General features: G+C 41.7%; 1 protein-coding gene and 1 pseudogene across 3 annotated transcripts; both read right to left on the bottom strand.

Moving 5' to 3' along the window:
* Window positions 1-8,808: 8,808 nt before the first annotated feature.
* On the bottom strand, window positions 8,809-48,646 carry IL15RA (interleukin 15 receptor subunit alpha). Of its 2 annotated transcripts, XM_081048095.1 has the most exons (7): window positions 48,471-48,588; window positions 21,249-21,443; window positions 19,626-19,718; window positions 16,896-17,090; window positions 16,320-16,352; window positions 12,220-12,295; window positions 8,864-9,673 (listed from the first exon to the last, which is right to left on the bottom strand). In XM_081048095.1, exons 1-7 carry the CDS (start codon window positions 48,556-48,558, stop codon window positions 9,568-9,570), a joined length of 786 nt encoding a protein of 261 aa, XP_080904221.1. In that variant the 5' UTR covers window positions 48,559-48,588; the 3' UTR covers window positions 8,864-9,567. The 2 variants fall into 2 exon arrangements, with proteins under 2 accessions (XP_080904222.1, XP_080904221.1); XM_081048096.1 differs by lacking the exon at window positions 19,626-19,718 and having other exon boundaries at window positions 8,809-9,673; window positions 48,471-48,646.
* LOC308495794 (large ribosomal subunit protein uL6-like) lies at window positions 39,473-40,014 on the bottom strand (annotated as a pseudogene). The gene has a single exon. The product of its transcript is annotated as a large ribosomal subunit protein uL6-like (transcript).
* Window positions 48,647-64,457: the final 15,811 nt, after the last annotated feature.

Genomic DNA, 64,457 nt, shown 5'->3' with positions numbered 1-64,457 from the left:
TCTTGATGAACTTATTTCAGCATAGTATCAAGAACGAAAAGAGCAGAGGTCAAAGAAGCAAGCCTGAGGATCACCCTGCTTGGGATAGAAAAGGGAAGAGGATTTTGTGAACCGAATGACAGCTGATTCCAAAGATAAGAGTTGCTGTTGAATTTGAGAGAGGAAGGAGTTTAAGCAAAGGTGGTCCTCAGCATCCAATGCTATAGAGCGACCAATAATATAAAGTGGACAGGTGTTCTAACTGACACTGAAAGCCAGTGGCACCATGAGCATGGTCAGTTTCAGTGAGGCTAGAAGCCAGACTGCAGTGGACTAAAATGTGAGTGGGGAACTTGAGGTAATCTGATGGACTACACGTATGTATTTACTTTGGTTGCTTCCTGAAACCATACTAAAATGACAACGGGCCTTTGAAAGGCATGAACCCATAAGATCAAAGAAAACAGGAAGGAGATGCTAGTCACAAAATTTTTGGAAGTGGAAATCATGTAAATGAGTGATAACTGACTTAGCTCATCTGAGAAAACTGAATCTTAAGCCTGAGAACCCTCAAAAGATGTGGAATTGATGGCACCAGGTCCTTCTAGAAGTAGGTTGTAAACGTGGAGCAAGAAAACAGGAAGACTGGTGGAAAGTTTGTTTATAAGCCAGTTAAATTCTCAGATTTTTTTCCCCCTACTCTGTGTTAACTTGGCAACTTCTCATCCTCAACCCTAGTAGAAGACTGGAGGTTTAATGTCTGGAGAAGGTAAAACAGAGGAACTTCTCACGTAAGATACTGGATGCAGCTGAGGGTAGGGGCTGTACTTACAAGACCATAGTCTCAGTCAGCTGAGGCTCTTATAATAGAGGACCACAGCCTTGGCGGCTCATAAACAACCGACACGTATTTCTCACAGTTCTAGAGGCTGAGAGTCCACGTTCAAGGCGCCAGTAGATTTGGTGTCCGGTGAGGACTTGCTTCCTGGCTCCTAGACAGCCAGCTTCTTGCTGTGTCGTCCCCTCACATGTGGAAGGGAGCTCTGGGGGGGGGGGAGTCTCTGATAAGGCACCAATCCCATTCATGGGGCTCCACCCTCATGACCTCATCACCGCCCAGAGGCCTCACCTAATACCATCCCCTTGCGGGGCAGGATTTTCACAGGAGTTTTATATGCACACAGAAACATGCACTCACCCACACGTACAGACGCTAGGCGGGAGATCGACAGTTCCTTCTCTAGGTAATATAACCAGCTTCAGCACAAACACTGATGTGACAGTCGAGGTGCCTAAGGAAAGGAGCCAACCAGATTACCAAGCAGAAGAGCCCACAGTCTTCAGACTCCACTCAAGGGCTCAGAGTTTCAAACGTGTTTTTAGAGCTTCACTCTCAAATAGGAGCAGTAAAGCAAGGACCCCAAACATTTTCACAGAACCTCCCAGATGCAGGTTGGATGTCAAAACAGAGAATAATTGACTTGAAAGAAATAGTCTATGCAAGGAGAAGCAAACATCTAAATATCTTAAATGTATTTAGGTAATAAGGGAAGGTAGTGCATCCACGAAAAGCAGGAATATTTGGAGATAAAGTTGGAAGAAATAAAAATCCCAATAATTGTTGGGAGCATAAGTTGAGAAAATACTCAAAAAAGTAGAGCAAAAACAGATTGGAAAAAAGGAAACAAGTAGAATCAATTTAAGAAGTAGAGCATCTGAATATTGAAGAAAAAACAGGCTGGGAAAAAATTTTTTTCAATCACGAAAATTACCCAGAACTGAATATATGAGTTACACATTCAAATGCTCAGCAAAATGGATGAAAATAGACATACAGTGAGTATACTGCGGTAAATTGTAGCAGCTCTAGAGACAAAGATCCTACAAACTCTCAGAAGAGTCATCTGCAAAGGTCCAGGAATCAAAATGTCTTCAGACTGCAAGGGCAGCATTGTGGAGCTGTACCTTCAAAACTGAGAGGAAATGACTGGCAACTTAGAGATCTACACCTAACCAAAGAATCCGTAGAATAAAGGCATTTTCACACATAAAAATTGAATCAGCCAAGAAGCGACTGGAGGATTGAATAAAGGGAAGAGCAAACCAAAAGCTAGGAGGGTACTCTGGGAAACAGGCCGTCTGACTCAGGAGGGAGGGGAGTGCAGACCAGTGTAATGACTGACGGCCAGGATGTTTACACAGTGAGCCGTGTTGAGGCTGGAGTTAGTGACAAACAGAAAACAAGCAAATGGTGCAGGGAAACCAGGCGAGTATTCTTTAATATAATAATTGAAGCAACAAGTTTTGCAGAGGACAAAAAGTAACCATAGTTTACTGCCGAGCTCAGCTGCATGTAACAGTGTTTTCATAGTTTTAATAATGTCAGCGTGTGTATTGGAGGAAGGAAATGTATGACCATGTGATGAAAAGAGGCATGCTCCATCTTCAGCTTCCACCGCAAGAAGTCCATTATTGTGCCTGAAACTGAAAAGTGGAAGTCGAAATCAATAGGAACTTATTTAGAGACAAGAGAGCTATGTACCAAAACATCCACTAAAAGATTGTTCTAAATGACTTCCTTTTGGGAGGGGGAGATGGACAGGTGGGATGCTTTTTGGTAAGGCACCTTATATAACTATCGATTTACACTCCATGCCTGTAGGATAAACCTTTAGAAATGAGTGGGAGGTGAAGAAACAGACACTGACCACATAGACGAGTCTCAGGAAGCAAGGCCGGGAAGAGGTGAGAAGGTAGGTGGGGGTGGCGTGGTGTTGGGAGTGGAATTTGTTTCAAAGTGCAGTAAATTTGAGCGGGCATACTTGTTGAGTGGAAAATAGCAGAGAGGAGCGATGGACACAGGTGGGAGGATTGGGACACGAGATATAAACCAGGTTATGTGCATGTGTAAATGTTAAGGAGGGAGTTCACGTAACTCCCACCCAATTATTTATGTTGAAGTCACAAATAAGGACATCCAGAGAGAATATGTAAAGTTTGGATCAGATGTAGGAAAGATGAGCAGAAACGGACAACGCTGGATCTTTGGGCAGTACCAACCTAGTTGAAATTAAAACCATGCTTTTAGTGGACAATGTACTTTTCCTCTGGCCACCTAAGTGTGGGAACAGGGAAGGCAAATGGTTAGACTCAGTTTACTAAACACTAACGTGGACAGAGGGACAAGGTCCTGTATGGGAAAGGGGCCTGCCCGCAAGCCCAGGCCCCAGGCCGTGTGCAGCCCTGTGTGTAGCAGGTCCCATCGCTGTGTCGGGTCTGCCTCTGGGGCCAACTGACTACTTGTGGTTTCATGCTTTCCCTCAGGCTTTGTCTTTGCCGTCAGTCCTTCCTAGTCACCCTGAACCCCCAGGCTTGTAGGAATGGTGTGGACCGGGAGACCAGAAGCCAAGTGCTTTGGATTTCCGGTGAATGGGTACAGCGGCAGCCGACCCTGAATGAGGCCAGCCAAGAGGTCCTCCAGACCCTGCCCCCAGACAGAGTAAGACCTCACATACCCCTTTCTGAGGTCCCTTTCAACACCTTAGCTTTAGGCTTTGAGGACTCTTAGAGCATTTGGAGGGGACTCTCACTTCCTCCCCGGGCTGCTTAATTACAGTGGTTGCTGTCCCTCGAATCCCCAGCATTATATATTTTATATTTCTAATGGCCTGGACCACAGGGGAGAATAGTTGGCAAGAGACGGAGCTGACTTCTCTACTTGCTTATGCCATTTGATGTCTAACAGTGTCTCAAACTTAATATCCAAAATGCAGCTCTTGATTTCTTCCCCAACACTTGACTCATTACTCTTCCCATCTCAGAAAATGGCACCACCATGCAGGTTCTTTTGACTTTATCTCTAAAATATCTTGAATCCATCCATTTCTCTCCATCTGTCCTACCTCTTGGTAGGTCTCTACCTCATCTCCGCGGCCTGTGGTAACATTCTTTAGTCGCTCTGTGCATTCTCTCTGGTCCATCTCTTCTATTCTCCATGTGAAAAGACACGCTACCTTAAAATGAAAGCTAAATGATGTCGCTCTCCTGCTTAAAACCTTTCAGGGGGTCCTCACTGTAATTAGAATGTCAGTCTGACTTGGATGGCAGGCAAAAATGACCTCTTAAATACAGCCATGTTTTCTTCTCTACCTTCACCCCAAGCTCATCTTTTAAAGGATCTTAGTGAAGGCCCCAAGAAATAGCCAACACAATATCAATATCCTGAGTGGTGTTTTTTCTTCTTCTCTTTTTTTAAATGTCCAGTTCAATGGTTCTGGATTTTTTTCAAGTAATTATTTTACTGATAACACATTTTCCTAATCTGGACGTATCTATGGTGAAACAGGTAACATTCTAGTCTGTTGTTTCACACTACATAATAGAGGGACACTGGCTTCCTAACCTAAAGTAGTAGGGACCTTACTTCCCTCTATCCTACTTCCTCTGCTCAGCAGTTCCCCATTTTAGGGTCTGTTACAATATCCCCACTTGCAATTACCAAATTCAGTGTCAGGACATTTTGGGCTGAGAGTAACCCAAAACAGAAACTCTTAACAGTCATTGAACGGAAAATGTTATGCTTCCACCTGGGAGTGCAGAGGAGGGCAGGCTGTAGGGTGGCGACAGCAGCTACCCAGCATGGTTGTTAGGAAGCCAGATTTATTTGCCTCTCTGCCATCTTTAGTGCCAGCTTTGCCCCACGCTGGCTTCTCTGCAACGAGCTGTTTCACAGCAGTTCCAGGCAGTGTGTCCACATGCGGCACTGTCAGAGAAGGAAGCCCACCTTCAATGTCTCTTAGCAGCAAGGAAACCTTTCCCAGAAGTTTCCCTGGCCGATCGCACATCTCAGGGGTCAGAACTGGGTCACTTGCCCGTTCCTCAGCCAATCACTAGCAACGAGGATGGTTTAAAATAATCAGGGTTTCCTTTTCTGGAGAGTGAGACGAGGTCAGCTTCTTAGGCATATTGGCTATATGGAAGAGAATAAATACGCAAAATGTTGGGGCTCCTTGGAGAAGAAAGAAGAGGAATAGGCAGCCACCAGTACCAGTTAGCCAGTACACCAACAGATGTCACTTAGGAAAGGAATTTAGCACTTAAGGTGCTTCTTATGTGGTAGACACACTTAGGATGCTGTGTACATTATTTCATTTAGTCATCCCAGCAAGCCTGGAGAAGCAGATGGTGAAACAGGCTCTAGAGCAGGGGGGTCCAAACTGCGGCCCCCGGGCCAATTGCGGCCCATGATCCATTGTTAATTGGCCCACAGCAAATTCCAAAAATATATTTAGTTAAATAAACCAGGTGAGGCAATACATACTTCACCTCGAGTGAGTGGCCCGGCTGTTTGTGTATTTTACCGCATATGGTGTATTTCACCGCCCTTGGTGAAAAACGTTGAAAAAAGTTTGGACACCCCTGCTCTAGAGTAACTGGGCCCGGACAGCTGTGCTCTAGCACAGAGAATACAGCTTGCATTAAAACTCAAGTGCCATCCCCCAGCCCATGATATTTCCACCACCACCATGTAACTGGTGGGGCTAGAACTCTTCAACCCCACCTTTGTTAAAAACAAAGCATCGAAGGCTTTCAGATGTTCTTAGCCATGACACCCTTCAAAGCAAATCTTACTCCCCAGGGTAGCTGCTATCATCAGACGGGACTGGGGTGCCACTAGAATTCTTTCTCAGCTCTCCCCCAAGGTGCTTTGGGAGCCTCTGAGCCTTCCTGGCACATCCTGAAGACACCATCAGCCACCTGCAGCCCAGGCCACCAGGGGCCACCAGGGGCCCTCTGATCACGCTGATCTCCAAGGGGATTCTGAAGATTCCGTGCTCGTTTTGTAATTAGTGTTTCGGCTCTCTGCCCAGGGAAGTGACATAGCAGCCCTGGAACTTAGATAACCATCTCAGTTCACGGTGGTGACATCCATCGGAACTGGTGTTGGGGCAAGACCCTGGTTCTGTCCATTGCATTCAGTCCCCGCAAGACCTGTGCTCTTTAAGGCTCATTTTCTTTCAGTTTATTTAACACCTACCGTAGTTACTGGGCATTCCTCCTGGAACCCACTAATATTGTATGTAATCCCAGGGGGTTATGAGGGGACCATGATTCTTCACAGTATGACTTGGGCCTCATGTCTCAGCCCATCCCACTGCCTTACTCTTTTCTGAATTTGTCACTTGCGTTCCTATCCGTGTCTTTGCCTGTATCATTCCCCCTGTTCGGAACCCACCCTGCCTGTGTCTATTTATTAAAATCACACCCATCCTTCAACTCAAATCGCATTACGTCTGAAATGCTCCTCAAATATCCAGGCCAATAAAACGCGGCAGAGGCGATATGTGCCAATTCCGACCCTAGCCTTTAAGGGGCCCGGCAGTTTCTGCATTTGGTTACCATGTATGTGAGCAGTCTGACTAGCCTGAGGACCCCATACTATGAGGAAGTGCATTCTCGCCACCTGGAGAGGCTCACGCAGAGGAGTGCTGAGGCACCAGACAGGCGAGGGAAGGCCTCTTAGATCTTCAGCGTCGCCCAGCCACTAGCTGAAGGCAGCTGAGTGAGTGACCCTAGCTGAGGACACGTAGAACTGAACTGCCTGCCTGAGCCCAGCACGCCCCCAGAGATAATAAACAGTGATGGTTTGTTGTATAGCGACAGGTAACTGGAACGACTAGCATCCTAGCAGGTCCATGGGCAGGACTCTTCCCAGATTAGCTGAGTCTCAGTCTTTCGGGTACCAGAAAGTGGTGATTTTGGAGATCTCTGGCAGGCAGCCCACTGGTGTGGGGGTGAGGGAGAACGATAAGAAGGGGGCCCTGACGCCAGAAGTGTACCGCAGATCCTTAGGTGCTGTTTACCTGCCCTTCCAGCGTAGGTTGTCATTGCTCTCCATGCACTCCTGCTCACTTCCAGGTCACATAGTGCCGTCCCAAGCCAAACCCTCTGCTCAATGACTATTTGTGTGTAAAAATGGAGGACAGGTGTAGAACTTGAGGCAGTGCCTGGAACTGTCAAAGAAGCATGGGGAGATGGGATGCAGAAAGACAAGTGGTTGAGTGCCCCCAAACCTCACCTCCTTTATCACTTTGCCTGATAACAGGCTACCCCGTCTCTGATAAGTTCGCCATACTTTTTGGTTAGGAAGCTTTTAGTTGATTGATCTCGCATTTATTAATCACCTTCAGGGCATGACTTCAGTCTCTGAGAATTCAAAGATGGAAACACAGTTCTTACTTTGAAGATGTTCATCGCTACCTGATGGATAAATTCTGGGGCTCTGTTATGTTTGGGCGTTGTAGAGGTTACTTAAACATTTCCCTGGAAGGACTACACCACCTGGTAAGAGAATTCATTTTGCTCCTTTAGGTCTTTAAAAAAACCAAAACAATCCTGATTTGTTTATTTATCCACCCCACCCCACCCTCCTTAGTGCCTTCAGACCCCAACTCTGCCCACCCCTGCTTGCTTCCCGGTCTAGGTCTAATTTCAGGATTTGATTTTTGCTGTGTAATTTACCCAGCTTGAACTTGGTTGGTGACTGATGGATCACAGTCCTCTTCTGTGTTGGACCTGAATCAGTGATTTCAAAGGTCCAGAATGGGTTCCCAGAAGTCATCGTATCACTCACTTTTCCAAAGACTGTGGTGAATTCAAGCCACAAATCTATGAACTAGCCCTATGACTTGGCCCTCTTACACTCCACAGAAACCTTTCAAAATTTGGTTCCACTAAAGATGTCCCCAATTTTTTGTGTAAGTTGTATTTTCTCTATTCACAAATTGCTCAAGGGTCAAACTATTAAAACTTGTTATAAAGAACAAAGTAGATCCAGCTAATGGTAAACTGTAGAAACTTAAGGGCAAGCAGCTGAAGAGAGAAACAAAGAGTTTAAATAATCAGGCAAGCCTAGGATAATCAAGTAATTAAGGCCCATAGTTAATTAAATGGCTCAGCTCATATGTTAGCAATGAGTTTTTTGACTTAACAGTAATACCTCGGTTTTCAAATGTCTCCGTTGGCTAACATTTCGGTTTATGAACGCAGTAAATCCGGAAGTAAAAGTCGAACATGTCACGTGGCTTCCGCTGAGTGCAAGATCCTGAGGCCTCGCTGTCAACTGTTTTTGAACGTTTCAGAACTTGAATGGTCTTCCAGAATGGATTACACTCGAAAACCAAGGTACTACTGTATTGAGAAAGATATTTGCAGATAGTGAAAATGGTATGGCTCTAAAATTCCCATCAGCAGCCATCTGTTTTCCTACCTTTCACTTGTGAAGAAGCCATATAAATTGATGACATGAAGAAGTTAATGGCACTTGGAGAGCTTCTGGCAATGTGTGAATTGGTTGCTGTCTGTGACTGTTTCCCAAAAGCTTGTGATGGCTACGTGGCTGCACCTGGCTGTGTGATGGGGCAGCTGATAGCTGGTTTATACTAGTCAGGACTACTTTTCTGCCCCTGCCCCCTCATTCCAAATGCTGTTCAAACTCTGGCATTAATTGAGCCATGTGGCCTTGGGTAAGTCAACTTCTCTAGGCCTCAATTTTCTCATCTATAAAATGAAGAGGTGGGATTAGGCCATGATTTTATTTTTGAAACGTTATAAGCAGAAAAAATAAAAAATAAAAAAAAGAAGGAAAGAAAGAACAATGCAGGGCAAGAGACTCTGTGTACCAGACGTACCTGGGCTATAACCTGCCACTTGTTGCTTTTCACATGGAAATCCTGTTAGAAATTCTCCAAAACTGATCTGATCCAGATTTAGGCAAGATTTTTTCCTCCTTTCAGAAAAGTTGAGCTAAACCATTTGGGACTCTGCATTCCCATTCTTTCTCCTTTTTTTTCTTTATATACATTTCTTCTCAGTGATTCTTTTTGTACATTTTTTAATTGAAAATAGACATTTTATTTTGTTTATACAAGGCACAATTTCAAAATACAAATCATATAGTGATATGTAGATACAATAGACAAGGAAGTATAAATATAAATGCATATATACATATGGAAAGTGTCACTGAGTTCCGTTTTTTTCCTAAATCCTTAAGAAGATTCATTGGGCACGGTATCTCTTGGCTCCCTTTTAAGTGCATGCAGAGCACCTAACGGGAGGGAGTTTTAGGAGCTGAAATGCTGATGACATCCTTGTAGGCATGTGCGGAGGCAGAAGGAGCTGACGTAAAATTCACTTCGAGCCTCAGGTATATTTATTTTCTTTGTAAACTGCAAGTCAGGATGAGGAACGGAAGAGATAGTGAAGCTGATAAGTTATCCTGAATAAATGTCATAAAGGAATAAAAGCCCTGATAGGAAGACCTGAGGCCCTCAATGCTGGGACTCGGGGAGTTTGGCCCTACACCTGAGGGGGCGCAGAGCAGGCAGTGAGCTTCCATCCTAGGCTAGGAGAACCTGTTCACACACGTGGCCCCTGGGCTGGGCACAGTCAATACGGACATTTTATCATCCTGGCGGGCTTTACCCTGGCACCCAACTCCTTGAAGACTTTCTAGGTCTCCTTTGGCCAGAGCAAAGTTGGCGCCTTCACTGTAGCCTTGCTGGCCCTGGTTTCCCCTGGAGGTTCCTAAGCCATGGCCAAGTTTTCTGTATCCTGTCTGCCATTGGTGCCTCCAGTCATCGGCATATCTTCCATATTTTCCATTTCAACACTGGGTGTCCTGGGAGTTTGCCTGTAAAGCAAATAATTCATAGGTTTTGAAAAGAAGAGAGCAGTTGCCCTCAAATTGAGTAAACAAATACTCTGTTTCCCCGAAAATAAGACCTAGCTGGACCATCAGCTCTAATGAATCTTTTGGAGCAAAAATTAATATAAGACCTGGTCTTAATACAATATAAGACCGTGTCATGCAGGGTGTCATGCAGGGTCTCAGCTCCCGCTCCCCACATAAAAACTCAGGATATGGTGAGGCCAAAAAAGAACACTCACGGAGCCACAGAGAGGGGAGTCATAGCACTTTATTCTCGCTGGCGGCTGGGTTGGAGACACAGGAAGCAGGAGCCACACTATCCGCAACCTGCCTTCCACTTCTCTCTGCCAACCGACCTCACTTGCTAACTGCAATCTGCTCCTGCTAGCTCAGCCACCATCTTCTTGTTAGCCCCCATTTTCTGCTAGCATAGCCACGGCAGTTATATTAGTGGCCAATGGCTCACTGGTTACAGCTGACGGCCAACTAGCCAAAGCTGATGGCTGTCCAATCACAGTTGATGGCCATTTACTACCTTAGCCAGCTCCCCTTCACGTGAGGGTGAGAGCCTGGAAACTGCACTCCTGGCTCTGTCCCCACAGACTGCGTATAATATAATAATATAACAATACCGGTATAATATAATGTAATTAATGTAATATAATCAAACATAATATAATATTAATACCAGGTCGTATATTAATTTTTGCTCCAAAAGATGCATTAGAGCTGATGGTCCACCTAAGTCTTATTTTCGAGAAACACGTTAGTCCCTATTGAACACTCAGATGGAGAAAACTTAGATTGACTCCATTCACAGATAGTATTTAAATCCTATTTTGGTATTTTTAATCCCCTCATCCACCAAAGATTTCCCAATGCTGTCGGAGCAACTTCCTCCCACCTGCCAACTCGCTGCTGAAAAAGCTCGGTAGTTCAAATGGCAGGAAAAGAGGAGAGAATAAGTACCTCAGAGCCCAGCAAGCCAGACGTAATAATCTTGATAAAAATGATATAATAATTATAAAGCTTTTAAAACAGTTCTTGGTACTTAGTAGCTGTTAAATAAATAAACAAACATATTAATCAGTTCCTGGGTAACCAAGAGAAGGGGAGGCAGAACACCTTAATTCCATGTTTCGCTGTCTGTCATTGAGCAATGTGTTTCTTAGGCCATGAGTATCTGGGTCAGCTTGTTGCTCCATGGATTACGTAATCCACCTCCTGAGGATAAGTAGCTTTTTAGGACGTATATTTATGCATGTTTCTTTAATATAGTCAGTGACTGGATATTTTCCTCTTTCGAGTGTATTTATTGGCCATACATACCACATTTACAAATTCTTTTTAAGAATATATTTTAATGTATTAGTTTTTAAAAAATATTGTGTATGTATTCTTTTTAAATATAGTCAATGAATATAGTTAGTCATTATAATCTCTTAAGAATGTAACTCTAAATACAGCATCTTTTATGGAAATTATTATAATGATATTTTGAAAATCTTGTAAAAGTCATTTATTTTGCTAACATTCTAGCATTTTTTGGATAATTTTGACAATTTTTTGAGTAATATATCAGCCTTACTTTATTAATTTCCAAACTATGAGGTTTATGGAGTTCTTATTGGTTGAGATGATACGAACAGCTTTTGAAGATCTATGTCAATTTTTAGATGCCTATTTTCATTTTGTCTTTAGAGTAGCATTTCATGAAATGTTCATATTGTCAAAGTTAGGCTGGAAGGACAGTATAATCTTCATATTGATGTGATATTTAGAAAAGAATATTTTATGACCAGTAACTAAAAGTTTATTTTCAACAAATCTGATACCCATTCATTGTATAATGCTGAGGAAGAATCCATAGCAACCATACCAATATGGAATGCGGAAATACTGGTTGCTAATTGAGAGAAGTACAAAATTAAGGCAAATATGCCATTTGAGGCTTTAATGAAAGAACACTAAAAAAGCCTAAATATTAAAAAAAAATTAAAATTGAAATTTCAGCAAATGGTAGAAACAGTCTCATCACAAATGCTAAAATAATATAGAATCTCAATTATTAGACATGCAAAAGTAAGGCTGATGTAAATGAGTATATTTATAAGAAGTACATTCATATTTAATGAGTGTAGTCAAGAAGAATCTATTCATGAATATATCATAAGAACTGATGCAAATTACATATACAACAAATTGGTTATTTGGCGCATTCTTTCCTTCTGAATTGGTGCTTGGTAAATCGGCCCCATGTCATCAGTTAGGTTATGGCTGCCCTGCTTCTGATGAGTGGCCTGCTTTGGAAAGTGAAGGGCTCTATAGGACTAGCTCAGTGACTGCTCAGCTCTGACACTCCTTCTGGCCAACACAGAAGGTGGTGAGTGTGAGAGCCTGTGTCTACAGCCCAGAAAGGATTGTCCCTTTGAGAGGACAGTCCCAGAATCATTGGAATGATCTACAGTGGCTCTTTTCTCAGAGGGAAGAACGGATCTTGTCACGTGTGACTCTTCTATGCCACTCACCTTGGTCTTACGTAGCATACCACAAGAATTACCACACATACTCCACAAAGCACAATGACAGGTACGGAGACTGACACTGTAAAAAAAGAGAACTAAGATGGTATCATGCTAAAAGTCCTGAGAGAGGATTCATTTCTAAGAATCTGAAAATGCTTTACAATTTACATGCTTGCAGAGAGATTCCCAAACGCCTTCCCAACCAGCTTACTGTTGTGAACATTTCTTAAGGTCCATGCAATTCAATCTATTGTACAGCTGGACCAAAAAACACGCCCCTTTCCCACCAACACTGCCAGTTCAAACTGTCCCCATTTACATTATCCCATGTTCTTGCCCTAATCCTTGTCCTTCCTAAGCAAAGTGACATGATGATGGGCAGGGACAGGAGGAAGTCAGGAAGGGAAAATAGGAGCCTCGGAGATCAGAAGCTGATGGAAGCATGAGGACGAGAAGGCCAGCACTTCGTGGGAAGAAATACCTGCTGCTAAATCTAAAGTTGAGAACATAGACAGGGTAAGGGTCCTTCTCAGTTGTCCTTGGGCACAACTTCCCCCTTTTCTGCAGCTTCGCAGAACCCTGATTTAGAAACAGTAGCATGCAGTGCCAGTTTACTTCCAGTTTCATCATCACTATTTGTTTATCTGCTACATTTTATGGCAGAGGAAGAGTGGCAAGGTGAAAGCAGGTGTTACAAGAGAGGTCTTACAGATAAGAGGAGAATGAGGTAAAGCTTAGGAGAAGGAAAAGACATGCTTCGACTTCGTTGAAAGGAACCACATGGAGTGGCGGGGGGATTTAAGGATGCGAGGCCAGCAGCCATGAGAGCATTTGAGATTTATTAGATAGGAATAGTGAGCCCTTCACGGGGAAGCAAGAGGGCTTATCCTGAGGACAGGGTGAACATAACTGTTTTTAAACACTTGGCATCAGTGATGAGCTCCAAGCAGATTTGGCCAGTTTGTCTTCGTATTGTGCAAAAATTACCTCCCTGCATCACGTTCAGGATGACAACCCTGAACATCTGGGAGCCAGTGTCTCAGCTGAGTGATACATGTCTCCTAGGCTGCTAAACTTTTCAGACCAGCACACAACCTTGTATGCAAAGGTAAAGTCTCACGGCTTGGCCTTCAAAATACCACCCTATTGAAAAGCAGCAAAATATATAGATGTGGGGAGATACCCAGATTCTTCACTGGGTATGAGTACATGGATACAATTTTTCTCAATGGCGAGTGACAACATGACAAAAGCTTTAGAGAGGACCAGAACCTTTGATTGTCTAATTCAACTTCTAGGGATTTATTCTAAGGAAATGGAAAAATATATGTAGGAATATTCACTGAAGTATTATTTAAAATAATTTTTAAATGTTAATCTAAATCTCTTATCAGTAGAATATTAGTTAAAATGTGGTACACCTATACAATGGAATATTATTCAGCTTTCAAAAATTATGAAATGAATCTATATCAACATGGAAAGATGTATGTGATGTGACAAAAGCTAGTTGACATAAAGATGAACAAAAAATAATCTCCAGTAAGCCATGTGTGTGTCCAGATGCACAGAAAGGTCTTGAAGAATATATACCTAAGTACTAAGTAATGCTGGGATTGTACATAATCTTTATTTTCTTTTTTTTAACGTTTTTTTCCTGATATTTTTGCAATGATATTGTAATCAGAAGAAATAGTAAAGTTGTAAAAACAAACTACCTGCGCCTAAGTAAATAAAAATAAGTGTAGAAAAGTGGTTCCAAAAGAAGTAACAGAAAACATGGGAAATTCATGAAAGATGTTTTGAATTTTCAAAGTTAACATTAATCATCAGTATAACTAAAAGAATTTGTTTCGTTTTATTTAGCAGACAGGTTGTAGCCGATGGTAAACTATTTCTTCACATTGACTAATCAGCTTGGCATGCATTTACTGTTCATGGAGAGATTTATTGGAAAAGGCAAGTTGATGTAGACAGTAGTTGTACTTTCACATTGCTTCTTCCTGTTTCTTTTTAATGAGAATAAAAACTGTGGACTCTAAACTTAAAAAAGAGGCTTCCTGAGCCAAGGATACAAACAAAGCAATTTGAATTCAATGGCTTAACCCCTTGGCCTGCTCTTCAATTATGTCCAGACAAATGTAGTAAAGAAATTGAAACCAGAATCACTAAAACAATGGATTAAACGTCTACTGCCAAAGTTTTCCACCGTCTTGTGTTTCTTAGGGGGTGCATGGATTAGAGAAAAAGGAAGAGAAAGAGATTTGGTGAGATAGGGGAGGGGAGAGAAGGATTGGAGTCTGGGAGAGGGAGGAGAAAAAGTGGATTTTTGCACAAGAAGCCAGAAGGGCCAGTAGGCCACGGCCGGGACAGCCAGTGGACACTATTCGATGTGGATGATGAAATGTCCTCTGTGCATACATAGAGAATCCGCCAGCCCTTAGCAGTACCTGCAGACTAGGTCAGCCAGGGAGTGGCACGTTTTTCTGAGTTTGCCATGACCAGAGTGCTTGTGTGCACCATTTTTCCTGGTCAGTGGTTTATTTTCTGCCTCTCACTGTACTAAGCACATTGTAAGTGTTGGGTTCAATACTTAATCGATTGAATTAAACTGTTAACATCTCCTAAGTTGAAGTACATACTGGGAGTGCCAAAAAATCAGCTCTTATGTATATTATATATATAATATCAGACCGGGTCTTATATTAATTTTTGCTCCAAAAGACGCATTAGAGCTGATGATGGTCCGGCTAGGTCTGATTTTTGGGGAAACACGATAGCTTAGTCAAGGTTTAGAGACCAGATATTGGAATAACTGAATAAAGTTACTGATTAAAAGGGCTGCCAGGTGAGCCAGTAGATATTTCAGACAATAAAATGATGAGTCACACTTCCTGAATATTTATTTAAATGGTGAAGCCCCCAAATTCACTTAGCCATTTGCTCATTCATCCAGTATATACTGAGTACCTACCATTTTCTGTTGAACTAAAAACAGCAACCTTTAAAAGTTGTGATGTCTTTTTTGACTATTTAAAAAAACAAATGATGATGTTGGTAATATGAATGGGCTGATTGACACATTAAGTTAACATTTACTAAGCAAACGACTATGGTAAAGAAATTTATATTTTCTTACAAAGATGAGCTCAACTGATCCCTTATTTTGTGGTAACATCAACATGCACTGATGTCCAGGGAGCCAGCGAGTACCTCTGTCACCTGTACCTGACAGGGGCCTACTCTTAGGTCTCAGGTGGCTGGGATTGTATATGACATACTCTGAAGGCACTATCACTAAGAGTTTTTAGAAAATTAGCATGATTTTCATCTTATTTTCCACCTTCTTAGCAGATGAAACTCAAATAATAATGAAATATATCTAGTTTTCATCTCGTTGTTGACAATTGCTTGTTCTGTCATACAGTTAGTTGTTCTCATGCCTATCTTTATGTTTAAGCAGCCTGAAAGAAAATCTTATGCAAACAATATGAAAGGTTCAAAGATTTTTTTTTTTAAATCTCTGTGTTTTCTTAGTTCCTTGCACATAGCTATCTTTGTCTATTGTAGGTGTTCAGTTAATGTTTATTATATTACATTTCAGAATTTGGGAGTGAATTTCTGATATTTTAATCCAGTGAAACATAAATTGGAAAAAATATGTGATAGATTATAGCCCATAATAAAGTAGTTTGAAAATCTGTGTAGAAAATATGGCCTCAAAATTTTACATGTAAGATTTTATCCTACAGATATAGTTGTATATATCCAAAATGATATAAGGTTCTTCAATTAATTGTTGTTTGTAATATAGCCAAAGAATGTAAGCAATCATGTGTCCTAGAAGGGATTGGCTAAATAAATTGTGGCAAATCCATACAATGGAATATTATTCTGAAGGTGTTAAAAAGAATGAGGTGTTTTTTATGTATTGACATGGAAGGATCTGCAAGATATACCACTAAGTGAAAACAAACACGGTGCAGAACAGTGAAAATAAAATACCTCAGTGTCTAGAATCATATACCTTCTATGCGCTGTTTACATACTGACTATATGCTGTTCACCTCGAGTAGAGTGCTGGGACAATGGGAAACACTTACCAGCGACAGTTCTGGAATCGTATGAATATGCACCTGCAGAGAAGAGATGGCAGCTCAGTTATGGTTGTCGTCCTACGTAGTAATTTCTCATTAAGCAGGAGAAATTGTGGATGGTTTGGTTCCCGTCTTAAAGCCTTGAGAGATTCACAGCTGGCAAAACCCAACTCGTTTTAGCAAAGAACAAGCAAAGTAGTTCATTTAGACACTGGGCCATGCTTAAGGGTCAGCTACTCCCTTACAGAAGACGCAGATTACGGGGAGCTCCTCCAACCGTAGACTGTGACTCCAGGTTATGGAAAGCTTCCTCCGTCCTCGCAAATTGAGAGGAGACAGGTATTATTCAGAGTCTTGGCAAAGCAGGTTAATACGGTGAGCCTTGTCACATCTGGGACACGGACTCTCTTTTGCAGCTGGACAGAGCCAGGAAGGAGCACAGAGAATAGAGACCAGAGCAAGGAGGTTGTGGCAGAGAGCAGGTGCGGAGGGTCACTAAAGTGTCCCGACTTGGGATTAGAGGTGTAATGCTATGCAGAGAGATAGCTGCCCTCTCCTGCAGTTTGCAAAGCCAGTGCTGACCTGGCTTCTCGGGCGAGGCAGAGGGAGTGTGTTCCATGGCATTTGCTGTTGTCTGAGATGGGACTTGGGAGGGCTCATTCCTGACTACCCCTGTGGTTCCTGCAGAAGGAGGTTTGGATGGCATCAGCCTGGAGCCTGGTACAATAGCTGGCTTTGTGGCCACTGTGGCGTCTGACTTGGAAGTGAAAGCTGGCTCTGTAGGAAGGTGCAACACATAGAGAACATAAATGTTTAGCAGAGTCTCTTTCTCATCGCCAGTAGAGCGAACTGACACCTGCTCTAAGGAACCCGCCCTGGACCAGCCCTTCCCCAGCACACTGCTCCATGGCTCTTTAGGACAATCCCTTCAGTGTGTCACATAGTCAGTCAGTCACAATCTGGAATGGGCATGAGACTTTTGAGAATGCTAGAGGATTTACAGTTATTTGTCACGGTGCACATAAGATGAGAGTAGGTCCAGGCTTGTTTTAGAGAAGACTGATCTCAAAAAACAAAAAACCAAGTAGAACGATTTGCCAAAGACATCTGGGATGCTGATTTTAGTTTATTTTTTTACATGTTTGCAGAAAACTTCTAAATAAGGGAAATCTGAGATTTGACCCATCTTAGCTATGTGTGTATTTGGAGAGTGTCCAGGTTTTGCTCCAAGCTCAGCATCTCAGCGCACTATTTGGGCAGCTTTTCCACGTGCTCCCAGACACATACGCTGTGAAAAGTCCTTGTGCTTTTAATCATTTGCCACTAACTCACACGTACCTCTCACTACCCAGGCTGTCAGCACTCCGGGCACTCTGCAGAGAGTTCCCCCCAAGAGTCCCCCCAGGACCACATATGTCACTCTGTGCCAAAGATGACTCTCATGTCTGAGATCGAAATCATGCGGTTTGGTCTGACCAAGTGTGTGGCACACGACAACAGGGCTGTGGGAGACGCCATGATTATTCTCATCAATTGGGTGAACCAGGCGCGATTCAGATCAGAGGAGTTTTAGAATTACCCCACACTTAAATATAGCCAGTACTTCAACCTCTTCCTTCTGTTTGTAGCCAACTAACTAACTAGGAGGAAACCTTTTTCTGGCCTCTCCATCCTCCCCTCAGCATTGGTCCTCAGCCCTGGAGAGCTTCTAGAACCCTGATTCCCAGATTGCTCTCCAGGGCTCCAAGGCGACCTCAGTGGGCAGCCAAGCTTAGGAAACAGCACTCTAAGGAAGGTGTGTCTGGGCAGCTCTGTCAAAGGTAACAGAATGCTTGTGCCTGGAGGGAAAGGAGGAGGTAAGGGCCAGGAAAAGCCATGCACTGGATACCGGGACACCAAAAGATCAACAGGAAAGTGTAAAGGAGGGGTATCCTGCAGTACACAGCACATTGTCCCACAATAGTTAGCATCCAAGATTTTGAATTTTCTTAACTTTGGGACAGGGCTGAGGAAGTAGGTTAGTCTTCCACAAAGCCTCAGTGGAAATTCAACATCAAACAATTAAGTTCGCAAATTTGTTGCAATGATGTTGCTGACCTTTTTTGATATCAGAGGCATTATTCATTATGAATTTGTACCAACTGGACAAACAGTTAACCTAGTTCACTATTTGGAAGTGCTGAAAAGGCTGCATGAAAAAGTTAGACGACCTGAACTTTTCGCCAACAATTCATGGCTCTTGCATCACGACAATGCACCAGCTCACACAGCACTGTCTGTGAGGGAGTTTTTAGCCAGTAAACAAATAACTATATTGAAACACCCTCCCTAATCACCTGATCTGGCCTCCAATGACTTCTTTCTTTACCCAAAGATAAAGGAAATATTGAAAGGAAGACATTTTGATGACATTCAGGACATCAAGGGTAATACAATGACAGCTCTGATGGCCGTTCCAGAAAGAGTTCCAAAATGGCTTTGAAGGGTGGACTAGGCACTGGTGTGGGTGCATAGCTTTCCAAGGGGAGGACTTCGAAGGTGACTGTAGTGATATTCAGCAATGAGGTATGTATGTAGCACTTTTTCTAGGATGAGTTCGCGAACTTAATTGTCTGACTTCTTAATGGAACACGGCCGTTCTGTGCAGAGCTTCTGTACTAGAGCCATCGTTCTTAACTCGCTGATGTTTAGGACTGTCAAGAGGCAATCTGCATGGGTCGCTCACGTTTCTGAACGTCATTTCTTTTTTATTAACGTTTACAGAGCTCCTTCTAGAATCAGAACTCATGGCATGCATTGTTTTCTTGTTGTTGCTGCTTTTAAAAAAAATTTTATTTATAATTGGCATACAGTATTATATCAGTTTTAGGTGTACAACATAACGATTCAACAGTTATGTATTTTACAAAACGATTGTCACAACAAGTCTCTGATCCAGGTGTGCTGTGTTTTCTGCTAGTACCCGTGAAACCGTGGTGGGCCAACATGCAAGGCAGGCAAAACCTCAGATCCTCCCCGGGTCCTGATGCAGATAGGAGTGGACAGTTAAGTGTGATCTGACATAGTAAGAGTGGATTTTAAACCACTATTAGTTATGCTCATATGAAACCTGGATATCAAGGTTTACCTTTTATTTAAAAGAGAAAATTAAGCTAAAGTAAATTTTGATTCTTGACTTAAAAAAATATATATTTTGTTCTATTACATAAGTCTGTGGCGGAACACCAGCAGTGGTCCATGAATCTGAGGGATTTGTGGGACCTGAGTGTTGGCAGGGAATGGAAGTCCTTTAAAAGTTTCTAACATTCCTACCTTTTCCAGGAGGGGAGGGGCTCTCTGGCTCTGGGGTCACCCCTGCTGGTGCTACTGTGGAGGGTGGCGTTTGGTGAGTCAGGGAGGGGTCTCCTAGAGAGAGGACAACCACATGGCATTTATCATCCTGAGGGTGAGACCTGGGGGTGGCTTCAGGACTGGATATAAATAAAAAAATAAACATAGAAATTTAAAACGGACACATCTGGCTTCCTACAATACAAGTACATGAAACAAACATCGTTTTCCACCCTGCAGTGCCCACGTAAATGCAAACACAGACTGCAGACAGGGCGGACAGCAGGAGCATCACCATGCGCGCACCATTTCCCTCATCCCCCAGTCCCCTGGGGCAATGGGGACTGGCGCAAACAGATGCCCCTACATCCGGTGGGCCACATCCCCAGAGGTGAAGCCTGAGCTCAGGGAACCTTCGTCTTGTATCAATGGCACGACCGTGTCTGCCTTTTCTCCAGAGGGAGGCGCTGTCTCCACCATCCAAGGCTAAATAAGCATCCTTGGAAAGATAGTATAGGGAACGGGCAGTCAGTCCTCTGTAGCAAGTGCAAGGATTCCTCCTTGCCCTGCCTCTGAAGTCTGCATGACGTCTCCCAGGGAGGGGGAGGAAGTGGGGGGGACACCGGGTGACCTAAACGCTACCAATTCAGGGAGGAAGTCTGGCTCTCCGAGGAGTCCCACAGCAGAGTGAGTTTGCTGTAGAACGACCCCCTCTCGCTGGCCTCCCCCATGGAGAAGCTGGGATTTTCACCAATGTTATATGAAATAGTACGCAGCTTGTTGCTGGACATGCCTCAAGTATGCAATAAATGTTAAATCAGAATTCTCTTGGAAGGCCATGGGTGAATCTCTATTTTTCTAGAGTATTCCTGGAAATGGCACTATTGGCTTCCACCTGCAGATTGTTTGGCTCCTGACATGGTTATCTAGTTGTAGATCATTTAAAAGAGCAAACAAAACAAAACAAAACAAAACGTTGATTCTGGCGACTGTCCCTCACACTTGCTCTGGAGCACTGGCTGAACACTCGGCTTGGGTGGCTGAGGTAAGGGAATCTCTGACCCGTGTGTCTCCCCAGTCTCCTGGATTGGGTACCAGTGGAGAAGAAGGGCAGTAATTCCCCTGCAGGCTGTCTCCAAGGGAGAAACTGGAAAAGCTCTCTGGGAAGCAAGCATGCTTGAGCACACACCCTTATCTGTAGCCGAATTCTTGCTCCCATAATCGTAAAGCATTGATGGTAATGATAGTTAATATTTACCAGGTTTCACTTAATCGTCCCACAAGCCACAGTGCTTACATCAGGTCCATTTTCTAGATGGGGAACCAGAGTTTCGAGATGTTAAGGGCCTTGCCCAAGGTCTCACAGATGGTAAGTGGCAGAATTAGGATTTGAATCCAGACTTGTGAGACCCCCAAAGCCTATGGATTTCCTTCCATCTCCAGGAGGTGCCATTTAGAAGCCCATTGATTTATTCAGCCTTAGACCTCCACACAAATCTCTTGGCCCCTCAGATGGGCTCATTCAGCGTCATACATGGCAGCACTACTCCCTGTGTGGCCTTGGCAAGAGTGGAGGGGAGCAATGGTGCAGGGTTGGCTACTTACTGATGCACTTGAGAGTGGGAGTTGTCCACTGGGTAATGTTTGTGACCTCGTTGCGCAGGCACTTAGTCAGGCTGGATGTACCAGCTTTACGCTTGAAACCAGAGTTACAAATATACCGCTCCCTGGAGTTCTCATTGTAACTCTTGACATGGATGTCTGCATGTTCAATAGCTTTGGGAGTAGAACATGTGGTACCTGCAAAAGTGCAAATAAGAGGAGAGAGAGATGAACACATTTCAGCTTGTTCAGAAGCCTCCCAGGAGCCTTGCCTTATGTGCCAACCATGCAGCATAGCTAGAGAATGAGAAGAGTTATCATGGAAAACCTCTGTCTCTTTACAACATTATTGATTATACTCTCCAAACTCTTTCATATCCTCATGGCAATATTGTGGTTACCAATTGTGCTTTCTAATCCCCTCATCTTCTCCCTCATCCCCACTCCTCCCCTCCCACTTAGCAACCCTCAGTTTTTTCACTAAAAAACAAATGTTAAAAAAAAAAAGTTAAAACCTCTGCCTCATTCTCCACTTCCCATCAGTCTCCTGCCTCATTCTCTCCACAGGTATCCATCTCTTTGTTTCTCTTCTGCCCTACCCACACCAAACCTCTGAGCTCTCCTGCCTAAACAGCAGCAATAGTCTCCAGGCAGCCGGCATCATCGTTAGAAATGCCTATTTGATGGCTTCACTCTTTCCCGACTTTCTGCTGCTCTTAGAATAGAAACTAAAATCCTTCAGAAGTCTTCAAGGCTCTGCCAGACCTGGTCCTGCCTTCCTCTCTCACTGTGCTTCCTCTGGCCACACATGCCTGTGGGGCCCCCGTGCCACTCACAGGCCGATCCACCCTCCCTTGACCCCACTCTTGGCTGCCCATCCCCTGCCATCCTTCCTGGCTTACTTCATCATCACTTCATGAAAGTCTTTCCTCACTCCCACAGTCCGCTAGGTCCCAGACTTCTGTGTTCTTTTCCTGTACAGTCGTTTTTACAGTTGTATTTAAGATGTTGAGGTGATGTGATGAACGTTTGTCTCACCGTCTTCACGGTGAGCTGTCGAGGGTAAGAGTCACGTCTGTTTTGCCCAACATTGTATCCCATGACCCTAGTATAGTACCTGGTGAGACAAGGTACTCAAGAAATACCTGTGCAAAACATGAGTGGATGAACTTTCTTCCCCAGCACCAGGCTTAAGTCTGACCTTCTAATTCAAGTGAGTTCAACTTACTTAATTTCTACATGTATCTCATTCTTCCAGTTTTTCCGGAAGAAACCAGAGGCAAGGTGAATTTCCCCAGATGGTTCTACTTTTGTGTTAGCTGGAATTAAAAAGTCAGACTCTAAAACTTCAACTAAAAATCCTGGCTGTGGGGCTCTAGCTTTGTCCTGTGGAAATAAGGAGTTTCATAAACTAGTATCTAAGGGTACTGGCCTAAGAAGAAAGGGGGGAACTGAATTGTTGGCTATTTGCATTTTGAGGATGCCCTATTTGGACTGACTTTTTGTTGTTAATTATTTTATGGCCTGTTGATATTTTTGCATCCTTACAATCATTCCTTTCCTATATAAAAGCAAGTAACATTAAAGGTTAAAGACAACTTGATTTTAATGAGTTGTAGAAATACTTCTGACTTTTGCCCCACATTATGTAATAATAACAAAACTTACAAAAAAGAAAACATTTTTTCACGACGCAAAAATGAGTGAAATTGGTATTACTTATCATACATCTAATGTAAAATGCTATGGAGCCCAGGAAAGAACCTATTCATAAGGCCCTGATAACAGTTAAGTAATATCCTCTTTGGCACCAATTTTGTAGATTGGGGTTCTATAATGAAACCCCAAAAGCATCCTTAGATCTTAAAAAGTGAGGACCCAACCAACGTATTGCTCTACCACATTTCCTCCAAACCAGTGTTGCCAGCCTATCCTCGTTTAAGATGAAGTTCTGTCCAAACCCAGAAAGAGTCTACTGCACACAAAGTTAAAAAGCAAGATTTTTCTTTAACCACTTGAAACAACTGTATGATCATTTTAAATTTAGTTTTCAATTACAGTTGATATAGAATGTTATATTAGTTTCAGGGGTACAGCAGAGCGATTAGACATTGCTATAAGGCATGAGGTGCTCACCCCGATAAGTCTCTACCCGTCTGACACCACAACTGTATGATTTTTATACTCTTTTTCCTATTAATTCAATACATGACTAGGTTTTCTTACACGCAGAGGAGATGAACAAGAACTGGTTTCTTAGACCAAGCCTTGCCTCAGGCCGTGGAGGTGGCTTAGAGTGGGCTGTGTTGGAAAGGAAAGTCCCACAGAGGGAAATTCTTCTGCAGCATTTTCCATTGTCCTGGAACTTGTACAAGCACATTGAGAAAGGATCGCCCCCCACCATCACTAACGTGCACATGCGGAGTGGTTCATTGGCTGAGGAGCAGCAGCCAAGCTTCCCAAGTCAGCGGTAAAGCATAGCAACCTGTGGCTGCCTGCCTACAGCTGCCTGGGAAGCTGGCTCTTTGGTTCCAGGTCTGGAAGCCCGAATAAGTCTCTGCTGAGCAGCTGGACATCCACAGGGGAGAAGGTCAGGACTCAGCGAAGGGAACTTGGTGAAGTAATCTTTCTGCCAAGGAGGGTGGATGGAAGGGGAGACCGAGTATCGTGGCAATCAGATTCACAGACCAGAGTAGGAAGGCCCCCCACCCCCACCCAGTTATGTCTGTGCTGGGAGTCAACAAAGTATGGCCGCTGGGCTTTTGTCAGTAAAGTTTGATTGGAAAACAGCCTTATTCATTTATGTATTGCCACTAGCTGCTTTCACAAACAGACTGCTGAGCTGAGTTGTTGCAACAGAAGCCGGATAGCCCACAAAGTCTAAATTATTTACTCTCAGGCTCTTTACAGGAAAAGTTTGTCAATCCCTGCTCTACGCAGCCTTTAAACAAGTTGTTGCCCTTGTTACCTACACCTGTTGCCCAGGAAGTCAGCATAGAACAGGCAGTTCTTAAGGTAATACAGCCCAAGCCAAAATAAAGGCCTTTCCATGGGCAAAATCCACCGTAAGTCAAGAGGCAAATGACAAAATGGGGGAAAAAATACATCTCATATCACATAGGGCTAATCTCCCTCATATGTTAAGAGTTCCTGAAAAAAATCAATAGAAAGACTACCAATCCCATGGAAATACAGGAAAAGAATATCAACAGGTGGTTCCCAGAAAAGGAAATACAGATGCTCTTAAATAGATACAAAGATAGATATTCAGCCTCATTTACAATGAAGGAAGCATAAAATAAAACTACGTAAGGTAGCAAGTTCAGCTCCCAAATTGGAAAAGAACCAAACGTCGATTAATACACTGTGTTACTTTCATATAGTTCATACAGAACTTAGTGAGGACATATCTTCAATCTAAATACACATGCTCTTTGACCCCACAATTCTATTCCTAGGAATTTATCTTATAGATACATCTGCAGAACACTTATGCACAACCCCTTTCACCCAGCAATTCCACTTCTAAGAATTTACAGGTGTACTGGCAGATCTGTAAGTGTGTATAAAGTTACTGATTATAATAGCCAGTACTTGTAAATCACCTTGTATGTCGTCAGTAGGACACGAGGTAAATTACAGAACAGTTGCACAATGAAGAAGTACGACCCAACTCTTAACAGTAGATGAAGAAAGCGCTTCATGCACCAAAGTGGAAAGATCCTAAGATACACTGTTGGGCTAAGAAGAAAAGGGTCAGAACCTGTGTATTACCTGCTACCATCAGTGAAAAAAAGAAACAATACCTGTACACATTTTTTTTGTCTAGAGATAAACTCTTTGAAAGGATACACAGGGAACTATTATTAGCCTGGGAGAGGATGGCAGACTTCACTGAATGCCTTTTCATACTTGCTGAATTTTTAACACTGCCCATGTTTTACCTGTTAAAGATGCCTTTGGAAGATTTTGTAGTGCTCTGTTTCTTAAGTGGGCATATACATGGGTGTTTATTATTCTTTTTTCATATATTACATATTTGCTGGGGCGAAAATAAAAATTTTTACCAACCAGTGCCTCTCAGGTGCCAACCAGTCGGTATTAACCGACTTTTAATACCAGGACCAGGTATTAACCAGGACCAGGTAGGGCGACCACTGGCCGTGGATGAACAGCCACACAATGATGATTGGCAGAATATCAGTCGTGCATATATGTTACATACTGTTTTAAATGTATGAAATACTTCATAATAAAAAAAGGGGGATAGTTTAAAGTACCCTACAGCAGGAAATCAGAAACCTTGGTTGAGCGTAGGGCAAGAAAGGGCTAAATCACTCCACTCGTGGGCATTTAGTGTATACGGTAACACATCTCCTGCTACGTGAATGTGAGAAATGCAAGAGATCCTACAATTAGGGATTTTCGCCCGTCTCTGGGCAGCTTGGGGTAAAATCAAAGACGAGAAGGCTTATAAGGCCATGTGGGAGGATTCTGGACATTTTTTGGAGGACAAGACGCAAAGTCCTCCCAGCAGACTTTGGATGTGACAAAGTGCATGTGGATCGAAAGACATGTTTTATCAGAAAATGTTACCAAAACAAGATAAGAGCCAGAGCTAGAATGATGAAAGTTTTTTTTTTTTTTAATCTGTAAAACAGTTAAAAACTCCCCCCTCCTTCTAATTAGAAGTTGAAATATTTGAGCAAGATTTAGACCCCAAGATTTTCTTTGGTTTGAAATGTAATGGCTAAAAGCAAGGTGCTGGGGCTGGCCCGGTCACGTACAGTCACTGCATTTCTGCGGTCGCTCTCCATAGACAGATACTCAGCAGGTCTGCAAGATAAGCCAGAGCTGCGCTGACAGCTGCTTAGCATGACACCTAGTAAAGTTCTCCATTTTCATATGTGAGTTTAGGAACGTGCCAGGATCAGGCCAAGCTAGTCTGGAAGTCTGGATGGTTGAGCTACCTGAGAGTACGGTGAACAGGCTAGCACTCAAATGGATGAGGTGAGGTCGATCACCTATCCAGGTTAGACTGTGTGCTAGGCCTGGAGGGGGACAGAGTCTAGAAAATGTGACCATCTTCCGCAGTTCTGAATGTCGCGGTGGGGATTCTGGAACACAAATCTCCATCCATCCATCCTGGAAAATGTCTCTGATCTTCACCCTGTGCTTAGACGATGCTGATTCATTTCTGTATCCTTCACATTAGCCAATCTTGTTTGATGTGTCCCAGTAGAATCTGTGCCTGCTTTCCAGCAATCTGAACCTTCTTTGGATTGGGCAGGATCTGGGGTCGGCTTTGACTAGCCATGGGCCCCATGGAGCAGCTTTCTCCTCCCTTCTCATCTGCTCCCTGTGGATTGGCGTGTCTCTGCCTAGAAACCCTAGTTTTCTGGACTAGGGCCCTGGCCCTCTGCCCAGGTCTTGTCCACCTTTTCCTCCAGAGATTAAGCCCTGGATTCCAATACTCTCCACCTGATGGCTAGGTTTGGTTGTCAGAGAATGACTGTCAGAATCACTAGGATACTTATGCATTTCATTCCCAGGATCGCCACCTTCTGGACTCCTTATGCCATGTCCCACTGGTCAGGTGGGCCTCTCCAGATATCAGAATCAGAGGGAGCCATCTCAGAATTTAGAATGTGGTTAGGACAATGTAAAGTGCCTGGCAGCCTTCAGACAGGCTAGCTCTGGTGGGTCAGCTGTCAGACTCCCCGCTCCTACTTCAGGAAGCCCTCCCCTTCAGGCTCTGTCACCATGGTTTCAGCATATCTCATACCTGAGCCCGCCCGAGCTAAGGCAGCCCGGTGGGTCAGTCACTCCAGCTTCACTTGCTCTTCCTAGTCTCAAGAGAGAAAATGGACGTTCCTCAGAAAATTAAGAATAGAATTACCATATGACTCAGCAATCCCTCTCCTGGGTATCTACTCCAAAAATCTGAAAACATTTATCCGTAAAGATATATGTACTCTGATATTCATTGTAGCATTATTTATGGTGGCCAAGACATGGAAACAACCAAAGTGTCCTTCAATAGATGATTGGATAAAGAAGATGTGGTATATATACATAATGGAATACTATTCCGCCATCAGGAAAGGTGAAACACTGCCATTTATTACAACATGGATGGATCTTGAGATTATTATGCTGAGCGAAATAAGTCAGAAAGAAAAAGTCGAGATGTCATCAAAATGGCGGCGTGAGGTGAGCCTCTGTAAAGACCAGAGGGTAAGGGGGTGGGGGGTGGGAGATGAGGGTAAGAGGGATCAAATATATGGTGATGGAAGGAGAACTGACTCTGGGTGGTGAACACACAAGGAGATTTATAGATGATGTAATACAGAATTGTACACCTGAAATCTATGTAATTTTACTAACAATTGTCACCCCAATAAATTAAAAAAAAAAGTTGAGAACCATATGACTTCACTCATATGTGGGATATAACACTGAAGGCAACAAAGGAACAAGACAAAGAAACAAAAACTCATAGACACAGACAACAGTTTAGTGGTTACCAGAGGGTAAGGGGGGATGAGGGTAAACGGGATCGAATATATGGTGATGGAAGGAGAACTGAATCTGGGTGGTGAACACACAAAGTGATATATAGATGATGTAATACAGAATTGTACACTTGAAACCTATGTAATTTGACTGACCATTGTCACCCCAATAAATTTAAATAAATAAATAAATAAATAAATAAATGAGAGAAAATGGATTGTTTGATTTTTGTTCTTATTCCAACCACTGACTCTTGTTTTAAAGTCCCATTGACATCTAATATTACACACACACACACACACACACACACACAAATCTGTCATCCTTTATCACTCCATGCTGATAGTCTCAATGCTCTCTTTTCACTTACGTGGCTTCTATAGTGGACTCAAACATTACATTTCTTTTTCAGTGAGATCATAAGATAATCATTATTTTAATTTATTAACTTTCTAAAAAGAAAATATTTCCTGCTAATATCTGTGAACAAAGTTATTACACGGAAGAACTCTAGCTGTTTATGTAGTGCACTTCCTTTACCAGCCTCGCGCTCTCTCGCATTCAGTATTTGGGTTGTACCTTGTTTGCCTGACTCCCTTCCAAAACATCGTTATTCACTGGATAGTCCTCAAGCTCAATTTTATTAACTGATTTGAATTTCAAATAATGTTCTGAATCATTTGATCTTTTCTTGGTTGCCTTTTTTTCAGTCTTCACTGTTTTCTGTTTGAGGTTTTCAAATTGAGGATTTTTGTCAGCAAATTGTTCTATCTCTTCTAAGTCTTGAGATTGTCTCCTGCATTTAGGGTAGTGGTTTTCAGCTCTTAGGGTTTGTAGCACACTTTGAAATAAAACCAGTGTGCCCTGTCACTTGAAGGATTTGAAAAAGTCAAAGTAACGGCAGCCCAGCCGTGTCAGCAAGAGGTGTAAGGAATCCTGTAGTAGGAGGGCGTGGGTGCTAACGTGTGATTCCTGTGGCATCCTTCAGAACTGGTCCTTTGTGAGTGGGACAGTTTATTGAGTATGTAAGAACCCAGAGTTCTAACAGCTTTCAATAAATATGCAGTCTTCTTTGGGGGTGGCTTAGCTTATTCCTCATAACCTTATAGTACCTTTTTTTAGCTCAACATCCCTTCTGCCAAACATTGTTACTACAGGTCTATTCAGTTATAGCCACAATGAAATTTACGCACTGAATGGGAAAGGGTTCACAGACAATGTGCTATGCACACAGTTGAGAACCACTGTTTTACAAGCAAAAGCAAGCTGGGCCAGATACTGAGTCAATAGTGATTGCTTATAGCGTCTGTAGATTTTCCTGCCAGGCCCACCTCTGCTGTTACATCTGAGGGCAAAGGTCTAAAAGTCACTCTCCTTTTCTTCTTGATAATCTGTAGGAACCAGTCATCGTCAATGAGTAAAACAAGTCCAGTCCAGATTTCTCACTGTTGGAGAAAGTAATAACTACAGAAAGGGGGAGGGAACTAGAATGTACCCTACGGTGTTGGAATAGAATCGAGGTTAAAGGTATCAGTATGTAATCAGTGTGTGAGTGTACGTGTGTGTACGTTTGAGTGTGTATGGGCAAGTATGTACATGTGTGTGTGCTAGCTCTGTCCTCTGATAGTACCTAGAAGCAACATTAGCAGCAAATATACTTGGTATCCAGATCTTAGTCTCTACAATAAGAAACCGTGGCTCCTTGGAGAAAAGGCTGATTCCAGGCCTAGGACACGGAAAGCACAAGATGAGCGTGGGGTGTCTCGTACCAGAAAGTCAGGAAGTGTTCAGAGAATGATGGAAACATGTCAAAAGGATACAGTGGCCAGGTTGAAACGGCTCTCACTGGCCAAATCTGGGGCAATTTGAGTATCAAAACAAAGATAGTAACAGATTATAGAACAAAATAAAACAAAACTCCATTAAGTTTGCACTAATATAAATAAATACCGTGTTTCCCTGAAAATAAGACCTAGCCAGACAATCAGCTCTAATGCATCTTTTGGAGCAAAAATTAATATAAGGCCGGGTCTTATATAACATAATATGCAACATGTGGTCCTGAATTAGATCCAGAATTAGGGAGGAAATAGCTAAAAGGGACATTATTGGGACGATTGACAAAACTTGAATATGGACTGAGAGTTAGATAAGATTGTGTCAAGGTTGAATTTCCTGATTTTGACAATTGTTCTGTGATTATATCAGAGTTGTTTTTTAGGAAGGTATGTAAGAGAATGTTGTTTTTAGGAGATAAACACTGAGGTATTTAGGCATAAAGAGGCATCCTGTCTCCAAATTACTTTTAAATGCTTTAGAAGAAAATGCATATGTTTAATAAATATATACAGGTAGAGGGGAGGAATGATAAAGCAAATGGGGCAAAATGTAAACACTTGGTGAATCTAGGTAAAGGCATATTGGGAAGGTGTTTGTACTATTGCAACATTACTGTAAATTTGAAGTTATGTCAGAATAGGTTAAAAAATAAGCAAAGTTAGTATCCAAATGAAAACCACTTGATGAGTGGCACTTGGGCCCCTTTTTTTTTTCTTTTTTTGAGGATTTCTATTGAAGGAAATACTAAGAACCCTTGTAAACTCAGGCCAAGATTATCTTTGGGTCAGGAAAATATTTTTTAATTTCCATAACTGTGGTTTTCACAGTGCTAACTTTTCCTCTTTCCTTGTCCATTCTTGATACCTTTTAGAGCGTCTTCTTTCATTTCCAGGGCCCAGTAGTGGTGTTTCCACTCTTTCCCCACCTGGTGTTTGATTGTAGCTTTGGTTTGCTGTGACACTCACCACTGCCCCATCGGAGCTCCCACTCCGTTCCGTGAACTCTGCCCCTACACACGGTGCTTCATCCTCCTCCCAGAGTTCCTGAGTCATTAGGACTCAGGGTAACCGCTTGTTCTTACCTTTCTCAGGTCATGGCATTGATTCCGTCAGTGAGGATTTCTTTTACAGCTTCCTCTGGAGGTGCTCTTCTCAATTTCTTTTCTAATACTTTTAAATTTAATCTAATGCTCCCTTCTCCATCTCAAATCTCTCTTTCTCCCCCCCACCCCCTTTCTGTGTGTGTTTAGCTTGGCAGTATCATGGGTTTAGCGTTGTGCTACCAAAATCTTAAATCCGCATCTGTGATGCTTTACTGTACTTTGACATAGCTGGGAAAATACTAAGAGATAGAGGGTTGGGATAGAGTGGGGAGAAATGATCATTAAAGTCAACTCTGGAAATTCGACCGTAGGCAGCATAGAAAGTCCCATAAAAATACTAGACTCTGCTCTGTGATAAAATGTTCCTTCTTTCTGAGGGAACCTTGGACCTTTAGACCTCTGGGGTAATAGTATGTCATCGGCGACTACCACAGATTGGTGACTGCCATCCAGCCACAGATTAATGATTCCAGGGAACATGGCAGACATGAGGTCCCCAGGGGAACAGGCTAGGCAAAGACTGGATTTAGTTGGTAGGAATGTATTTAATTGGTTTTCCCTCATCTGGCCCTTTTCTTCCATATGCCAAGTCTGCTCTTTGGAGCTGATAGCATCATTGTGTTGGGCCTGGAGGAATTTGTGAAATCACAGAGTTGAGCTCTCAGCCTTTGTAGGACTGATGGCTCCCACCATGAGTTATGCTAAAGCCTCAGAAGGGAGAAAGTGTCTAAGAATCATTACTTCAACTGAAACACCACACACACAGTATTGCAAAGACACCTTGCTCAAACCTTATTTCCATTTAGCATAATGTCCTTAGCATAGTCCCTATTGTAGCATATTGTAAAATTGCGTCCATTGTTAAGGCTGAATAATATTCCATTGTATGTATAGACCACATTTTGATTATCCATTCACTTGTTGATGAATAGTTTGCCTCCATGTTGTAGCTATTGTGAATAATGCTGCTATGAACAAATATACATGTGCAAATAGCTTTTGGAAACCCTGCTTTCAAATCTTGTCGGTATACACCCAGAAGTGGAATTGCTGGATCACATGGTAATTCTATTTCTATATTTTTTGAGGAACCTCCACACTGTTCTCCACAGCAGCTGTACCATTTTACATTCCCACCAGCAGTGTACAGGGTTCCAATTCTCTACACCCTTGCCAACATTTATTTTTATAGGAGTCATCCTAATGGGTACGAGGTGTTTATCACTGAAGTTTTGATTTGCGTTTCCATAATGATTAACGATGTTGAGAATCATTTCATGTGCTATTGGCCATTTTTATATCTTCTTTGGAGAAATGTCTATTCCAGTTCTTTGCCAATTTTTGAATCAAGTTGTTTGTTTTATTGTTGTTGAGTGTTAGGAGTTCTCTATATATTCAGGATTTTAATCCCTTATCAGGTATATGATTTGCATATACTTTCCTCCCATTCTGTAGGTTGATTTTTACTCTGTTGATAGGGTCTTTTGATGTACAACATTTTCATGAAATTCAGTATGTCTATTTTTTCTTTTGTTACCTGTGTCTTTGGTGTCGTATCCAAGAAATCATTGCCAAATCCAGTGTCATGAAGATTTTGTCCTATGTTTTCTTCTTTTTTTACATGTATATAACATCATTTAATTTTTTCATTAATTGATTCATAACATTATATAAATTTCTGGTGTACAAAATTATAATTTGATACCTGTATATTCTATTATGTGCTCACCAGCAAAAGTCTACTTTCCTTCCATTACCACATATTTGACCTCATTTACCCAACTTGTCCTCTCCCTGACCCCTTTTTCCTTCTGGTAACCACCATTCTGTTGTCTGTATGGATGAGTTTGTTTTTGTTTTGTTTTGTTATAAAGAAGATGTGGTACACACACACACACACACACACACACACACAATGGAATACTACTCATCCATAAAAGAATGAAATAATGCCAAGGGGGATCAAATATATGGTGATGGAAGGAGAACTGATTCTGGGTGGTGAACACACAACGGGATTTATAGATGATGTAATACAGAATTGTACACCTGAAATCTATGTAATTTTACTAACAAATGTCACCCCAATAAATTAAAAAAAAAATTTTGCTCTAAAACACCAAAAAAAAAAAAAGAAAAAAGAAAGAAATAATGCCATATGCAACAACATGGATGGATCTTGAGGGTATTATGCTAAATGAAATAAGTCAGATGGAAAAGGACAAAAATCATATGATTTCACTCGTATGTGGAATATAAAACAAAACACTAACGAAAGAACTATGCTTTCTTCTAAGTTTTATTGTTTTAGGTCTTTGATTTATTTTGAGTCAATTTTTGTGTATGGTGTAAGGTAAGGTTCCAACTTCATTCTTTTGCAGGTGGATGTTCAGTTTTCCCAGCACCACTGGTTGAAAAGACTGTCCTTTCCCAATTGAATGGTCTTGGCATCCTTGTCAAAAATAATTTGGCCATATATGTGATAGTTTATTTCTGTGCTATCTATGATTCTATTCCATTGACTCTATTCTATTCTATATGTCTGTCTTTATGCCAATACCACACACTTTTGATTACTGTAGCTTTATAGTAAGTTTTGAAATCAGAAAATGTGAGTCTTCCAGTTTTCTTTTTCTTTTTCAATATTGTTTTGGCTGTTTGAAATTTCATATGAATTTTAGGATGGGTTTTTCTATTTCTGTAGAAAGATATTATTGGGATTTTGATAGGGAATGCATAGAATCTATAGATTGTTTTGGGTAGTATCAACATTTTATCAGAATTAAGTCTTCCAATCTATGAACATGGAATGTGTTTCCATTTACTTATGTCTTTTTTAATTTCTTTCAGCAGCGTTCTGTACTTTTCATTGTACAAGTCTTTTACCTCCTTGGTTAAGTTTATTCCTAAGTATTTTATTCTTTTTGATGCTATTGAAAATGGAATTGTTTTTGTAATTTCCTTTTCGGGTTGTTCATTAGTGTATAGAAATGCAATTGATTTTTCTGTGATGACTTTGCACTCTGTTACTTTGCTGAATTCATTCATTCGTTCTAACAGTTTTTTTTGTGGAATGTTTAGCATTTTCTACATGTAAGATCATATTCATATCATCTGCAAACAGAGATCATTTTATTTCTTCCTTTCCAATTTGGATACTTTTCATTTCTTTTCCTTGCCTAATTGCTCTGGCTAGAACTTCCACTACAATGTTGAATAGAAGAGGTGCAAACAGGCATGCCTTGCTCCTTGTTCCTGATCTTAGAGGAAAAGCGTTCAATCTTTTATCACTGAGTGTGACGTTCACTGTGGGTTTTCATAGATGGCTTTTATTATGTTGAGGTAGTTGCCATCTATTCCTAGTATTTTTAGTGTTTTTATTATGAATGGGAGTTGAATTTTTTCAGATGCTTTTTCTGCATCAATTGAGGTAATCCTGAGGTTCCCCCCCCCCTTTATTCTGTTAATATGATGTATTATAATACATTGATCAGTTGTTGAACCATCCTGCATTCCAGGAAAAAATCCCACTTGGTCATTGTATATAATCCTTTTAACGTGCTGCTGAATTCAGTTTGCTAGTATTTTGTTAAGTATTTATGCATAGATGTTCATAAGGTATATTGGTCTGTGGTTTTCTTATATAATAGTTTCTTTGTCTGGCTTTGGTAGCAGGGTAATGTTGGTCTCATAGGATGAGTTAGGAAGTGTTCCCTCCTCTTCAATTTTTGGGGAAAGTTAGAGAAGAATTGGTATTGGGTCTTTTTTAAGTGTTTAGTAGAATTCATAAGTGAAGCCATTAGGTCCAGGGCTTTTCTTTGTCAGGAGATTTTGATTACTGATCAATCTCCTTACTAGTTATAGGTCTATTCATATGTTCTATTTCTTCATGATTTAGTAGTGGTAGATTTTGTGTTTCTAAGACTTTGTCCATTTCATCTAGATTATCCAATTTGTTGACATACAATTGCTCACAGTACTCTCTTATAGTGCATTTTATTTCTGTAGAATTGGTAGTAATGCCCCCACTTTCATTTCTGACTTTAGCAATTTGAGTCTTCTCTCTTTTTTCTTAGTCCATCTAACTAAATGTTAGTCAATTTGTTGATCTTTTCAAAAAACCAACTTTTAGTTTGTGGGGACAAAGCCCCAAAAAACAGTTTCCAGGCTCTCGGCCTCACAATAGAAAGGTGCAAATGGGGGCTAGCAAGAAGGTGGTGGCTGGCAAGCGCGGACTGCTGTTAGGCAGATTATGTAGATCCTGATTCCTGTGTCTCCAGCCCAGCCACCAGCGAGAATATATTGGTTTGACTCCCCTATCTATGGCTCCATGGGTGTTCCTTTTTGGCCTTACCGTGTCCTGCGTTCTTGGGCGAGGAGTGGGAGCTGAGACCCTGCATGACAAATGGCGCAGCGAGCAGGGTACCCCGCGTGACACATGGCGTAGTCGGCAGGATACGGTGCTGGCCAAAGCTTTCCGAAGGGCAGTGGAGCAGTTTGTGCGTAAGCGAGCTCAGTCTGAGGAAGACCAGGAGGAGCAGCTACCGGAGAGCTCGATTCCCATGGAGGGGTGGAAAGACATGGATGGTTCCCCAACCAGCAGAGGCCGGAGAAAGCGGAGAAAGCGAAGGTTGTTGCCGCCCTGTGGGCTGGGAACTGCTTGCTGAGGCAGCCCGGATGCAGGACTTTTAGTCCCAGGAGGAAACGCTTGCTGAGTCCTCCGTGGGACATGAGGGCGAGGTCAAGGTCATCCCTCACCCCTAGGACAGCCCTGGCGAATGACTATGGACGATGGGGAATTGCCTTCTATCCCTAATTTAATGGACGCTTGACTGTTTGGGAACATACCACCATGTAGTGGGACTGGTTTGATGTTTGCTTTTGTGTCTTGACTGGCCGCCATTGATAATATGTAAGCACCTTGATGTGAGCCGCTGTTGTTCCAGCACAGTACCCCGAGAGGCCCAGAGAGAGTGGCAGTGCCCTGAGAGGCCTGGCTGTGTCCGGGAAGTGTGGCTGTGCCCAGAGAGAGTGGCAGTGCCCTGAGAGCCCTGGCTGTATCCAGGAAGTCTGGCTGTGTCCAGAGAGAGTGGCAGTGCCCTGAGGCCCTGGCTGTGTCCAGGAAGTCTGGCTGTGTCCAGAGAGAGTGGCAGTGCCCTGAGGCCCTGGCTGTGTCCAGGAAGTCTGGCTGTGTCCAGAGAGAGTGGCAGTGCCCTGAGAGCCCTGGCTGTGTCCAGGAAGTCTGGCTTTGTCCAGAGAGAGTGGCAGTGCCCTGAGAAACTCTGGCTGTGCCCGGGGAGACTGGTGGTACCCTAAGAAGCCCAGGAAGTCTGGCTGTGCCCAGAAGTACTGGTGGTGCCCTGAGAAACCCTGGCTGTGCCCAGAGAGCCTGGCTGTGTTCAGGATAGTGCATTCACCTTCAGGCTCCTTGCACAGGGCCCCTCGCAGAGGACGTTTGTCGCGTGGATTGTGAGGCGAGACCCTGTAGGGGTGGAGTGTGGGGACAAAGCCCCAAAAAACAGTTTCCAGGCTCTCGGCCTCACAATAGAAAGGTGCAAATGGGGGCTAGCAAGAAGGTGGTGGCTGGCAAGAGCGGACTGCTGTTAGGCAGATTATGTAGATCCTGCTTCCTGTGTCTCCAGCCCAGCCACCAGCGAGAATATATTGGTTTGACTCCCCTACTTATGGCTCTGTGGGTGTTCCTTTTTGGCCTTACTGTGTCCTGCGTTCTTGGGCGAGGAGTGGGAGCTGAGACCCTGCATGACAAATGGCGCAGCGAGCAGGGTACCCTGCGTGACAAGTTTCATTGATTTTTTTCTATTGTTTTTCTATTCTTTATTTTGTTTATTTATGCTTTAATGTTTATTATTTTCTTTATTCTGCTAGCTACGGATCTAGTGTGTTGTTTTTCTAGTTCCTCGAGGTATAAAGTTAGGTTGCTGACGACTTTTGCCGCATCTTTATTTCTTTAAGACAGTTGTTGTAAAGTCTTTGTCTAGTATATCTGCTATCGGGGTTTTTTTAAAGGATAATTTCTATTGATTTTTTTCTTTTGAATGGGTCAAACTTTCCTGTTTTGTTGTTGAACACTAGATATTTGAATCTAATAATGTGGTAACTCTGGAAATCAGGTTTGCCACTGTGGGGACAGAGCCCCAGAGAGTAGTTTCCAGGCTCTCGGCCTCACGTGGAAAGATGCTGAGTCGGGTAGTAGATGGCTGGCAGCTGTGGCTAATTGGCCGTCAGATGTAACCCGTTAGCCAATTAGCCACTGATATAACTGCCCAGGCTGTGCTGGTTGGAGAGTCAGTGAGTCAGTCAGTCGGTTGGTTGGCAGGCAGAAAAGAGGACAGCAGGTTGCAGGTCGTGTGACTCCAGCCTCCAGTGAGACTATAGTGGTATGACTCCCCTACCTATGGCTCGGTGGGTGTTCTGTTTTGGCCTAGCCACATCCTGCATTCTTATGTGGGGAGCGGGACTAAAGACCCCACAGGCCTCCTTGCGTGACAAATGGCGCAGCGAGCAGGGTCTCCCGCATGACAGCCACCTGCCTCAGGTTTTACTGTTTTTTTGTAATTAAAAAAAACTTCTTGTAGGCTCTCTCTGTGCTAAGGGTCAACCAGAGGTGTAAACTTGTCTTTTCAGGTCTTTTCTGAACTTTTTCCTGGGATTGCACAGCCACTTTCTAATTTTTCCTTTATATTTCTTTGTTTTTGAATGTCCTAGTTGTTAAGGTCTGGCTCCCAAAATAGGAAAAAGAGAAAAATGAAGAGGGAAAAAAGGGTGTCAGCCTTTTGAATTCCTTGGAAACCATTTCAGCTGGTCTGGAAGGGGCTTGCAGTTATAGAGAGAAGTGCAAAAACAATGGCTGTCCACCTCTTCAGCAGCACCTCTGTGATCAGAAGTAACAGTCAGTGATCACAGCACAGAGCCCTGATTGGTGACCTCATCTAAACTGAATTACCTCCCAAAGGCCCCACCTCCAAATACCATCACATGAAGATGTAGCTCTATTCAGTCTTTAGCTCTATCCTTCATATTTTTCAAAGACATCTGCTCACTATCTGTTTGTGCTATACCCTGGGTAATTTCTTCAGAACTGTCTTCTGGTTCACTAATTTCTCTATTTGGCTATAATTGGATGTTTAGCTTCTCTATTAATTTTTGAATACGTATTTGAATGTTGCTTATTTGCAATTGATTATATGCATATCTATTGTTGATCAATAATCAGTCAGAATTTATATTTGAATCAGGATAGCTGCCTCAGAGTACCCTCCTCTCTCTTCATCTTCTGTACATTCTTAAAATGATTTTTATTGTGAAAATCATTCATACAAAAGTATATAAAATGTTTAGGTGGAATTTAAGGATTAATCATTAAATGAAGGCTCATGTACGTACCAATCAGCTTAAGAATTAGAATATTACCAGTAACTTAGAGGCCACTTGGATGCCCTTCTCAGCTCCACCTCCCAACTTTATCTCCCCAAGAGAGAAACACCATACTGCTGTTTGTCATCCTCATTCCTTTGTTTTTATTTATGGCTTTACAACATAAGTATTCCCAAATGTACTGCCTAGTTTTTATGTTTTTGAATTTTTGTAAGTTAAATCATATTGCACATATTCTTTACTATGCTTCTCTCACACAAAATTATGTTTTTCACTTATGTTGATGCATATTGCTGTAGTTCATCCACTTTTGTTATTAAATTATTCTAGTGTATGGTATGCCACAATTTATCCATTTTACTGTTGTTAGATATTTGGATCATTTCCAGTGCTTTTGCTCTTACAAATAATAATGCAGTGAATATTCTTGTATATGTCTCTTGATGTACATGGGAAAGTTTCTTTATGGTATTTTCTTATCAGTGGCATTGCTGGGACATAGTACATGCACATTATCAATTTAACTAGATAATAACAAATTGCTTTTCAAAGAGACTGTACCGAGTTACACTTCCACCAGCAGTAGGTGAGTTCTTGTTCCAAACTTTCACTAACACTTGTCTGATTAACTTTTGTCAAACGGGTGAATATGACATGGCATCTGTCACGCAGGGCGTCCGGTGGGGTCTCAGTTCCCACTCCCCACATAAGAACGCAGGACATTGTGAAGCCAAAAAGGAGCACCCACGGAGCCATAGGTAGGGGAGTCATACCACTATAGTCTTGCTGGCGGCTGGATTCACAAGACGTGCGACCTGCTGTCCGCTTTTCTGCCAACTGACCACTTGCTAGCTGCAATCTGCCGTGTTAACTGCAATCCACCTTGCCAGCTCAGCCACCATCTTCTTGCTAGCCCTCATCTTCTGCTAGAGTAGCCACGGCAGTTATATTAGTGGCCAATGGCTCACTGGTTACAGCTGACGGCCAACTAGCCACAGCTGATGGCCATCCAGTCACAGCTGATGGCCATTTACTACCTGAGCCAGCAACTTTCCATGTGAGGCTGAGAGCCCGGAAACTGCACTCCTGGCTCTGTCCCCACAGTATCTCTTGGTACTTAATTTACTTTCCCTGTTGTTAATGTGGGTAAGCAGATTTTCATGTGTTTATGAACCACTTATTTTTCTTAGTAAAACTTAGTGAGTTTTGTCAGTATTACTAGTAGGTTGTCCTTTGCTTTCCCCACCCCAAATCAATATGACTTTTATTGCATCTTTAAAATATCACAAATAAGTGAGGACTCACTCGACATCTTGGTGTTTCCGTAGCTGGACAACTTAAATCTTATTTAGCAGCCTGCTGAACTGTTCCTTTTTCAGAAACAAATACCATTTAAAAATTTTCTGATGTTCTTGTTTTTAACTGTTGTGGCTTGTTGAATCAAAGCAGCTGAATTTGATACAAGTTCAATGATCATTTCCTTCAAGAATTAACTCATCTTTCTGGGCTTGAGATACTGAGCAAGCAATACCTGACTCATCCGAACCCTGCGGATGTATTTTCCCCCCAAGAAACTTCGGATTTCAACAAGAGAACCATTCTCCAGAACCACATTGAAGAGGAAGTGAGCACACAGAGACCTAATCTCATAATGGACGCCCAGGGTAACACCCTTGATCGTGTTCTGTACGTGACCACAGATTGTGCAAATAGTAGCCAGTTCCTTTCTATTCTCCCATCATTTGTCACCCCGGAGCCTCTTCTTTTTCTTTCCAAGGAGACTGAGTTCTGCACTGATGTGACTGAAGTCCCCCCACAGGGTACCTCTGGGGCCCTTCATAATAACTGTGGTTCCTGCAGAGTGATGTCCACGTTTTCTGGAATGTCCGCACTCTGATTGCTGAGAATGGTCTTCATCCTCGCGTAAATGCAGCAAAAAGAGAGCTGTCCTTTGCTTTTTGATTATTACATGTTTTTTTGGTGTGTATATTCTTGATACAAATTCCTTTCATTTAGATAAGTTACAAATATCTTGTCCCAGGTTGTGGCTTGTCTTTATTTTCTTTTTGGCGCATTTGGATGAACAGAAGTTTTAAATTTCAATGTAATGAAATTTATCAGTGTTTTCCACTTAAGATTAGAGTTTAGGAGTCTTACTGAAGAACTCCTTCCTAATTTAAGGTTCTAAAGAGATTCTTCTACATTTCTTCTAAGAGTTTTATATTTTTGCCTTTCAAATGTAAGTCTGCAGTTGATTTTTGTGTATGGTGTGAAGGAAGGATTCAATTTCATTTTTAAAAACAAGCATAGCCAATTATCAAGATTTACTATAAATAGTCCATCTTTTTCGGCTCTATCACAAATTGAATTTCCATGTTTTATCTCTTTTTAGGCCATTTTATTTCACTGATTTATTTTTCTATTTCTACACCATAATTTACGTAGTAAGTCCTGATATTTAACAGCATAAGGATAGATTTGCGAGAATTGACGTCTTTAAGATATTGAGTCTTCTTATCTGAAAACAGTGTATATCTCTTTTCTTATTTATGTTTCTTTCAAAAACTTTTATCATTTTCTACATAAGGAACTAACATGTTTTTATTGATTTTTTTATGAGGTACGTAATTTGGTGGGGGGGAAAGGGTGCTTTTGTAAATTAATTGTGTATTCTGCAACCTTGTGAAACTCAATTATTCTAATTTGGTAGATTCCATAGGATTTTCTATGGAGATGATCATGTCATAGATTATTTGAGTATATTTCATGATTCCATTGCATCTCCCTTGTTGGCTCACTAACTACAACTCTTTGTTGTATTATTTCAGTGGTTGCTTTAGGGTTTATTTTGTTTTATATTTTAAATAATTTTATTTTATTTTTTAAATTTTTTATTGGGGAATGTTGGAGAACAGTGTGTTTCTCCAGGGCCCATCAGCTCCAAGTTGTTGTCCTTCAGTCTAGTTGTAGAGGGCGCAGCTCAGCTCCAAGTCCAGTTGCCATTTTCAATCTTTAGTTGCAGGGGCTCAGCCCACCATCCCATGCGGGAATTGAACCGGCAACTTTATTTTTAAGAACTCTCACTCTAGGGTTGGCTGAACGGCTCAGTTGGTTAGAGCGCGAGCTCTGAACAGCAGGGTTGCCTGTTTGATTCCCATATGGGATGGTGGGCTGCGCCCACAGCAACTGAGATTGAAAATGGCAACTGGACTTGGAGCTGAGCTGCGCCCTCCAAAACTAGATTGAAGGACAACGACTTGGAGCTGATGGGCCCTGGCGAAACACACTGTTCCCCATAGCCTCAGTAAAATTAAAAAAAAAAAAGCTCGTGCTCTAACCAACTGAGCCATCTGGCTATTTATTGTATACATCTTTAACCTCGGTACAGGTTACCTTCAAAACAGACATCGTATTACTTCACATAGATAGTATAAGAACTGTAAACAATATACATCCATTTCTCTCCTCCCATTTCTCTCCTCCAGCCTTTGTGCTGTTGTTGTCATATATTTTGCTTCTACATATATTATAAACCCCACAACTCATGGTTATTAGTTTTGCTTTAAGCAGTTAATCACATATTTTTTTTAAGATTTTTTTTTTTATTGGGGAAGGGGAACAGGACTTTATTGGGGAACAGTGTGTACTTCTAGGACTTTTTTTCCAAGTCAAGTTGTTGTCCTTTCAATCTTAGTTGTGGAGGGCGCAGCTCAGCTCTAGGTCTAGTTGCCGTTGCTAGTTGCAGGGAGCGCAGCCCACCATCCCTTGCGGGACTTGAGGAATTGAACTGGCAACCTTGTGGTTGAGAGCGCACTGGCCCATGTGGGAATCGAACCGGCAGCCTTCGGAGTTAGGAGCATGGAGCTCTAACCGCCTGAGCCACTGGGCCGGCCTCAATCACATATTTTATCGGCTAGGGATTTTAATAGATGTTTGCTCTGTTTTATTCATCATTCCTGGGTGTTTTGTAGCAGTAAGGTTTTTGAGAATATCTACTGTCATTTTACTGAAAAACTAGAGGTCTTTCCATTGTGAACAGTCCTCAAAGAAAGATGCATACATGAATACTCAATATATGAATGCACAAGAATATCAATATACTGCATCCTGTCCAATCAGCCAGTTACTTTACAAAGCTAGACTCTCTCATAAGTACATTATAAATAATGCATTTGATTCGTATCAATAACCTATAATTTCCAGAGGCCATAATCACATCTTTTGATACTTCAATTATAATTCTCTCATCACATTGTTCCCCAGATATTCAGCGTAAGTAAGTCTCTCCTTGTTTACAACATTGTAAGCTCCTTGAAGGTGGTCAATATATTTCACAGTCCTCTGGTACTCTCACAATGCTAAGCCTAGCATGTGATAGGTGTTTTCTTAGTTAGTGGCTTATGAATATATGAAGTAGACTGACAAAGTAATGAAAATAGAAGTAAACTTAAGGTAGCCAAAAAAACACATACAACAAGTCCTAACAATCATTTTAATGAAGTCACTACAATAGTGCATAGGGCCACACCTCTTTCTACTTCCCAGAACTTGTGAATCAGACTTTATCAAGTTGGTTTACATAGTCGAGTATGAGTAAGTGGCTCTGGCCTAGTGTCCTATCCAGAATTCAAAAATTATCAGGTAAGCACACTTTTACCATTCTCATACTTTAAGGAGAGTCAGACCCCATTCCAATATTTTCTTTCTCTTTTTCTACCATTTAAATGCCTACAGCATGCTAATTGTGGTAGGATACAAAGAAGTGTATGATATGATTTCGGCTCTCTAAAAGCGTACTGTGAAGCTGACATAGCAAAAGCATAAAAGCCTGTATGTTCACAGTTATCTATTTTCTTTCGTTATTTTTCTAGCTGAAATGCCAGCCAAGCCAGCACACTTCCTTCTAGTATTCACTGTAAGTGCGGACTATACTCAGGTCATTGCCCTTACCTCACCAGTTCTGTTCTTTCTGTCTCCGGCTCATTCACTGAGCTTTGTAACCCACCTTCTGTATGATAGGCAAATGCATTACAATTCAAGTCCTTAAATAATGATTTTTGAAGGGTTGGATGAGTTGAACGGGGCTATAGGTTGAAGAGCAAACACAAGGAAAGAATGAAATACGCTTTATACACATAGGACTCAGGAGGAAATCTGCCTCCTCCTTTCTTCCTTATTGACACTGCCTTGCTTGAAAATTTCATCACCATTTACTGGAACTATTGCAAAAGGCTCCAAACTTAGCTTCCTGTCTCCAGACCCTCTTAACTATGGTTTATTCTTCACACTCTTTACAAGAGTAACCTATCCATCATTCAGCTCCAGTGATGTCCCCTTTGCCCAGAAACCTTCAATGGCTCCCCACTGTGCAGAAGAAATCAAGTCCTTCCAAACAGAAAAAATTCAGATAACATCAACCGTGTGTAATGAGTAACACTGATAGAATTCCAAGAGCATATACTTGGGGATTTCATACATTTAGTCACATCATTATATACTATTTGGTAAAATCAATTTGCAAAAGTGATTTAGCCCAAAACAAAGTTAGATGGAGTGATGATTTGATTGAAAAAGAATATTCCCAGAAACATTTCAGCCATTTTTTAGAATTTCAGGTGTTTTCCTTTGCCTTTCTTGTTCTATACAGCTGGCTTTTATCCAATTATTCCTATTCTGTGCTGTTTAGAACATAAAACATTTTGAAACAACCTAAATATCCAATAATTTAGAGGTAATTGAAGCTCCAGCAAATAAGGAATTATTTAAACAAATTGTAAGTGATTACAAAATGTCTGTATAGCATGCACAAGTATTATATGCAGTGACTTTACAGAACCTTATTTTGAGCAATTTGCAAAATTTATAAAGTCATGAAAACAATGCTATATGTTTTCATGAAGATCAGCTATAATTTAAAATGAATTGTAAAAACTCCAAAATTCTAGATCTTTATTGTGTTATTTTGTAGTTTTATTTTGTTGTTCTTATGACAAAAGCAATTGAAAATATTAGCACTATGCTGTAACCAACTGAGCTAACTGGCCAACCCTAACAATTCAAAATACGATAGAAAAGTAAGAAAAGGCAGACAACTACACAGACATACACAGTCCATAATATCTCTCTGCTCAATGACAAATACTTCTGGACCTTCTAGTAAAAACTGAATCATATGTACACGATTTGAAAGCAACTCCATTTTATTTATGCAATCTTCCACTGTTTAACATTTAGGTTGAGTTTAACAAGTCCTATATTTTTTGTACATTGAAGTTTTTATCACTTTCCTCCCTATTATTGGTAGCACAGAGCAATAAGAAGTAGGTAAAACTGATTTGAAATAAAAAATATAAGGTTTGAGCAAAACACCCCAGAGTTCTAAAAAATGGTTTAAAAACATAAGTTGTAAAATCACCCCAAGTGTACTAGCACTCTACAACCAAAACAGAACTGGGGAACAGCGATATTCATCTTCAAACAAACCATCGTCTTTTCAGGTAAGCACCTTTAAGAAGTGAATGACCTACTACTCCTGATGATGGAGTAGTAGGGAATCCCTCCAAATCTGGCCTTTTGAATAAGAATAGACTGATGACAACTTGTTATATCTTGTAGCACTGTAAACTAGCAGGGACAGATCTGAGACTATATTATTTTCTCAGCTAGTGATAAAGAATGGGCTGCTCTCTATACTTTCGGATCAGGGTCACACTACCAAGTAGCAAATTTAATAATTTGGATCCACTTCTCTACTAAGCTCACTTAAAAACACCAGTTGCCCTCTGTTCTGTTAGCTGTTTGTCCATCTGTACACCAATACCAATTGTCTGGATTACTGTAACTTTATAGTAAACCTCAAAATCAAAAGTGTTATTCCTCTAATTCAGTTCTTTTTCAAAGTTGTTTTGGGTATACTAGGTCTTTTGTGTTTCCATGTGAATTTTGGAATCAGTTTGTCAATTTCTACAATAAAGCCTGCTGGAATTTTGATTTTGGGAGAACTGACACCTTATGGATACCAATTTTTCCAATCCATGAACACGGTATATCTCTCCATTTGTTTAGATCTTCAAGTTTCTCAGCAATGGTTTGTGGTTTTCAGTGTACGGGTTATCTTTTCTAGTCTTTTATCAGATTTATCCCTAATATTTCATACTTTTTGATGCTATAGCAAATGATATTTTTTTTTGAAATTTCCATTTCCAATTGCTCATTGCTAATGTATAGAAATATAATTGATTTTTGTATATTGATATTTTGTCTACACATGAAGGGACACTGATGTTAAAAAAAACAGGTGTAAGGGCACTCCAGCAGAGATAATTTTTCCAACAAATGGTGCTGGAACAATTGGATATCTGTATGCAAAAAAACTCCAGACCAAACCAATACAAAACCTTTAATTCATACTTCACATTATGTAAAAAAATTAACTCAAAATGAGTCACAGACATAAATCTAAAACCTACAGCTATAAAAATTATAGAAAAAAACCTTTGCGACCTTGGGTTAGGCAAAGACTTCTTAGATATAACATTGAACACATATTACATAACAGAAAAAATAAGTTGAATTTCATCGAAATTAAAAATTTCTGATCTTCATCAGACACTGTTAAGAGATTGAACAAGCCACAGACTTTGAGAAAATATCTGTAACTCATATATCTGAAAAAGGACTTGTATCCAGAATATATAACGAACTCTCAAACCACAAGATAACTCAGTTTTAAAAGGATCAAAGATTTAACTGACACTTTACCAAAGAAGGTATAAATATGGCAAATAAGCACATGAAAATGTGCTCAACACAATTAGTTACTGGAAAATTGCAAATTAAAACTATGAGAGGCCACTATACGCCTATCAGTATGGGTACAATTAAAAAGACTGACCGGGGGGCAGCCGGATGGCTCAGTTGATTAGAGCATGAACTCTGAACAACAGGGTGGCTGGTTCGGTTCCCGATGGGCCAGTGAGCTGCACCCTCCACAACTAGATTGAAGACAATGAGCTGCCGCTGAGCTTCCAGAGGGGCGGCTGGATAGTTCAGTTGGTTAGAGAGCAACCACAAGGTTGCCGGTTCAATTCCCGCATGGGATGGTGGGCTGTGCCCACTGCAACTAAAGATTGAAATGGCAACTGGATTTAGAGCTGAGCTGCACCCTCCACAACTAGATTGAAGGACAATGACTTGGAGCTGATGGGCCCTGGAGAAACACACTGTTCCCCAACATTCCCCAATAACATTAATAAAATAAAAGGACTGACCATTCTCTCTCTCTCTGTCTGTCTCTGTTTCTCTGTCTCTCTCTCTCTCTCTCTCTCTCTCTCTCTCTCTCTCTCTCTCTCTCTCTGTAAATTGGTAACTGGGAGGTGATGAATGTGTTAGCTAACATTGTGTCAACATCTCACAATATATATACATTTATCAAATCAGGTTGTACACCTTATACTTTACAATGTCATATGGCAATTGTGTCTCAATAAAGCTGGAAACAATAAAAGCGGACATACCAAGTACTGACAAGGAATTGGAACTCTTTCTCCCACGCTATTAGTGGGAATGTAAAATAGTACAATTACTTTGGATTACGGTTTGGCAGTTTCATAAAGAATTAGACATAAACGTGTCATATGATCCAGTCCTAGCCACTCCTAGCCATTTACCCAAGAGAAATGAACTCCTATGTCCACACAAGAACCTACATGTGAATGTTCATAGCAGCTTTATATGCAATGGCTGAAAACCAAAACAACCCAAATGTCCATTAACAAGTGAATGGGTAAACACACTGTGTGATATCGGGACTGTGGACTACTACTCAGTAATAAAAAGAAAGGAACTAAGACCAGGTCTTATTTTCGGGGAAACACGGAAGAAAGAGTACATATATTATTCCTTTTATATAAAATTCTAGAAAATGCAAAAAAATCAATAGTGACAGAAAGCAGATGGTAGGTGCCTGGGGGACAGGGCCAAGTGGGAGGTAAAAGTATGTAGGACATGAAGGTACTTTTGGTAGTGATGACTATGTTTTCTCTTGATTGTGGTGATGGTGTCATGAGTGTATACATTACCTCTAAACTTATCAAATTGTGCAATTTAAATGTATCTAGTTTATCTGTCAGTTATCCCTCAGTAAAGCTGTTAAGGAAAAACTAAAAAACTTCAGGAGTTCCCGGATGGCAGTGATAACTTTGTGAGGTCAAGGGGCTTCAGAGACATGGGGCAGTGTTCTCTCCGCACTCTGGCTGCTCATCTTGGCTGGGTTCTGACTGCGTTTCACTTTCACATTGTGCAATTGAGTTGCCCCAGTCTGCTGGCTATTTCCCACATCTCAGGGGTCACACAGGACACGGGTTAGTCAACTGGGCAGACTGGTCCGACTGACTAGATGTCAATGATTGGGAGTCTTGTCTTAAACACACACACACACACACACACGCACACACACACACACACGCACGCACGCACTCGGGAGGGAGGGAGGGGGCAGGGCGGATCGGAGGGAGAAATATCTTGGGTTCACTAACTCTCCTGGGGGAGTCCATGGGTGGCGTTCAGTGGGTCCCTGACCCCAAAATTATATACAAGTTTTTTAAGTGCATTTTTCTGGGGAGAGGGTTTGTAGGTTTCATCAGACCCTCAAAGAGCTCCCAGACTACAAAGAGTAAGAAGCGCCGCCGACAGGGATAAAGCCAGACCCGTGTATCCTTTCTCCTACCAGTCACTCAGTCCATTCTTCCCTCGGAGATAACATCTCTGAGACCTGCACCAAGACATCACCAATGTCATTTCCTCCCCGTTGCCCAGGAGCTACCCCAGGCTGCAGCACCACCCGCGCCCTCTCACGCTTTCCTGCTGCTTAAGAATCGGGAGTTGTTTCCAGTCCCCCAGGGGCGCAACCTGCCCGCCACGTTTGCTCTCCCCGGGGACGCGGTCCCTCCCCCGTCCTACCACTACCCACCCGTGGGATTTGCTTTCGTCGGAGGGTACTGACAGGGTCGTTTCCCTGGGTCCTCGGCGGGGACTGCACGCTGTGCACCATCCACGCAGCTTTCCTCGTGGGGCTCGGGGAACCGCGTTCACACAAGTCTCGAAATTGCTGTACAACTCCAAGTCGGATCCCCCCTTACAACCCTCGGGCTTTTCCCTTTGCCTCGGAAATCGGAAGACAGTGTATTAGACACCTGGCCACTCAGCTCCCTCCCTTGGGTGACCAGGTAAGCCGCAGTGGGTGGGGACGCAGGGACCGGCGCTCTGCCCCCCACGTGTCCCGTGCGTGCCCGCCCAGCTCCCCGCACCCGGCGGGCGCGCAGCCCTTTCCTCCCGGGCCCCCTCCCGCGCCCCAGGGCGCACGCGACCCCTACCTGGCGTCACCGGCGGCCAGAGCAGCAGCAGCACGAGCAGCACCGAGAAGGCGCTGGTCCCGCGGCCCCGGGGCCGCAGGCGGGCCATGGCCTCTCCCCGCGCCGCGCCCTCGCCGGCTCCCCCGCGGGCTCCCACGGGCCGCGCGCCCCGCTGCCTGCGAGTGCGGACGCCGGGCGGCCCCGGAGGAGGTGGAGGGCGCAGCGCCCGGGACGGGCCGTCCCGCGAGGCGCATTCGCTTTCGCTTTTGCTTTAGCCCCCGGAGGGCTGGGGAGAGGTGAGGAGCGGTGACAGCTCCGTGACTCAGCATTCCCACCCCCTCCTCTGGGAAAAGCCCCGGCGGCCACGCGACCCCCGCGCCGCCGCCCCGGGCCCCGCCGAGCCGCCGGCCGCGCAGCGCGGACACCGGACTGTCACCTGGAGGAGTGGGTCCCTCCCCCTCCTCTCCCGTCGCCTCTCGTGACCCCAACAGTCCATTCGGTCTCGTGTCCCCACGCAGAGGGAGTGGGCAAAGCCATCGGGAAGCAAGTAAACACGGCCGGTGGGTGCTGACACCTGACCTCTCCACTTGTCACCTCCCTTTGCTTGTCTCCGCCTGTCGCGCCGACTTCACCTGCCCAAGTGTCCCTGCATTCCTGGACCACAGACCGGCGGGAGAGTTGTCCTGCGTCCACCGTCCGACCGCCGTGAGGACCCGACCGGCCGGTGGGTGACAGCGGAAGTGTCCCAGCGGCGCGTCCGCCGGGTCACCTGCCCGGGAAGCGCATTCCAGGCCACCTGCTTGCGGACGCCTGCCCCTGCTCTCTGTGCCGCCACCGTGTCTTGTTCCAGCTGCATCTTTATTCCGCAGGGACACTTCAAGTATTTGAGGAGGGCATGGAAAAGAGGAGGGAGGACCTGGCTTACTCATTTAGACGCATTCTCCTAGTTCACCATCCTAATTTAGCAGGTGGGGTTTTGGTTTTCTTTGGATCTCAAGTTAAGCCTGACATTATTGAGAACTTGTGCCGTGAGAAAGGTCTGGATTTCACAAACAAATTCCCAGTTCTAGGAATGAAATTAGGCAATACCAGACATCTGTTCCCCCAGTGGTAACATTTTGCATAACTGTAGCAGTGGGATATCACAAGCAGGAAATTTTCGTAGACCATATTCAAATTCTGTCAGTTTTCTATGCATTCATTTGTGTGCATTTAGTTCTGTGCACTTTTTGTTTTAAATTTTTACTGGGGAATATTTGGGAACAGTGTGTTTCTCCAGGGCCCATCAGCTCCAAGTTGTTGTCCTTCAATCTAGTTGTGGAGGGCGCAGCTCACTGGCCCATGTGGGAATCGAACCAGCAACCCTGTTAAGAGCTCAAGCTCTAACCAACTGAGCCATCTGGCCACCCCTAGTTCTATGCACTTTTGTCACATATACAGATAGATGTCTGTGACCACCACTGCCGAGAGGAGTAACAGTTCCCGTTGCAGGATGGCTCCTGCTACTCTTTTATAGTCACAGCCACCTTCCTCTCTCCCCCGTCCCCAATCCCTAGCAACTACTGATCTTTTTCTCCATCTGTATAATTTTGTCATTTGAAGAATGTTATGTAAGTGTCATCATACAGCTTACAGCCTTTAGAGGTCAGCTTTTTTCACTCAGTACAATTCCCTTGAGATCCATTCAAGTTGCTGTATGTATCAATAGTCTGTTCCTTTTTATGAGGAATATCAATGGTTGCTTTTTTTTTTAATGTTTGAGTCTCTGTCATCCACAGGGAAACAACCTGCTGCTTTTATATGTGAACTAGTTTCCTAGGACTGCCATAGCAAAGTACCAAAAGTAGGTGGCTTAAAACAATAGGAATTGGGGAGCATTTGTGGTCTTGCTCCCCAGCATTCGGGGTCTGACAATAAGGTTCGTGAACTTGTTGCAACGATGGTTCTAATCTTTTTTGCTATCAGAGGGATTATTCATTATGAATTTGTACCGTCTGGACAAACAGTTAACCAAGTTTACTATTTGGAAGTGCTGAAAAGGCTGCGTGATAAAGTTAGAAGACTTCAACTTTTCGCCCACAATTCATGGCTCTTGCATCACGACAATGCACCAGCTCACACAGCACTGTCTGTGAGGGAGGTTTTAGCCAATAAACAAATAACTGTATTGGAACACCTTCCTTACTCACCTGATCTGACCCCAATGACTCCTTTCTTTACCCAAAGATAAAGGAAATATTGAAAGGAACACATTTTGATGACATTCAGGACATCAAGGGTAACATGACGACAGCTCTGATGGCCATTCCAGAGAAAGACTTCCAAAACTGCTTTGAAGGGTGGACTAGGCACTGGCATCGGTGCATAGCTTCCCAAGGGGAGTACTTCAAAAGTAACCGTAGTGATACTCAGCAATGAGGTATGTAGCACTTTTTCTAGGGTGAGTTTGTGAACTTAATTGTCAGACCTCATAGTGGAAAACACTTATTATGCCCAACACTGTTTATTCTAAGCACTTTACATATATTTTCATACTCCACACAACAGCCCTATGATATTATAAATAGCCTCATTTTTATGGTCATTCATTCCATGCATATTTATTGAATGTTTACTTATTATATCAGAGATTGTTCTAGGTAACATCTACTAGGAAAGAAAAAGAGCAGTGCAGAGGCCCTGGTAGAGATCTATCTGGCTCGTTTGAAGACTAACAAGGAGTTGTGCCTGGCTGCAGAAAGAGAGAGGGAGTGGTGGAAATGGAGTCAGAGAGATAGTAAGGCAACAGATCCTGTAGGGCCTTGTAGGTCATTATAAGGACTTGGACTTTTAGAAGAGAAAACTGAGGCAGAGACGAGGTAAGCAACTTGCCCAAGGTTATTCAGCCAGTCCTCGTACACTATACTTTTTGTGTCTGTTTTCTTTCACTAAGCATATTTTTTTTCAAGGTTCATCAATGTTGCAGCCTGTATCAGTACTCCTTTTTTACTACTTATAGTATTCCATAACATAGATATTCCACGTTCTATTTATTCAGTCACCAGTTCACGACTATTTGAATTGTCTCCACTTTTTGACTGTTACAAATAATGCTGCTGTGCACATTCACGTACAAGCTTTTTGTGAACCTGTTTTCAGTATATTTCACTATATAGTTCGTTATATAGGAGTGGAATTGTTGGGTCTTATGGTAATTCTAAGATTCCTGAAAGCCAGCAAGAAGACTCAGGAGCGATTTAGGAAGCAGACACAACTGGTTTTCAGGCTGGGAGCATGTGGGGGTGATGCATTCTTAATGCTCACCAAATGAGAACGTCCTTGGCTTTGGGGGTGGTGACTTAGGGACTCAGGCAACATCAGTCTGTAGGAATCAGCAGAAGGGTGTCTGGCTGCTGCCATGAACCTGGGGAGACCAAGGCAGTGAATATGAAGTGGAAGGAATGAAAGAAAACTAGTCCGTGCACAGGAGTGTTCCTTAATAACAGAAAAACGAACATTGGACATACACACACACACACACACACACACACACACACGCACACACACGAAGAAGGAATTGCTTCTCAGAGTATAAAAAGTACCACATTTCCTCAGTTTTGTAAATCATGTCATATCTGGCTGCAAGCTTCCACTTGCCAAGGTCAACAAAAATCTGACATTATTCTCCCCTCAACCCCCGGTGGCAAAAAGGTTCTCTTCCCTTCCCTTGGGTTTACCAGGACCTAGGAGAAATAGGCAGAGGCCTGCAACCTGTGTCTTCTTGGTTACCTCCAAATGGTCATTCTAGACCTACCCTCCAGGTTCTGGTCTCCACTAATGCACCTGACTCCCTTCTAGTCCATCCTTATTCCCTTCAAAATACTTTTTGCACATACAGTTATCCTCACAATCTAGGCAGTTTATCTCAGTTAGCCTAGGACCGCCTCTAGAAAAGGCCTATTTGGGTCAGCCTCTTTGGTATCCTGCAATCAAATAAGGAAATAAACACCTAACAAACATTCTGTAAACTGCATCCCTGGGATGGGAGAGCTCCAAATTCTAGAACAGAAAAGCTTGCCTGTTCCTGAGGAAAATCACCCTGTACTTTCTTCCCAAGAGACCAATCCATTTCTTGGTAACTCAGTTACGTGAGTTTGGCGCCTCATAACCATAATTTAATCACCTTTGTGTTTGAAAAATTAAACTATGAGATGAATTTTGAATTTTAAATATTTAAATATATCAGTGTAAAGTGAGTTTAATACTTTTTAAAGTTTCATGATGTTTTTATTCAAATTTGTTTTGGAATTTTATCCTTTAATTGACTTTGAAACTGTATTCTCTCCAGTTCTGCATATGGGGTATTAGGACCTATTCCAGAGGGTGGTTGTGAGGATTAAATGAGATAATAAAAGCATTTAGAACAGTGCCTGACATATAATAAATGCTTAGTAAGTGATAGATAAATGATACACAACATACATTTAGTATGTTCTGTTTGTAAGCTATCTAACATGATTATAGAGAAAGTTGCCAGCTAAAAATGTGAAGTACAAGTTAGGCATTGAAAAAATGTTCAGAGAAATATTTTCTAAGATACTGAGCCAAGCCATCTGTCAAGGCAGGATGCCAGAGCACCAAGGAGATGGATGGGAAGGCCCCATGAACAGATGGCGAGGATAGAAACTCCACCCTGGGTGGAACTTCCAACAGCTGGCACTCATGTTCCTACTCCTGCTGTCACTTCCTGAAGCAAGACCACGCCCAACTAAGATGATAAACTCGGTAAAGTCAACTTCCCCAAGATGAAACGGCTTCATGTTCCACTCCCAATTACATCATGAGCTTCCCCTGGTGTCCTTCATCTACGTAAGTAAGAACCCAACTTGGCCCGTCACCCTCGGCACTCTTTCTTCATGTTCACAAAGTATGTCAGCCCTTTCTCTTCTGCCTCCACCCTCTTCTCCACCTTCCTTATCTCATCTCCTAGTGAGGAGAACTTGAGAGACAGGGAAAACTTTCAAGAACCTTGTGCTTTCACCTTTGTTTTTCAGGTCATCCCTAAATAACTCAGGATAAAACCAAGAAAGAAAATGATAGAAGTTTAGGGTTTCCAAAATGTACACCCAAGATTTATCAGGGAATTTCAAATCCAAATGCCTATAAAGGCCAGACAGCAGGGTTGCTGGGCAGAAGACAAGAGGAAGTAGGCTGAAAGTTCTTGCACACTTGCACACTTTCAGAGAGCATGTATGTCCACTGACACTAGATTTTTAATTTTTAAAGAAACTGAAGTCTCCCAGGTTACAAATAGAGATTATTGTTTTAGAAAAAAAAATCAAAACACCATGAAAGCCAGACAAAGCCCATCCATAGGCTTTGCACCATCTAATATGCAATAATCTTCTTTTTATTCAGACAACTAACTATTAAAAGTGTTTCAGGCCGGCCCAGTGGCTCAGGTGGTTGGAGCTCCGTGCTCCTAACACCGAAGGCTGCCGGTTCGATTCCCACATGGGTCAGTGCCAGATGGCTCAGTTGGTTGGAGCGCGGACTTTCAACCACAAAGTTGCTGGTTCGACTATCGCAAGGGATGGTGGGTTGTGCCCCCTGCAACTAACATTGGCAACTGGACCTGGAGCTGAGCTGCGCCCTCCACAACTGAGACTGAAAGGACAACAACTTGACTTGGAAAAGTCCCGGAAGTACACACAGTTTCCCAATAAAAGTCCTATTCCCCTTCCGCAATACAATCTTAAAAAAAAAAAGAAAAAAGAAAAAAGTGTTTTTATCCCTCCACCATGCAAGAAATTAGAAATATTAACTTACTGAAATGAGTTTGGTTCGTGAATTTTAAAATCTTAGATCTATGACCAGTCACAATAGATGGCTTGTTACCTCTTGGAACATTTTGCAAAAATGTTGTTGGAATGCGTACTTTTCTGCAGAAAGGATCCATGTCTTTCATCAACTTTTTTCAAAAGGGTTCTTGACCTAAAATGTTAAGAATAAAATGTCTGGAAGGTGTAATATTTTACAGACATTGTAAATTTTTAAATGTAAGAACTTACAGATTCTGAGTTGAAACTTAAACTATTTATGAACTTAAAAGTATTTTATTTATTTCTCTGGTTAAAGCTGTGGGTAGAGTCATTTTGCTCTCTTTTTCCCCCCAGAATGACTTCTCCAGCTATGTCATAAACAATGCATTGCAAAAGCATCTTAATAATTGTGAATATTGGAAATAACCCAAATGTTCATCAATAGGGAAATGGTTGGATAAATTACTTAATGTGCATACAAGAGAATACAATGCACTTATTAAAAAATTATCTTTTTTACTAATGTGGAAAGATCTCCAAGACATATTGTTATCAAAACAAACAAACAAACAACATGCAAAACTGTGGGTAGAAGGCTGCCTCTTACGTTAGAAAGGAGTAAACAAGAATATATTTACTTGTGTTTGCACACAAATTCAGTAACACTGAAAAAGCACACAAGAAAACAATAAATGCCCTTCCTTATGGAGGTGGTTACTGAATTGATGGGAGATGCTTCAATGTATAACTTTATTTTTATCTTTTTTCTCATTTTGAAACATATTGTATTATCTATTCTAAAAATTAAATTTAAAAATTCTCATGAAGACAGTAAAAATCTTGTTTTTAAAATGGAATTTTTGCTTCACCGGTAATTGTTGTTTTGATTGAAACAGGGCACACTAACAGCTGTGATACTGTTTTGCAGATACACTTCCAGTGAAAGTTTCCCTTGGCCATTTTAGTAAGGATACTCCTAGTATAAAGTAGCTGTTTTTAATCAGTAAGATAACCTAAAGTAAATAGCTTCTAAAATTAAAATGTTTCCAAAATAATTGGCCAACAAGAAATTTAAAATCTGGCATTCTGGTAGACTGGAGAGACTTAGGCAAGATTCTTGCATACCTAAAATAGAGTTCATATATTCTAGATATTTTCTTTACACACTCTTCCAATGCCAATAGATAATTTTTGTTTGTTGATGTAGGTACAAAATAAATTTAAAACCACAAAGATGTGCTTTATATCTTGTCATTCAATTTAAATGGTGTTAACAGGAGAGGATATGCCATTCTTCCTCCTTCCTCCTTCTTGCTGGCTGAAATCCAGATGTAACGACTGGAGCTCCAGCAGTTGTATGAGACCACAGGACTCTTGAAAATGGAAACCACGAGCCACTCATAGAGTAGAAACAAGACGGAAAGAGCCTGGGTTCCTGACACCAGAAGGACCAAATCAGTTGGAACTATCTCCCTTTGAATTTCTTGACCTTGAAAGAGAGATAAACATCTATCTTGTTTGTTAATTTTGGTTTTTATCTTACTAAAAAGCTAAACTTTATCCTAACAACACACCTTAAACGAGAAACGAAATTTCAGATACACTTGGATTTTTTCCCTTATAGATTTTCTTTTTATTAGCCATGGTATTTTTATTTCCCTGATGGAAAGAAAAATATATAGGATATTGTTAGGCCTATAACATTCCATTTCTAGATCAGGTCTTAGTGGCTTTTGAAGATTACTATCTTGTTGGCTGGATATATTTGCTAGTCAGTTGTTTGTAGTCCATAACTCAGATATATTCATATGTAAAGTCTTTCTGAAATCCCCATCATTCCTGAAGCGCTCTCCTTATTTCTGGATTCTCTGAAGCAGGCACAGACTCATACTAATGACCAACAACCAGCAACATTATTTGCAATGCCCAGTGCAGAATGTGAATGTGATGCCTCTTGTTTAAAATTTTTAAGAATTTCAAGATGGTAACAGCAAAGCATTAAACCAACTGCAGGGTGCTTCTAAGCAATGAGGGCCATGAAGCTGGCCCTGAGTAGAGTGTTATTTGACTCAATCTACACACTAATTACCTGACAGAAGAATACTCATGTCCCTTTCAGGGTATAAATATTTACCTCAGTCTCTACTTTTCTTTTTTCTTTTTTTAATTGGGGAATATTGGGGAATAGTGTGTTTAACCAGGGCCCATCAGCTCCAAGTCATTGTCCTTTAATCTAGTTGTGGAGGGCACAGCTCACCGGCCCATGTGGGAATCGAACCAGCAACCTTGTTGTTGAGAGCTCGCTCTCTAACCAACTGAGCCATCCAGCTGCCCTCTACTATTCTTATACACACTAAATCCAACACTCAATCCAAATTAAAAGAGATTCCAAAAAGCAAGATAAAATTAGATAAAGCAGTCAACAGAGCCAGACACAAAGATGGTGCAGATGTTGGAACTACCAGGGACTTTAAAATAACTATAATTAATGTGTTCAAAGAATCTAGTGGAAAATGTGGACAACATGAATGCTGGGGAATTTGGTCAGATAGATGGAAACTCTAAAAAAGAAAAAGTCAAGTGACAGCACTAGAAATAAACACCATTTTTATGGACTAAACATCACCTCCATTTCCCCCCCAAAAATTTAAATGTTGAAGCCCTAACCCAAAATTCGACTGTATTTGGGGATAGGGCTTGCCTTTGTAGACTAATACAACCATGATATAAGTAGGAAGAATTCCTTCAACAGATGTATTAGCACAATGGACATAGCAAAGAAGAGAATCAGTGAACTTCATAGAAATTATCCACACTGAAACATAAGGCATAAAAAGGGGGGGCCAAAACATAAATAAAAGCACCCCAAAGCGGTGGGATAATAACAAATGGTCCAAATACACATGTAATTCAGTCCTCCAAGGGTAAGAAAGAGATGAAGACAGAAGAAAAGATAATAGCTGAGATTTTCCCAAAATGAATGAAAAACAACAAACTCCAGTTCCAGAAAGCCGAGAGAACCTCAAGCAGATAAATAAAAATAAAAACACAACTACCACATCATAGTCAAACTGCTGAAAATCAGTGATAAGTGAAAATCTTGAACACAGCAAGAGAATAATAAAATAGTCCATCAGGAAGACATTATATTCAGCAGACTTCACATCAGGAACTGTGCAAGCCAGAAAATGATGGAGTGACATCTTTAAAACACATGGTCACAACTTATGAGGGTTTGACTTATGATTTTTCAGCTTTACAATGGTATGAAAGCAATATACATAATAAATTACATGAGATAGACAACACTTTATTATAAACTTGGCTTTGTGTTAGATGATTTTGCCCAATTGTAGACTAATGTAAGCACATTTAGGGTAGGCTAGGCTAAGCTATGCTGTTCGGTATTTTCGGTGTATTAAATGCATTTTCAACTTAAGATATTTTCAACATACAATAGGTTTATTGGGATGTAACCCCAGCGTAAGTTGAGGAACATCTATACTGAAATAAAATAGTTAACCTAGAATTCTATATTCAGAAAAAATGTCTCTCACAAATGAAAGAAAAATAAATATATGTATTGTTTGAGGCAAATAGAGGTGACATGAATTTACCACCTGTTGTATGCACTACAGGAAATATTCAAGTAAATTGTTCAGACAGAAGGAATATGAGACAAGAAAGAAATTTGGATTTACATAAAGGAATAAAGAGTGATGGAAATGGTAAAAATGTGGGCAAATATGAAGAATAGGTTTTTTTAAAAAATTTTAATCTCTTTAAAGGATAATGAACTGACTAAAGCAAAAATAGTAACAATGTATTATGGGAATTGTAATATGTGGAAGTAAAATGCATTTCACCAATAGCACGAAGGATGTGAGAGAGGACATGGAAATATACTGGTGTAAATTTATTGTACTTAAGATAAAGTGCTACTATATCATTTCAAGGTAGACTGTGAAGGTAAAAAAATTTATATTTTTCACAAGCAACCACTAAAAAAGGTGGAACTAATAGACTGATAGTAGAGATAAAAATGGAATCATAAAAAAAAATTTTTAAAGCAAGAAATGAGAAAAAGTAACAAGGAACAGATCAGACAAATAGAAAATATTAATACATAGCAAAATGATACATTTATATTCAACCATATCAACAATTAAATCTGAATGGTTTAAGCAGTCCAATAAATTATAGAGATTGTCAGATTGTTTGGATTTAAAAAACAAAACCCAACTATATTATCACTATACGAAACCTAGTTTAAATATAAAGACTCAAATAGGTTTCAACAATGGAAAAAGCTACATCACGCTAACACTAATCAAAAGAAAATTGGAGCTATATTAATATGCTAAGTACTGTATTTTGCCATGTATAATGTGCACCCACGTTTTTGGTCCAAACTTTCAGGGGGAAAATATCTTTCATTTTAATTTTTTAATTCAAATTTTTATTTGTTTACATTTAGGTACTTGTTTTTTGTATTATAAAGGAATTTTAGCATTTATTTTTTTAAAACATTTTATGGTACAAGAAATTTTATGTAACAAATAATTACAAAACACAAGAACAAGAAATTTTATTGTGTTTTACAAGAAATTTTATGTACTGGTAACAAATTTACAATATTTGCTCATCATAGAAGGCCAAGAACTCTTTGTGGTTGCAAGTTCGTTGTAAGTTCAACAAAACCGATGATCCTATTCCAGGATATAATTTTGCATACAGATATCGTTATTGATTTCTACGGTTACACTTTTAACTCAAAAGCATAAATAAAAGAATTGAAAACATTTATATAGATACGGAATTAGTGTTACCCATTTATAATGCCAATCCTTATTTTTCCCTCACAAATTTTGGCAAAAAAGTGCGCATTATACATGGCAAAACACGGTAACTGACAATAGCCTAAGTTAAATAAGTGAAAGCTAACGCTATCTGAGTTGAGAGTAGGACGAGGCTGTGATTGGCACATCGCTGAGTGCTCAGGCAATGGGACTTGAAATGGCCTTTGTCGTGTGGGGAGGCCTGCGGGGTCTCTGGTCCCGCTCCCCACATAAGATCGCAGGATGTGGCTAGGCCAAAAAGAAACACCCACGGAGCCATAGGTAGGGGAGTAACACCACTATAGTCTTGCTGGCGGCTGGTTTGGAGACACAGAAGGCAGGAGCCATATGATCCGCAATCCACACTCCGCCACACTACATGCTTGCCAGCCACCATCTTCTTGCTAGCTCTAATTTTCTGCTAGTGTAGCCACAGCAGTTATATTAGTGGCCAATGGCTGACTAGTTCCAGCTGATGGCCAACTAGCCACAGCTGATGGCCATCCAGTCACAGTTGATGGCTGTTCATCACCCAGCCAGCACCCCTCCACATGAGGCCGAGAGCCTAGAAACTGCTCTCTGGGGCTCTGTGTCCACAGCCTTTTACTAATGACTCTGGAGGGATAGACAGAAGTGAAATAAGGGGAAGAGCACTAACAATCAATGCCACTGGTGTTTAGAGGACTATACGTAATACACCAGTTTGGTCAGAGGGGAGGGTGTGAGTAGACAAGACATGGCTGCAGAGGTAGGTTGGGTGCATCTCATGGAACTGTTTAAATGGCAGACTGAAGATTATGTACTTTGTCTTGTAGCTGGCGGGGTCTTTGAACATTTTGAGCAAGAGATTCGTGGAGGAGAGGAAAGAATCACCGATGTAGAATCATAGAGCATAAATAGATTTGGGCATACATCTACTCTTTCATCATAGATTCTGTCACAGTGCTCTCTGATGGGCACAGAGCTGTATCCCAGACCATGCACACTCAGCTGTAATAAACGGAGACGATTTTTTTAGCCCATTTCAATCCTTTTCCCTCCTCCATCCCCATCTCCAATCACTATAGTCTGCTCGTGCCTGCTTTTTAATATCAAGACCCAAGTGGTTCTGAGTCCCCTCTCCTCTTCCACCCAACTCAACACTCCCACCCAAATTCCATTCCAGTACTTAATACTGCATCTCAGATACTGAGTCCCAGTGTTCCTTGGACAGTCCAGCACACTGTCCATGGAAGAACATCAAAGACGTCTTTCTACACCCTTAAACATCCCCACCCCATATACCAGCCCTAACAAATCTTTTGTCTACATTTTCTTTCCTATTCCCATGACTGAGCTTTGACCTAGCCCTTTCTAAACTTTATAATAGTATGATTGATGTGAAAATTTAGTATATTTAAATAGAATAACACTTTCTTAAAAGTGTTATTATAGCCATAAAGAGAAGTATGTTTGCTTCTCCCTACATGCAGTCTCCTTTCTCTTGGTAACAACCTACTTTTCATTTGGGTTTCACCATTCTCCTCATTCCAAGGAGCCAATTAGGGAGGCTGATTGCACTCTTAGTTTTAAGGATGAGATGTGTGTCAGGCCTAAGGAAGTGAGTGTCATCTTATATCCTCTGGCCATAGCGCAGGCCTAATTTGAGCCAACAAGACTTGGTTGGTGATCTGATAAAAGTTCTGGAATATTTACAGCCTATTTACCACCATAAAGTTAGGGTGGTTCTTGGATAAAGCTGACATCACAGGAAATAAAGAAGAGAGAAGAAAAAAACCAAAACCTAGGTTCTTGGTAAGGTTATTGAGCTATGAAAGAAACCACCAGTGAGAAGTATGCAATTTGGTGAAAAGTTGGTTTGGATTTTTTATTATTTGCTACTTAGAATGTTAAGTGACTATATATCCTAATACTGTGCTTGATAATTCTTATCTTGTGACCACAGATTTCTTCTTGTCCCTACCCCTATATCAGTATTATAACTCCAAAGGTAAAAAAAGAGGACACGGGTTTCCTTACCTTCAAAGGAGGCATGGAAGTAACAGGGATTGGCTTTGAAAATCTCAGTAGCTCTCTCCTTCTGATTCCTGACTTAGCCAGAAAGCCCCATCAGATGGAAACAACTTATGTGAGCCAACATTTTTAGAAAGCCTCCAGGACATCATAAATTAACTGCAGTCATTCTCCAAAGATGAGTAAGGGAATAGTCAAATTAGTACAAAGAATTGACACCATTTTCTCTGATACACTTAGTTACCTCCTGGAGGGAAAAAATTTTAGATATATTTATGGATCAAAAAACATGTGTTTACTTGATAATCTGCTTAAATGTTGAAAGCTTGTCCCATTTTCTATGGAAAATATTTTGATGCTAATATGACTGTATAAGCCAAATTTGGGGGAGGGCCATGTATATGTCAGATATCAATAGGGGTAGATGATTGTTATATAAGCTCTAACAAGGGCAAAAACCACAGTAGCCTAAGTGGGAGGGTATTTATATCTCATGTACAGTCCAGGTGTAAGCAGTACCAAGTCGTATCTCCACGGTGTCAGACATCCAGGATCCTTTCGTTTTGTTTCCCATCAAACATGATATATAGTTTCTATTCCACTGGTAGTTCTAATTCCCACAACCAAGACCACCTACCAGCCAGTAGAAGAAATGAAGAGGAAGGACACATCCATTCTCTTCAAAGACATATCCTTAAAATTATGCACTTTATTTCTGTTCATGCTCATTGATCAGAACTTAGTCAGATGACCACACTTAGCTGCAAGGGAGGCTAGCAAACATTATGCTTAGCTGAGGAGAGGGATGTGTTCCATTGAAACCTGGGGCTTTTATTACCAAAGGAATAATAGATTTAGGGGAACATATCACTCTGTGTCAGAATGGTTTATTTTCCATAGTGGTTTTAAATTCCAAGTCTGATAAATCCAGTATCTCTGCCTTAACTGAATTTGATTCTGATGCTGGCTTTGTCTCTTCAAACTGTGTTTTTTGGCTTTTGGTGTACCTTGTAATTTTCTGTTGAAAGCTGGATGTGATGTAGTAGGTAAAAGGAACTGAGGTAAGTAGGCCTTTGGTGTGAGGCTTTGTGCTTATCTGGCTAAGAGTTAGGCTGAGTTTACTCTTGGCTGTTGCTGTGGTGTCAGAGGCTAAAATCTCCTCTAGTGTCCTTGTTTTTGTCTCTCCTGTTGTCCCTGGTTTTATAGAGACTTCTTAAATAGTGTCTGAGATGTGTGGTTCGTTCTGCTGTGTTCCCATTGCCATTCAGGAGTGCTACTGATGTGGCGGTGAAGTGTGGGGGGGAAAGTTGCACTATTGTGCTAGGACTAGGGATTAGGTCTCAGGCTGTCAGTGAGCCCGGGCCTCTGCCTCTCTGCCCCCAACCCTCAGGTGGGATAGGAAGGCTAGAGCGGGCGAGAACAGCATGTTTCCCTTGCCCCATGTGGAAGGCTGGAGCAGGTTGGAGTTGGGTATTTCCCTCCCCTCTGGTGGGTTAAATTCTGGTAAAACCCAAGATAGTTAGGAAACAGTTTCTCCTGATGACTGGCCTTGTTAAGGAGAACAGAGTGTTCTGGTATATTTCAGAAGGGTGCCTTTCCCCTCTCTCTGCTGAAAGCAGGAGGGGGTTTTCTCTGATCTTCACCATGAGAACATGGTACATTTCCTGGAGGTAAGACTCATGAAAGTGGGGGAGGAGGTCTTTATGACTGAGCCCCCCCAGGAGTTTTTAACTCTCAGACTTGAACACACTGAGCCCCCAGCAATCTGTCAGTTTAGGTTTCCCTATCCAGCACTGCTTTAGGGTCTGTCCCTCGGCTTCTGCCCTGGGAAGCTGTGATTCTCTGTATGTACATGTCCGTATCTTCACTTCGGGGCAGAGATTTTCCCTGTGACTTCAATTCTCTGATGTATCTGAGAAGAGTTGTTGATTTTCAATTCGTTCGGAGTTTTCTTGTTGTTAGGAGGGTTGTGATGGCTTCCAAATTCTTTATATGCCAGACTGGAAACTGGAAATCATAATGATTATTATTTTTTTAAAATGTATTACTAAATTTATTGCTCCTGAGCAATGATAGGAGATTTTGATATATTTTATGAACAAGTAAAATCAAGTCACATGCTCTTACAATTTTACATCAGAAATTAGTTTTCTTTTTTTTTCTTATTGAATAACATTTATTTTTACTTTTTTTTTTATTAGTTTGGTGTACAAGACGAGGTAATACTTAGACGTTCATCATTTATATCCCTCACACTGTGAAACCCCCTCCCCCATCCATTATCCCTCCGACCTCGCACCGAGCCATCACATTATATATATAAAATTATAGTTGGCATTCATTAATGTTTAGCTTCTGGTGTACAATGCCATAATCAGGCATCCACATTATCTCTGAGGTGATCTCCCAAATAGGACGCATGTCCATTGGATACCCAACAAAATCTTTACAACATTATTGAATAAGTTCCCCAAATTAATTTTCAAAAAACCCTGAGGCCATCTTGTGGTTACCAGCTGCTTCCAAATCCCTTCACCTTTCCCCTTATCCCCAACCCCCCCCACCCCCCGCCCATCTAACAACTCTCGGTTTTTTCTTTGTATCCCCAAAACTGTCTCTGATTAGTTCATTCATATATTCTCTTCTTTAAATTCCGCATATAAGTGAGATCATATGGTATTTGTCTTTCTCTTTCTGACTTATTTCACTTAACATAATGTTCTCTAGATCCACATAATGATTATTTTTAAACAAGAACACATTCAGGCTTTAACGCCGGGTTCTTTGAAAGCTACAAGCTAGCAACACAACCGATGTAAACATCTATCACTGCATATTGTACATAAGTGAGAAAACACACAACAAATTAGACTGATTATGATTAATACATGTTGGAGGCCATCAAACACAACCCCTATATGAAAAGCACTGGCGGTATTATAATTTAGCTGAGAGAATGCCAGCAATTCAAGACCAAAACCCAACCAAGACAGTTCTAGTTGCTTATCAAGAGCAACATTTATCCTGGACGCCATGCAAATTTCTTGTCAGTAGGATACCGAATCAGAGTCTTCAAGTACACTTGAGTAATATGTTCATTTTAGTTTTTGGAAAAAAAATTCAGTCTCTTCATAATAAAATACCAGGACGTCACGATAAAAAACTTCAGGAAGACCCTGGCCCTCCACTGTGAGCTGAGGATCCTTCTTTGAGAATCATGAATGAAACCAGCAGTAGTCAAATAGTTTGGTCTCAGAACCTCTTTTTCTGTTTGTGTTAATTGAGGTGAGATTTATATAATATGTAATTGATCATTATAGAGTGTACTGTTCCATGGCACTTAGTGTGTTCTCGAT

Source organism: Rhinolophus hipposideros (assembly GCF_964194185.1).
Source record: "Rhinolophus hipposideros genome assembly, chromosome: 1".
Lineage (NCBI taxonomy): Eukaryota > Metazoa > Chordata > Mammalia > Chiroptera > Rhinolophidae > Rhinolophus > Rhinolophus hipposideros.
The sequence above is the reverse complement of the archived record's forward strand: the minus strand, read 5'-3'. Positions and strand labels throughout refer to the sequence as shown.

Bases quoted from the DNA above. Each gene is read 5' to 3' on its own strand.
- IL15RA (XM_081048095.1), bottom strand. From the start codon at position 48,558: ATGGCCCGCCTGCGGCCCCGGGGCCGCGGGACCAGCGCCTTCTCGGTG. The intron at 21,444-48,470 runs GTAGGGGTCGCG...GCACTTTTGCAG, and splicing joins CTGGCCGCCGGTGACGCCAG to GTACCACATGTTCTACTCCC. The intron at 9,674-12,219 runs GTGAGTGGCATA...TTTGCTTTACAG, and splicing joins GTATGCTACGTAAGACCAAG to GCAAACTCCCAGGACACCCA.